Source organism: Lytechinus variegatus, chromosome 10 (assembly GCF_018143015.1).
Source record: "Lytechinus variegatus isolate NC3 chromosome 10, Lvar_3.0, whole genome shotgun sequence".
Classification (NCBI taxonomy): Eukaryota; Metazoa; Echinodermata; class Echinoidea; order Temnopleuroida; family Toxopneustidae; genus Lytechinus; species Lytechinus variegatus.
The window spans coordinates 17643328-17715416 of NC_054749.1; the positions used below are offsets into that span (position 1 = coordinate 17643328).

The window sequence follows — 72089 nt, forward strand, 5'->3', positions numbered from 1 at the left end:
ACGCCTTTATATAAACAAAACAAAAAAATATGTAGGTATTATATAGTTCCATGACCCAGTCCTTCCTTTCCCCATCATGCTTTATTTTTTCCTTGTTCAGCCTTGTTCTTTTCTCTCTCTCCTTTTCTCCTCTCCCTGCCCCCTATAAGGGCGCCCCTACGTCTTAAATGGTTTTAGAATGATTTTACCCGATGCTTCGTAATTTGAAGGTACCTTTTTCATAAATGTTCACATAAAGAATTAGTCTTATGTCAATGACCACCATTACAAAAAATAACATTTTTTCCACCTGATTTACCCGACCTTTCGTTGATAAAGGGGCTGTTTTCACGAAAGGTCGGGTTACGCGATAACGCGGCCCGACGCGAAGGCCCAATGGTTCGAAGTAAGCCTCTGTGCAAGCAAAAGAAGCTCTTGCAGCTGGAATACTGACTGCATTTCCTAATCTCAGAGATAAGCAAGGATACACAGGATATGTAAGCGAAATATTGTGTAGTCTGTTATTTTCATCTTGCCTACATATTAAAGTCATAGGCAAGAATCCACGGGTAATCACCTTCAGTGATACTCCTATTTTTTCCATAGATATAATGTCATTGCATCACTATGCTCATGGATTTCTTACAGCAAACAGTGCCATCCTATAACTCTGCACATGGGGGGGGGGGCAGGAGGACGTAATTACGCAAAGGCCTAATTTGTTCATTCACTTGTTTCAAGTTAGTTCTTGCATGGGATAAAAAGAACAAATATGAGTAGTATCTACCATCTTCGCGGGCCGGAGCCCAGGAAGCTATCGTTCATTTACACTCAGACCGTAACGGGTATTTTATGGTTATATGACTAAAGTAAAGGCTGGAAACACTTGTTCATTGCTACCACCCTGCCTGTGGGGAATCTACAGCTAGAATCTAGACCAATGCAGTATAGTGATTCCACCACATATCGACCACCTCTTTTGAAACCGACCACCTTGCGCACATTAAGGCCTAGGGCGTATTACAAACGCTACGCGCAGGAGAATAGACGAAGTGTCCATAGGAACGGCAAGAATCGATTTTACGAGAGAAAAGGAAGAATAAAAGGTAAAAATTTAGTAGAATTTATCAAATTGTATTGACCAGACCCGAACCCCGCCGAAAAACAGTGGTTCATACCAAGAACTCCGATAGGAGCACTTATAAGCACTTATATGGATGATGGTCTAACTAGGGACAGCCAGACCTGCCAATTAGTAGGATTTTCACAGGAAAATGACACTGAATAGGATTTTCCCCTTAGAAATAGGTTTTTAAACTTGTAAGAATGATGATTTTTAGGTATCATTTTCAAAATTTGAAAGAAAAATAGGATTTTAGGTGTGAAAATAGGATAAAAAGAACTAAAGAATAGGATTTTTTCACAATTAAGGTTGGCAGCTCTAGACAGCATCCAGACATCGGGTCAAAGACTCGAACCTAAAAAAACGATAAGTTCTGTCGCGGTACCACTCCATCTTTCAAAATTCTATAGGGCCTACAAAATGGCAGATTATCAATTGAGAGTGAGACAAGGGCGCTTGCGCAAAGAAAACAGATTTGATCGAAATAAATGAACTTCGCCAAATTCGTGCACGCGAACTTGTCTCACTCTCAATCGATAATCTGCCATTTTGTAGGCCCTAGGGATCTTCTACAAAATTTTGAAAGATGGAGTGATACCGTGACAGAACTTATCGTTTTTTTTTCAGGTTCGAGTCTTTGACCCGATGTCTGGATGCTGTCCATAGTTAGACCATCATCCATATAATTCATGTAGATTCTAAGTGCTTAATTTATGTTTCCACCCTTTACTATATTCATAACCAAAAAATACCTGTTACGGTCTGAGTGTAAATGAACGATAGCCTCCTAGGCTTTGGATTTGCCATTGCTTCATGTACAGAAAAAAGCTGGCAGAATATATTCACACCCCAGATTCACACTTTCAGCACCACTGTACAAAAGCCACAGATATTTCATAAAAATTTTCACTTTAGTCTAGATCCTATTCCTAGATATAATTTATGATATCTAAACTGCAATAGACAATATAGGCCTGACAGTAACAGTTAGATCAGACTAGACTCTAACTGATTTCACTAAAAAAAAGTTCACAACTCGATCTAGATTTAGATCCCTCTAAAAAGGGAGAAAAAATAAAATCACTAGACGGCTATTAACCCAGCGACAAGCTTTGTCGTCAGCACTGACTGTGTTACCGCGGGTGAATTCACCAACCCGTTTATGCGCTATTGTAGCCTATGAGGTCCGTACATGTATATTTGGTCCTCAGTGGTACTAGGAGTGGTTAGGTCATTGATGAAAACAAATCATATTCGAATGTAATTTAGTGTGGGTTTTTTTTAAACAAAAGTGATATTTTAAAGACTTTTTTGAGTGTGTACTATAGATCTATGTTGCACAGACTCACCACAGACAGGGTGGTTGCAGAGAGCAAGTGATCTAGACAGGTGTCCATGTAGCATGTATATGCAGCCTGCATGATGGACAGCAGACATATAGAGTTAGGGTCTATAGACCTAGAGTATGTCTAACTGTTTTGGGGGCATGCAATCATTCATCAACTTTCTGACACTTATCATCTCTATCCTCCCTTCATCTCAACTCCTTTTGTAAAGAGCGCTTAGAGACATGCAACTTTGCTTATGTATTTTGCGCTATACAAAAACGTTTCATTATTATTATTATTATCCTTGGTCCATTCGTGTGAGCCTGCAGTGCACGTACAGTATGTGCTTTTTAAAGTGATGTTGCATCACGTCCATTGATCTGTACAGAGAAAAATCAGGATATCTCATTGGCTAATATAGATCAATAATTGAAGACACCATTTGGTTGAAAGTCATTTTACCACTCCAGACCCCACAGACTTAAAATTGCACATTTTTATTTTAATTTTATCATGATTAAATGTATGTGCAAAATTATAATTCCAACATTTTCCGCTCAATTTAGCCTAATTTCTATGAGACAAATTTGTGCACAAACAAAAATGGAGAATGCGTTCATGGAGTGGTACTGTGGAGTGCTAATACGGCAGCTGCTCAGCTTCGAGAAGCTCAGCCTATCAGATGTCCAGATTTTCTCCTCACAGACAGTGGTCCTACTGGGTAGATCGTATATTGGTTGTCAAATTTATTTTATGCATGATTATGGGCACCTGAATAATTTCTTTTTCTTTTCTTCTGTGCATAGTTCGAAATTCATCTTGGTCAATTCATTTCCATAGCTCCATTCACGCCAGCCTTCTACAGCACTCCTCCCACCTCCCATTCTTCTACATCTCTTTCCTTTCCTATAAACTTCTCCTCCAATACCCCTCCTCCTACTCCTAATTCTAGAATTTCTTCCACACACCTTTCTCAATCTTTGCCTTCTCTCTGTTTTCAACCTGCCCACTCGAGATTCATGCCACTCCTCCCGTTTCTCCTCTTCCCTCACTCAATTCCGTCCAGTATTCTTCTACTCTACCTTCCACTCCTTCTTTGTCTGTATCCCATTCCCCCCCTCCTCCTCGCCCTTCTCATCTATCATTGCCAATACCTTCACATGCTTCTCACCATTCAAATCCACTTCCTACCAATGCTCCTCGTTCTCTTCCTCCATTTCTCCTTTCTATGTTTTACTTTTTTGTTTTCTTATTTGTCATACTTTTCCTTCTCATTCTCTTTTATTATTCTTTATTATGTTTTGTAATTATTATTTTTTCACTGTATAGTATATTTTAATTCCTCTTTATGTGGGTGGGTGGGGGAGGATAATAACAAGACCAGTCTCTATAGACTATTGTTAAGTACATTGACTCTTTGCTCTTATTCCTCATTGATAACTTTAGCTTTAATACTCTGTCATGACCATCTCCATTCTTGATTATTTTTTTTAATCACCTAACCAACAACTATGTACTTAACAAAACTGCGAACTGTTAATTTGCAACCCATGTGTAGACTGTAGAGGGCCAACCAGGTAGAAGGAATGCAACCTTCATCATGCTTATAATCACTTTGCACTTGTAGAAATCAATTGCACTTAGTTGGATGGAGAGGACAATTTGAATGGCCACATAACTTGGGAAGAGGCAAGAGCCCCCCCCCATGAAATTTGGACATAAGGGTAACCAAGTATGACTGAGCATCCTGCATTATTTTCATGTCACATGATCAAGGTCATCTAGGGTCAATGAACTTTGGCCATGTTTGGGGCATCAGCATTGAAATCTTAACCAAGGTTAAGGTTTTGAAATATCTCGATCTGTTTATCATAACTTTACTAGTCATAACTATGTCATAACTTAATATACCTAGTTCATCAAACTTGAGGTATCAAAGGGCATAGAGAGTGAGCAAAACGAAACAGATTCCTCAGATGACAGTCAGACATCAAAAGAACAAGATGTTCCACATAACAGCATTGAGGCATCAAAGGGCATAGAGAGTGAGCAAAACGAAACAGATTCCTCAGATGACAATCAGGTTTTGAGCTCTTCTGTTGATGACTATGTTCCTGATTCGGAGGATGTAAGAGAAGAAAGTGATGATGAAGAGTTTATAATTATCCCTCAAAAATCCCGTAGAAAGTCTGTAGAGCAAGCCTCACTGAATCACAGTAGTAATGCATCAAAGGGAGGGAGTGAGCAAATTGAAAAAAACTAGGGTGTCAGCTGATTGTCAAGTACATCGTCAGCCGTTTTGCGCGTTGACGCAAAGATTGTAAAAAACACCAAGAGTGAATGTAAGCAACATGCCAGTAAAACTGATAAGGGGATGAAAAAAATAACGGTTATGCGTACACACAACATAAATGGCAAACGATTGTGGGACAAAGGTGCCTATTGTCTCTTCTGCAGGAAGTATGTGAAGAAATTACCACGCCATCTTCCTGAATTTCAGGGTCATAAAGATGAGCTGGATGAAGTTCGATGGAAAGCTACAACTGACAAGGTTTTGAAGGACCAACTATTAACAAAGATGAGAAATCTGGGCAATTACCTACACAATCATGCAGTTCTTGAAGAGGGAGAAGGCGAGATCATACCTGTGTACCGGCCAAATTATGATGCTTGCTACATGCAGTATGTGCCTTGCCATCGATGTAAAGGTTACTTTAGTAAAAGAGAGTTATGGATACATAGCTGTAAACTGGTGCCTGATGAAAATGAGCAGCATTAAACATCACAAAAGAAGCGAAAAACAAGTTGCATAAAAAAGGGAAGACTTTTGCAACCAGCTTGTGGTATGTCCACAAAAGCCCGGGAAATTTATGCAGGGTTGCGAGAAGATGAGAACGGTTTTTCTTCTAAAAGGAGATCCCCTAACTAGACAGCTGACAGAGAAGCTAGTATTTAAGCTTGGTCACGATGACGACCAATTTAACTATATCAGAACAAAATTGAGGAAGTGGCAAGATTAGCGTTGGAGTATAGAAAGATACAGCCTGCTGACAAGAATGCAGGTTTAGCTGATATCATTCATCCTGTCAAGTTCACCGACTTAGTACAAGCAACAAGGAACATCTCAGGGTTTGATGAGAAGAGTCATACTTACGCAACCCCAAGCTTAGCACTAAAGCTTGGTCATACCCTGAAAAAGGCAGCAGGTGTTCTATTGGGTCAGGCAATCATTGAAGAAAATGAAGCCATGGAAAAAAGATGCAACAATTTCATCAGACTCTGCGAGATGAAGTGGACAGAGAGTGTATCAAGTTACGCTTTACGCACCCTGAATGAAAATAAGAGGAACAACCCTACTTACCTACCTGTCACAGAGGATGTCGTTAAACTTACGTCACATCTGAAAACTGAACTAGTTATCACAAAACTCAATGAGAAGATATCAGGTGAGGATATGTCTAAAGAGTACAGATACCTGGCTGAGCTGACATTGACATCCATAAAAGTGTTTAACAGGAAACGGAGTGGAGAAGTCAGCAAAATGAAACTAGATGATGTCAACAAGTGTAAGCAAGGTGATGAGGTTACTGATGACTATGGCTTGTCAAAATAAGAAGCACAACTCGGCAAAACCCTGAGTTTTTCAAAAATTCCTTTTATCTGCATAATGATTTCATGCCTTGGCCAAAGTTTGAAGGGAATATACTAAAGCCAGTTGATGGTTAGCTGCCAAAACTTTGTGCACCAAATTTTTGAGCAGTTTTGAATCATTTCAAATGAAACTTTGCCCACATAATTACCTTGAGGTGTTAGACCCTTTTTGTATGTGTCAGACAAAGCATTGTCATGTTGACTACAACTTTTCCAATAGGTGACATTGCCATCTTCTTGACAACAAAACTCAGCAGGAGTCATCAATAGGGAAGGGGATCCAAAGTTTTAAATATTGGGGAAATGGCACCCTATTGCACGATCCCTCAATGACAGAATTTACCTTATTTTCAAGAGGAGCTTTCTTTAGATCCGGAACTGCTTTGATCAAGTTGTATGGTACACTGTACATGTATTAATTAGATAACATTTTTGTTATCTTTGAAGAGTAAATTTTTTTCCCCGCAAGTTATGTAGGGACCCTCTTTGTTCTTTGAGGATAACATGGATGGGTTAGTTACACTTCGTAATTCCGAAGGTTCTTTATTCCGAAGGTTCGTAATTCCGAAACACGTAAATTGCCTATACCTCGATGTTCGTTAATCCGAAAACGAAAAAGGTTCGTTAATCCGAACATTTGTGGCGTAATTCCGACGGTTCGTTATTCCGAAGGTTCGATAATCCGAAAACGAAATAAGGTTCGTTGTTCCGAAGGTTCGTTAATCCGAAAACGAAATAAGGTTCGTTGTTCCGAAGGTTCGTTTATCCGAAAACGAAATAAGGTTCGTTGTTCCGAAGGTTCGTTGATCCGAAAACAAAATAAGGTTCGTTTTTCCGAAGGTTCGTTAATCCGAAAGCGAAATAAGGTTCGTTGATCCGAAAACGAAATAAGGTTCGTTTTTCCGAAGGTTCGTTAATCCGAAAGCGAAATAAGGTTCGTTGATCCGAAAACGAAATAAGGTTCGTTTTTCCGAAGGTTCGTTAATCCGAAAACGAAATAAGGTTCGTTAATCCGAAAACAAAATAAGGTTCGTTAATACGAAAAATGAAAAGCGGGAAAGCAGAGGCAGAGGCAAGGGGAGGGGGGGGGGGGGCGCGGGGGACACTGTTGCCGTTCAATTATTATGAGGATGGGAAGGCAAGGGCGGCCGAACGAATTTTCGTTGGGAGGTAAAGCCAAAAAATGAAACTCATACGTAAAAATGGGCACTTTGGTGATATTTTTACCTTAAGATTATCATCTGCTTGAAGTCATTGTGTGTTTGATAGTGATTAAGTAGAGAAAAACTATGTTGAAGTGACTTCTTATTATGGCAAAATGTATATTTAGGCTTTATTTTTCGGGAGAGAGTATAATGAGCGAGCGGCTTGGTAAAACAAATTCAAAGGTGAAGTTGTAAAAGGTTTTGGGGTCAATTATTCTTAAAATGGCAATATTGCGAGGTGTTGCGAGCATGAATCACAAGCTAAAACTTTAGGGTATTTCAATAAAAAATGAAAATAAGTTTTTAAAAATCCGAGCAGATTTCTGCTGTCATTAAAAAGATGTGCATCTAACTAAAGAATTAACACGAGCGAAAACGCGAGCTTAAACATACTGACCAGAAAAGGAACCTGTTAAAGAAAGCATTTAGTGACCTCTTTAGGTTGCATATTTCACCAATCGAATGAGAGTGCGAAGCGCAAGCTGAAAATTTGCAATATTCCAGCCTGAAAACTTAACTTAACTTGTATACTTTAAAAAGAGTATTTCATTTCGAAAAAACATGAAAAACGGCATATTTATTTTTGAAAAAGGAACTTTCCCATTTTGGAAAATATTAATTTCCCTGTTTTTTTATTTCATTTTTGGGGTGCAAGTGCCCCCTGCCTCCCTCCCGGTGGATCCAGCTTTCGTCAAATAGGGGGGGGGGCAATTTTTTTCAGCCATATTTTCCTCGATCGGCAGCTTAAAGTTGATTTTTGTTTGTTTCTTTGAAAGGGTAGTCCTAACAGTCAATAATTAGCTTTATACTTATAAAGTAAAGTAAATATGTAATAACATGATAAACCCTTTTTAAATAATGCGAGCTATATATTTTTTTAATAATTATGATGGGCAATATGTTTGTGATCTTTAAAACGAGATGCCTATGTAACTGAATTTAGATAATAACTGCGAGCAAGAAGACGCGAACAGAAATATAAAATATATAACCTCAGACCTGATCTAAAGGGGACATTTTAAGAACTTTTTGCAGTTAGCTATGAAGACGATGCGTGTTTCAACCAATGGCGGCGGAACGTATTTTCCTATTTTTTTTGGGGGGGGGGGCAAAGCAAAAAAGGGGCCAATAGGGGCAATTTGGTGCAAACGGATATTTTCACCATGAGATTATCACCTGTGTAAACAGGTTGAGTGTTTTGTAGTAATTAAATTGAGCAAATTGTTTTAAGTGATCACTAAAGTTATATATTTACGTTTCATTTCTGCGAGCGTAGGGAGCAAGCGGTTTGGGGGAAAAAATCAAATCTGAAGATGTAAAATTCGCCTTTTTGGTCAATTACTGTTAAAAGGGCATCCTTGTGAGATGTTGCGAGCGAATCACATGCTCAAACTTTTGGAAATTTCATGTATTCCTAGAATGATAATATTGATATAGATATCATTTACCCAGGGAAGCCACTTCAGTTCTGAAAACTGTTCTCCCAGCCATTATAATTATCATTTTTACAAGAATGCTTAGAATGTCCAGTTTTCAGGTTGGAATATCACAAATTTTAAGCTTGCGGTTCGCGCTCTCATTATTTAGTTCGTGAGATATATATTCTATTCATGAGTCACTAAATGCAGTCCTTAAAAGATTACTTTCTGAAGCCTGTTGCATAAAACTTTTTACCTGAGAAAACTCTGGTAAAAAATGAAAACTAAGGTTAGTCTGATTTCCGCCACTGCATGACTTTAGCACATGGCAAAAACTCCTGTAAAAACAACCTGAGTTTTCTCAGGTAAAAAGTTTTATGCAACGGGCCCCAGGTCAGTATACAAACATATTACAGCTTGCCCTCGCATTAATTCTTTGAGAGATACACATCTTTCTCACGATTACAAAAAATGCTCCGAATGCTCACTTCACGTCTTGTTACATGAAATGTCTACTAGTTTGAGCTTGCAATTCGCGCTTTCAAAATCTCACAAGGATCATTATTAGTATTATTTTTTATTCTATTACCAGCAGAAGCTGTTATTAAAAATGACATCCCCTCCAATACAAATCCTATTATCTAGAGGTTACTCGCACGCGACCAACACACTTGACCCCCTGCATCTTTAAACCATTTGCTTAGGCAGCAATTGCTCAGATAAAATCGAAATTAGCCTATGCTTGATCAGGGCGCCTATATTCTTAATGATATACATGCTTTTGGCCACAACACACACATGTATCATCGATCGTTATTACTATCATTGCATAATATCGTGTAATCTTGTAATGACAACATCATTTTTGTTACCAAAATGAATAATTTTCATTTTCGGAAATACGAACCTTATTTAATTTTCGGATTAACGAACCTTATTTCGTTTTCGGATTAACGAACCTTATTTCGTTTTCGGATTAACGAACCTTCGGAATTACGAACCTTATTTCGTTTTCGGATTAACGAACCTTCGGAATTACGAACCTTATTTCGTTTTCGGATTAACGAACCTTCGGAATTACGAACCTTATTTCGTTTTCGGATTAACGAACCTTCGGAATTACGAACCTTATTTCGTTTTCGGATTGACGAACCTTCGGAATTACGAACCTTCGGAAATACGGTTCTTCGGAATAACCGAACCTTCGGAATTACGAAGCTTCGGAATTACGAATGTATGCGGGATGGGTTAGTGATGGCAGATGGAAGAACACCATAATGGAATTGTTTTCTCTTCTCTTTCCTCTTTCCATTTATTTATGCAGGTTGACCAGCTAGTAGAGATGTGTCTGAAGGACAACTTTACACGCCAACCCACCCTCATTGTACATGGGACAAAGATTGCAGTCCACCAGCTTTTCGTCAAAATAGAAGAAAAGGCCTTCATCCTGCCAACAAGGAGCATCATAACAGCGGTGGATATCTTGTACAAATGCCACTATGTCTTCAATCTGGAGTACGCAGCCCCCTTGAAAGACTTCTTCTTGTTCTTGCAGACCCAGATCTATGGCATGAGCTATGGAGGAACACTACCATCTCGCATCACAGAACTGTCAGTAGCTTTGGGGTCAGAATGAGTCACAGAAATCCATCTGTTGGTTCTTTCAGAGTTAACATAAAACAGCTATCAGCTTTTAGAAAAGTACATGTGTATGCCAAACAAGAAATTTGTACAAACTGATATGAATTTTGAGTAGGCTTCACCCTCCATTTTTTTTAATTGATGCATGTGAATTGACAATACATGATTATGTGACCTTCCATGATTTTAAGCCTGCACACATACAATTTGTATTGGATAGTACAGTTAGTGTCCCCAGTAGCTGTATAGAAAATTCAGTTAAAAACTTGTAAAGCCATAGTATAATTGTGGTTCATCTAATTTACGTGAAGAACATAGCATGGACTATTTCAACCCTATTCGAACTGGGGGGGGGGGGGGAGGGGAGGGGGACTTATGAGCACAAAAAAAAAGCTGTATCAAAAATATGCATACAAAGGAATGGAATTCAGTTTTTACCATAAGAAAAACTATACAATGGCTTTGAGTTTCGTTTGGGGTGAACTCACTTCTATGGACAACTGCAGATGTGACCTCCAGTATTTCCGTTTTATGTAGTTAAATGCTTTAGAATTGTTCACATTCAGAAGTACTGCCAATGGGAGTCCAATATTCAATGTATGGTAGGACTTACAGATAGACTTCTTTTAGTGAGAGATTACATTACATCACTTATTGAAAGAAAACAGTATGTTCCCCATCAAATCGTGCATGCTACCAGCTGCTTTGATGTGACTTTGTAAGTGTTAATTTGGACATGTACTGTAGAGGTTTACAAGTCAATAAGTTAAGTACATGTAGATTCTCTGAAGATTATTCATGTATGTAAGTGATAAACACTGCATTTTTACAAGAAAGTGAGATTAACATTAGTGTTTTATTACGACCACAAGCTGATGGCCAAATATAAAAAAAGTTGAGTATGAAGAATTATGCCATGAATTTTATTTTCTCATGTTTAAATGCTGCCAAAAGAAGAGTCCCATGCACCACCTGAGATCTGACATTAAAGGAGACTTTCTTGATGCACATATTTGCATCATTTGCACAAGTACAAGTTGAATCCTGTTGATGCTCAAGAATAATTGGTTAAGATTTTTTGTTAAGATCTTCCAGGGATGGCTTCCAGGTATCCTTATTGCTTTCACATAATAAATAAAGTTCATTATACAGTGCATTCCAGAAAAAACGAAACCGAGATTTAGCGATCATTTATCATTACTTAATCATAAATAAAATAGACAAATGACCTACCAATTTAAAGCTTAGAATCTCCTCTTTCATCTGATATCACTTAGATTATTTCTCATTCACGCATGAGTGAGCAAATACAATGTGAACAAAGGATATCAAAAACTCATTTGGCGGGGGGTATCTGGGTTTCAAAAAGAAAACCAAATTTTTGAAAAGTTCAATATCTCCTCATTAATTTGATACCTAAATTACAGAAAATGGTCAAAACAAAGTTCTGGTCATTTGAAATAAGGCTTGAATTTCAATAATTTCATAAAATGAAGAGGTTCTCCAGGCTGGCTTTCAAACTCTCTCGACACTCTGTTTTGTTGACGATCAGCCATGGGTAATCCTCTGTTTTAGGGGTCCAAATTATTTTAGGTTGCTAACTTCAGGCAAAAGTCACAAATGCACTTACAATGAGAATAAGTCGTCCGCAAGCTACAAGGCCGTGAACGTACGAGCGCGCTCGATCGCCTATTGTACTGTCCGTGCTTACGTTTGCTTTGATCTATGCCTTACATCGAAAAATTGCTTTAAATCTGGAATCTTGGCCTCGATTACCGCTTTTTCCTGTTTGTGGACATTTGTTTATGCGTTGTGAATATTGTGAGTTATATATGTGACCATCTACCAACTTCATAAAGTGAAATTTAAGTGGAATCTCAGTTTGATAGTTGTCCGCTGCCAACGAAGTAAAAGGTAACGTGAACTTGATCTATATCGGCCGGCACGTTACCCGTGTTTTTTACTTGTTGAACCATATATATACCCGGGGCTCCGAAGTATATACTCATCAGCCCACGGACATTTGTTAATCCCATAACAATGAACGCTTTGAATGGTATGCAGAGATTGAGAAAGTTTTGACAATGGAACTGGTCAAGCTTACCACCTTTGTGTTATTTGTTGTGTGCCTGGATCTTTGTGAACATGGTGAAACAAGTGCAATATGTGACCGTCACTACACGTTATATGTGCATTATAACAGCGCTAATGTCCCTATCAGTTCTGATGAGAACATTTCTCACAGTCACTATGGTCAAAGAATCTCTTATTATTCAAACTCCACTGCAACTTTTCAGTTACGCCTTTCTGGTGATATTCACCCGAATCCTGGCCCGCAAAACTGTAAAGATACCAAGCAAAACATTCACTGTGCCCTTCTAAATGCCCGTAGTATAGTGAACAAGATGCTTGAGTTACAAACATTGGTTGCTACTGATAAAATAGATATTTTCTTTATCACAGAAACATGGTTGAGTGAGTGCATACTTGATGGTGAAATATTTCCTCCTGAATATCAAATTTTCAGGAGAGACAGAAACCGTAATGGAGAAGGAGTTCTCTTTGGTTGCAACAAAACCCTAGTCTCCATGCGTCGAGATGATTTTGAGATACCCCATGGTGACCCGAACTCAAAATTTTGCGAACTATTGTGGACGCAAATCTCTCTTCCCAGTAGCCAAGGCAAAATTTTGTTTGGAACTTTGTACAGACCTCCATCCTCCAATCCAAAAAGTTTCTGCGAGGCACTGACATCTTTACTAAATAGGATTGCTCCTCATATTCACAGATTCAAAGCTATCATCCTAACGGGTGATTTCAATCTACAAATCTCCATTGATACAGATGGGGATTGTTCAGCACTCAATAATCTGTCGGAAGAAGTTTTGAATATTACCTCCTCTTTCGGATTATTTCAGCTTGTGAAATTCCCTACCAGAAGAGGAAATACCTGCAACCAACGTGATTCTATCCTTGACTTAGTATTTTGCAATGATGAAAATATTATTGCAAACATCTGCCCTGGTCCAGGCATTGGAAAGAGTGATCATGATTCAGTTCAGTTTGATATTACCCTCTGTGCCGTAACAAAATCACTCCCTCGCTCGTTTTGGCAATTTCACAAGGCAGACAAACATGATTTTTAAAGGTCAATTCAATCGATTCCCTGGGATTTGTTTATCGATGAAAATGATATAGATACCACTTGGGATAACTTTACTATGCTATTGCATGCGGCTGTCAAAGATGTTGTTCCCTCGGCCCAAGCAAAAGGTCGGCGACGCAAGCCATGGATCACCGCAGATATCGTCCATCTCTCCCGAAAAAAGAAACGTGCATACCGCAAAGCCATTTCTAACAAACACAATAGCACATTGTGGGAGGAGTTTCAAAAACTGAACAAGGATATTATTAGACTTACTAAACTATCCTATAATGACTATTTGCAATCTCTAGCTTTGAACTCGGCTCGTGATCCTAAAAGATTCTAGTCATTTGTAAACGCTCAAAGAAAGAAATCTAATGTGTCATGCTTCTCATACAATAATGTTTCGGTTGAATCTATTTCATTGATTGCACAAGCTTTCAATAATCATTTTGTAGGAAACTTCTCCACGCCAGTTAGAAACTTGGAATGATGATTATGATTCTTGTACGTCCCACTTTGGAATGACTCCTTTGAAAGATTTTGAAATAGACGAGTGTGAGGTTTTTAAAGAAATAGTACAATTGAGAGTCAATAAGCCCCCTGGCCCTGATGGCATTTCCCCCAACTTTCTTAAAATTGGTGATACTGCTATCACTCCAATCCTTACGAAAGTTTTTAATCTAAGCCTGAAGCTTGGATGTGTACCCAGGTCATGGAAGCAAGCTTATGTGACTCCGCTCCACAAGAGTGGTGACCGTAAGAAGATCGAAAACTATCGACCAATTTCACTTTGCTCTGTTCCATGTAAGATACTTGAACGGCTTATTGTTGCCAAGCTTCTAAATCACTCACAAACTTACAAGATTATTCCTGATTCCCAGCATGGTTTCCTCCCAAAGCGCTCATCCTCAACACAAGCTGTTACTCTCCATTCTAATTGGGCAAAGGCTTTGGACCAGTCTAAACCCCAAGAATTGATGCAATTTTTTTGGACTGGTCCAAAGCCTTCGACAAGGTCAACCATTTCAAACTAGTCCAAAAGTTGCATGACTATGGAATTTGTGGAAAATTGCTTTGTTGGATACGTTCTATCCTCTCAGATCGGCAACAGTGTGTATTGTTTGAAGGGATAAAATCGGAGTGGATAGCAGTTCCCTCCGGTGTACCACAAGGCTCCGTTATAGGACCGATCCTATTTAATTACTTTACTGCTGAAATACCAAACACTGTCTCCTCCCCCCTCCCCCAATATGCTGATGACACGGTCTTGTATCGGGAAATCTATACCCCTGATGACTCTAAATTGTTGCAAACAGACCTGAATAATATACTTTTATGGTGCATTAAGAATGACATGGTCCTGAATTCATCCAAATGTAAAGTTATGCATATGACTAGGTCCCGTAAACCAGTGACCACTGTTTACTTCCTTGGAGAAAAGCAGTTAGACAAAGTTGAGTCCTATAAATATCTTGGACTCAAACTCGCACGAGATCTGCGTTGGAAAGACCACATTCAACATGTTGTTAACAGATGTTCAATGCTTTGTGGTTTTATTCGCCGTACAGTGAAATCTAGAAATGCCACAGTTCTCACAAAACTATTCTGCTCATTATGCAGACCTGTAATTGAGTATGGTATTCCAACATGGCTCCCCCATCAGAAAAACCATATCAGAGCCATTGAAGGTGTGCAAAGGCGTTTCACTAGATTTTGTTTCCCGTACGAAGTTGCCAACTCCTTATCTTACACGGAACGCCTATCCCACCTAAACATACCCCCTCTCTATAATAGACTCGTTTACCTGTCAATGTCTTTTGTAATAAAGTGCCTACATAGACATTATGACATGCCTACTTTTCTGTTACCAATCCCAAGCCATAGACGAACTCACACACTCGTCTTCAATCATCAACTCGCACGATCAAATTGTTTAAGATTTACTTGTTTCCATGTTTTTCCCAGATTCTGGGAGCATTTATCAGAGGCAGACAGAGACTTGTGTGTAGGAACCAACGTTTTCCCCTTCCTCAATGTGTTACGGAATTTTCTCTTTGAATTACCTCCCCTCGTAGAAGCATATTAATTTGTTAGTACCCATACCCTAATAACGCTAGAACCATTTTTAATTTGTAGTCTCACGCAGTATAAAAATTGTGATCCCTCCTAAAGTCTTCCTAGCATGTCTTAGATTTGTTATTTGTTACTTTTATACATTTAATAAGTCACACTCTTGTTTGTACTTTGATTAACTATTTGGTTTCCTAATAATTAGCCATACATGTATTTCAATCAACTGAAATTCTATTACACCTTCATATAATTAATTAATTACCATTCCCCTTTTCGTGTAAAACTCTCAACTTAGTTCATGTCACATCAGACCATTGCTTTGAATGTGTGTTTCATTTATGAGTATTTGATTTTCTAATGCTTTGCCATACTTTCCCATTCGTCATATTGTTTTTTTTTTTTTTTCTGTTACACATGAATTTATTTACCTTCCAGCCCCAGCCTGGTCAATCCTCAAAACAGCCAACGCCTGGTCAATCCTCACAACAGCCAGAGCCTGGTCAATCCTCACAACAGCCCCAGTCTGGTCAATCCTCACAACAGCCACAGCATGGCTCGTCCTCACAGCAGCCCCAGCCTGGTCAATCCTCACAGCAGCATCAACCAGGTCAATCCCCACAACACCTAGAGCCTGGTCAATCCTCACAAGAGCCACAGTTTGGTCAATCCTACCAGCAGCCCCAGCCTGGTCAATCCCCAAAGCGGCTCCAGCCTGGTCAATCCTCACAACAGCCCCAGCCTGGTCAATCCTCACAACAGCCACAGCCTGGTCAATCCTCACAACAGCCCCAGCCTGGTCAATCCTCACAACAGCCCCAGCCTGGTCAATCCTCACAACAGCCCCAGCCTGGTCAATCCTCACAACAGCCACAGCCTGGTCAATCCTCACAACAGCCCCAGCCTGGTCAATCCTCAGAACAGCCACAGCATGGCTCGTCCTCACAGCAGCCCCAGCGTGGTCAATCCTCAAAACAGCCAACGCCTGGTCAATCCTCACAACAGCCAGAGCCTGGTCAATCCTCACAACAGCCCCAGCCTGGTCAATCCTCAAACAAGCTCCAGCCTAGTCAATCCCCAAAGCAGCTCCAGCCTGGTCAATCCTCAAACCAGCTCCAGCCTGGTCAATCCTCACAACACCCACAGCCTGACCCATCCTCACAGCAACCCCATCCTGGCCAATCTTGCCAACAGCCACAGCCCGGCACATCATCACCAGCGCTTCAGTTTGACTCATCTTCATATGAGCTCAAGTTTCAGCCCTCTGCACATATACCGGAGTCTGAACTTTCTTCAGATGATTGCTGGTATCCTCACAGAAGCTCCATTGTGGCCCGACCTAAAAGAAAATTCTGCCAGACCCGTCCTCACAGAAATTCATTAGTGAAGCTCAAGCATGATCCATCTTCATCTTCCGATGAACAGGAGCCTGATCTGCCATCAGATGACAACTGGAAACCTTCAAATGAAATTATTTCTGAAACCGATCTCGACAGTATCCAAGGAGAAGATGAGATCATTGACTTCAAGAGAAAACCACATCATCAAAAAGTCAAAAGACAAAAAGTGACTGGCCATGATGCTGCTAAATTTGATAATCCTCCTCCAGCTAGTCATGAACCGTCTCAACAAGGAACCAGGCCACAGATAGAAAATTACAGGAAACCATACAGACATTGTATCTTTTGTGGTAAGATGGCATCAAAATTATCTGACCATATAGTGAAAAAGCATGCAGGAATTCCAAGAGTCAAGAATGCAGTAGAACTGCCCAAAAAGCAGAGAATTCAAGAATTCAAGATGAAGAAGGAGGGGATTCTGCACGTTAACAAACTTGAAGCAAAGAAGTCTCGTCCTGGGTACATGAGAGAACGTTCCTCCAAGAAAAAAGATTCACTGCCAGTCATGTGCAGCACGTGCGATGGTTTTTTTTCGCGGAGTTACATTAAGAGGCATTCTCATAAATGCAGAAAGGAAGTAGAGACTGCTGTGCATGGAGTCTGTATTCCTGTAACATTTCTGCAGCATGATCATCTCAAGAAAAATGAAGGCGATTTTGTCACAGAGGTTTTGACAAAGTTCCGACATGGTAAGAGCAGCCAACTTTGCCAAACTGATCCAGTCCTTGCGAAAATTGGCAGAAGGCTTTGGGACAAGGAGAAGAAAAAGAAGAACAAACGTGCAGAAGTTCGGAAGTCAGTGATGTCCGACATGAGACGTCTCGCAAATCTTTACATCCATATGAAAGACACTGAAGCAACTTTGGGGAAACTGCGCTCAGAGGATGGCAATGTCGGAGATCTATTCAAAAGAAGTAATTTCCGTTATCTGGAAGAAGCCCTAGACAACTACACGAAAGTCGAAGTAAATACGCACTCATCAAGTGACAACAATGCAATCAAACCAGGGCTCAAATTGGGCTTATACTACTTGCTCAAGTCCGCAAGCAAGATTCTAAAAGGCTTGAGCCTAATGGAGGAGGAGGAGGATGGTGATGTAAAAGCAGCAGAGATTGACAACTTTGTCTTGGTCTTGGAACTGAATTACCACACAATTTTCGGTGATGCAACATATGCACTTCATCAGGGTAGACAGACAAGATTGAGACGCCCAGAATCTGCTCCAGAAGAGAGCGATATCCGTAAAGTACGTGACTTTACTGTCTCCCAAATTAAAGAACTCACTAGTGATGAATTGGCCTTTACAGATTTGCATAGGTACACAAGACTGCGTGACCTTGTGGTGTGTAGACTCACACTCTTCAACGCAAGGAGGGGTGGAGAGCCCAGCAGGCACATGCTACAAGACTGGGAGGATGACGACACAGGTGTGGTTGGACAAGGTGCAGATAGGAGGCTTAAACCCATTAGACAAGGCTTTGGCTGGTAGATTAAAAATTACGTACCAGAGTGGACAAGGGGTCAATCACCTTGTCTCGGTCCTTTTCCCTGAGGACACACACGCTGCAATGCACATCTTGGCTGACACAGAAGTAAGGGAACTCCCTGGGATCTCTAAAACCAACCGCTATATGTTCCCAAGTACCGGATGTTCAGAGGATCATGCATCTGGGTGGCATGCGGTAAAGAATGTGTGTGCAGGACTTAACCTGAGGAGTCCTGAAAACATAACAGCCACAAAAAACCGCCACAGAGTTAGTACACACTTTTCATTGATGGATGTCCCAGAGCAGGAACGTGGGCACATTTACAAACACTTGGGACACTCAGAGGAAACTAACAAGAACATATACCAAGCACCGCTAGCAGTGAAGGCACTTACCGTCGTTGGACAACGATTATTGAATGTGGATGATGGTGAATGTGCTTCAAACATTATCTTTGAAAGATTTCAGTCATATGTCATGTCATGTATGGTCAGCTCTCCATTGATACTGTACACAAAATACCAAATTTCATCAGTTTTCTGAAAAGTTTCATATTTTTTTTGACTCTTGGAAAATGTATGTTGTATAAGAAGTCATATTCCTAAACATACGTTGTCTAAAGCTCTAGAAAATATGTAGAAATATGTAGAAAAGTCAGAAAATGGGATATGTACATGACGTCATCCCCGTTGCCGAATTGCAGAGCGAATAGCGATTTAAAATAAGATGTAAATGGGTGTATATCTTTATGCCTAAACCTAATTCTTTTTTTAAATATGATGTTCAAAATTATTGTCCTTTCAATTATGAAAATACTTACTTACCATGATTTTCTTATTTACGAGATAACTGGATATACCCATTTGATTTGCTAGTTCATTACGATTAACTTGCGTGCCGAATATAGAGTACACAATTTTTCCTGCGCGCGCGCTGCATCTCCCTAGTAACGCACTATCCCAAGATCATCGCGCAATTTGGCGTCCATATCCTCTCATGAGCCTGCAAGCAAGACATGTTGTCACACAAGGCGAGGGGTAGGAGGGAGGGTTCAAATGGGTATATCCAGTTATCTCGTAAATAAGAAAATCATGGTAAGTATTTTCATAATTTACTATCAATAACTGGGATATACCCATTTGATTTGCTAGACCAACACGGATTCAACGTGAAGGGAGGCATGTCTAGACAAGAAGTGCGTAAAAATAGGGAGATGAAGACACGAAGGCCGTTGCCTTAAGGACAGAGGAGGCAAATAAAGCCTCATGTGAAGAAGTCCTTAAGAACAAGGAAGTGAAGGAAAGAGGAGCGTCAATAGGCGGTCCTCAAGAAGTCGTAAACGACGATTCCATAGAAAGAGCCCAAGAAGAATGATACTAAGTATCATGGGCCCTCGGCCTAGTGTCAGGAGAACAACATCACCAGCTGACTAGATCATAAGATTCGGATTTTGTTGAAAATTTCAATGCAGAAATAAGAAATCTAGTAATAGTTATATTAAAAGGCGAGCGAAGCGAGCCAAAAATTTCTGTGTTTTTCGTCGGAAAAGAGCTTTTGTTTAATTCTTTTATACAATATGTCATTGTGTTTGATTTTGTGTACCGAAAAAATTCCAAATATTAGGAAAAAAAGGGGTTTTCAACCTTTGAAAACTGGGGGCCATGTATCTAGCCCTTTTAATTGATGACCGTGGGCAAAAAAATATGCAGGTGTAAAACTAGATTAATAAGGCGCTTAAATGTATCAATGAAGCGGGTAGAGGAGGGGTATCATGTATGACCGGAGTGTATATAATCAAATGTACATATGGAAGGGAATTCAAGACAATATAATTATAGTTCGTGTTTGTAAATTTTGTATGTGTGATATTAGAGTAGGAGTGTATAATGATAGTCCAATTTTATGATTATTTCTTGATTTTTACAAATAATATCTTTAAACGATTTGAAAGCAAATATGACCATGTCAATTTGCATACACTGTATATAGAACTGTAATAACAGCCCATGCGCGCTAAGTTTGGTCCCTAAAGTCACAACGTAATTTTGGAGTTATTTTTGGAGTTATTTTCGCATGTTTCAAGTATATGTTCGTTGAGAATTTCCCACGAGCGTTGTGATCATTTCCCAAGAAATCCCAATTAAAAAAAGAACTATAAAGAAACAATTGGGTGTGAGGACATTTATACGCAATTGACAATTTCCAAGGCTTGTTCTGTCTGGTGTAAATTGTCTAATTTCGTCATATTCTGTCTTTCTAGAAATGAATATTTACGCAACGCAATGTTGGATACAGAGCATGCGCGTTGTAAGTTTCGTACTTAGCCCGCCAATGAAAAGAGTTTGTTTTTTTTCATTCGCAATTGTGAGACGTGAGTTGGCCTAATGGTTAGCCCTCTGGTCTCACGTAAAATCGGCCCGGGTTCGAATCCGAGTCGCATCTTTCGGATGGTGAAGTTAAAGGTCGGTCCCAGACGTAGATAATCATTTCTAATTGATACACGTCTGTAAAAACCCTAACACACACACACAGTTTGTGACCATCATGCATATTTGCTCGATATTGCGCAACTGACATTTTCCCAGGATTGTTCTGCCTGGTCTAAATTCTTACAAGAGCCCTAATCAGGTTTTACAATAAAAAATTAGAAAATGCATGAACAATTAAAACTTTAAAAAGTAATCATACATAGTTGATTTAACGTTACAATTATCAGAGACGCGACTCGGATTTGAACCCGGGCTGAGTATTCATCTCACACTATACAATGTGTATGTGTGTTTGTGAGCGTGTATACACATATGTGTGTATGTGTGTCTGCGTTTGGGTGGGTGCGTTTTGGTGTGTTTTCATGTGTCTGTGTGTGTGATTAGAAAAGGATATTGTCATCTAATGATTATATCTATATGTAAAAACTAATATTTTTCAAAGTAATAAATTATAGTTATTTCAGATATCAAAGCCATAGTCACATTGCTATACAGGGTGTCCCCAAAAAAGGCGGAACCGTTGATTTCCGAGTGACACCAAAATGAAAGGCCATTTCTGACATATTCTTAATTCGATGGCCGTTCAAGTCGAACAAAATTAGAAAGGACCATATTAAAAAGAAAGAGGATAGAATCCAGAGTACCAAACCAAATTTAATGATCTTGGTATTATTCTCTTCTGCGGAAAATGCACTTTCTAATGGGATACATCGATACAACACTTTCTGCTCGCAGTGTACAAAAAATACACCGTTCCGCTTTTTTGTTTGAGGACACCCGGTATGTTGAGTTATTTTCTCAGGTTCCAAGTATAGCATCTTGAAAATTTCTCAAGAGTTTTATGATCTCGTCTGGTCTATCTTTCTCAAGAAATCCTGATAAATGTAAAAAAAAGAGAATCAATCATGCTCAATTAATCAGGTCTAAGGACATATCTACGACATTGACAATTTCCCAGGCTTGTTCTTTCCGGTCCAAATTCTTTAATTTCGTCATATTCTGTCTGTCTAGAAATGAATATTTGCGCAATGCAATGTTGGATACGGAGCATGCGCATTGTAAGTTTCGTATTTAGCCCGCCAATGAAAAGAGTTTGTGACCATCATGCATATTTGCTTGATATTGCGCAACTGACATTTTCCCAGGCTTGTTCTGCCTGGTGTAAATTCCTAAAGCGCCGTAATAATCTAGTTTTATACCTGCATATTTTTCATTTATGTATTTATTTTTTGCCCACCGTCCTCAATGAAAAGGGCTAGATAGCGCATGCGCGTTAAATTTCGTCACATTCTTTATGGTCTAGAAAAGAATGTTTGCGCCCGATTCTAAATGAAAAGTTGGACACGGCGCATGCGCGTTTAAGTTTCGTACTAAGCCCGCCAATGAAAAGTCTTTATGGCCATCATTCGTAGTTCCTCGATATTGCGCATGCGCGATAATGTCACATATCAATCCTGTTTGAAACTGGCAACAGCAAAACAAAAAAGAAATAAAAAAAAGAATATTCTCATATATAATCCGAGAATCATCTTGAAAAATGTTCAGTCGGCAAACATTTTGGAGGAAGTTCCGAAACTAAGACCAACATGGCCGGTCGCCCACAAGCACCGACCTTAGTCCCTGCTCAGGATATCATGCCTATTGCAGATGTTGTAGCAGAAGAATTCCTCCTCCTTGGATTACTACCGCAGTTAATCACCGTTGATGGAACGATTGACTTCCTTGCGAGACGGGGCCTACTAGCGAACTCTTGCCTATGCCAACGGTGCTTGATACCTTGCACCAAAGTACGGAGAGGGGGAATCGACAGGTACGTCTGGCGATGTCCAGAGTGCCGTGGAAAAAAGAGCATCCGCCACGGGTCATTTTTCTCTGGAAGCAACCTATCTCTGCAGCAACTGGCAACGTTCGTTTACCTTTGGACCGAGGATTTACCCCTGAACTTTATCAAACGACAAACCATGATCATCCACAACGAAACAGCGACCAATTGGGCCAACATGCTGAGAGAGCTGTGCAGCCAGGATCTCATCGCAAACTTCCGTCAGCTGGGTGGGTTTGACGAAAACGGGGCAGCAACTTTTGTAGAGATCGACGAGTCCAAATTCTTTCATCGCAAGTACCACCGAGGGACGTATAGGGAGGGCCATTGGGTCTTCGGCGCCGTTGAACGCCAAAGCGGACGATGCCTTCTTCAGGTCGTGGAGAACCGCAACCGCAGGACTTTAGAGGCAATTATCTCCTGATGGCTCCTGCCAGGGTCACATAAAATCAGCGATGGGTGGGCAGCTTACCGTCATCTCGATCAACTGGACGGAGGCGTCTTTATGCACGACGTGATCGTTCATGAGAATAACTTTGTTGATCCGGTGCAGCCGTGGCTGCACACCAACACAATAGAGGGCAAGTGGATGCACGCAAACCGAAAGCTCCGACGACAATTCGGCACGAACAGGGCTCTCTTCGCATCGTACTTAGACAAATTCATGTGGAGGACGAACACAGGGAACAATAAATTCGGCGAGATTCTCAGATGTATGCGACAATTTTATCCTGTTTAGACATTTTATCTTTCTAGCGATGTCCTACATCAAAAGAATTTGTTGTTGATATAATAATGTACATGATTTTTAATTATTGCATTATAACAAACAGTTTACTATCCTAAACATAAATTGTGAAATATGCGACGAACACAAATTATGGCACAACAAAATCTTAAATTTGTATCTAAATGTCTCATTTAAATTGTTGTAAGCAAATCGTAGTTTTATGTTCGCTATCATTCTCAGATGTATGCGACAGTTTTATCCTGCTTAGACGTTTTATCTTACTCGTGAGAAGGCGCAAATTAATTTGCTGCGCAAACGTAAATAATTACTTAACTGGACGATTTCGTGCTCTATTTGTAATTATTGTAATTTTGGTTTTCAGACTGTCAGAAATGCCATCTTTTTATGGCTGAAAGTTGAATAACATTAAATAATACAACGTGAATAAAGTAACAAATCAAACCTTTTGCATGTAATTGGCATAATAATTATAGAGTTATGTCTTGGTTCAAATCGTGTATGCAATTGTCATTTTCATGTCGCTTTCAATCACAGAAGAAAAAATCAGTATTTGATAATTAAAATTTAAAATTAGTTTTGATAATGTTATGTCATAAATCATAATTATGCAAATAATCATCTCATACTCGTTGGAAGGCGCATATAAGTATAATTTATACTTCATTTTGTAACTATATCTGTTGTAAAATTACGAATTTATAGTTTCTACAGTGCTTGACAATCTGTATTATGGCTGAAAGTTACATTTATCAAACTATTTGAAGATCAAAACTATAAACTGCTTAGTACAAATATACATGTGTAGAACTTTATACAGAATTACGTCCGAGTTAAAATTGTGTATTCAAATGTAAAGTTTTGTGTTTTATCAAGTTATAATTATATGTTGCAGAAACTGTTCATACCGCGTTATTTACTGTTGTTCATAAATATGAACTGTTATATTGTGTTAAAATAAAAATTTGACAGAAAATTTAACTTTGCGTCATTCATTGCACTTTTGAGGCAACAAATTGCTACAAATGTGAGCGGGCGTGGATGGGTGGTGGATTGCGTGTGTATATGTGTGTGCGTGTTCACCGTCAACCGCGGACAGCTTTACGAAAACACACCTTCAAACCGAGGACACTCACGAAACCGAGGACTGTCCTCGCTTGGAGCTACAGTTTGTTAGCTTAATTTCAAGCTTCTAGCTACGCTGTTGAAATTTCGAGCTTTTCTGAGCAGAGGCCACGTTTGGATGGTCTTGAACTTATTCGTGGGTATTATTTTGCACTCCATGCCGTCTTTTTGTGTGTACTTTACTGTAATGTCGCCATCTATTGGCGGGGATATGCACTACGCTCGTATACCTACTGTATTATGTCGTATACTATCTTTGACTCAATTCAATCAAACGTGAATCTACATGCGCGCCGCTAGCTAGAGCTGAGTTATCGCAGGAAACAATTCTAGAGCTGGGCTTTGAATGCATTATCAGAGACCTGAAATGAGCTGCATTGCCTTTATTTCGGTAAGTTTTGTTTGACATTATTTAATCACCAAAGGCTGTAAATAGGCTAGATCTACATCTCAGCCTTAGGGGCCAATACCGGTATAGAGTCTTGGCTTTATAATTTTAGTTAGACCCTATGTAACCCAGGGAGCTTCGCGAATTTGGCGAAGTTCATCAAATTTCGATCGAATCTGTGAGCTGCTCGGTGAAGGGCCTGTTTTATGTAAAGGACAATGCTGAAAATTACATCAAATAGGATGTAAAATGATAAAGTTATGACAGTTTAAAGTCTTGCTTAATTCCACAAAACACTTAGACCTATATGTCCACATTCTGGTCAGTTTAGAATTGAGGGGGTCCGATGACGTCACTATCTCTTTTGTAGTTTATTGTATGAAATATGGAATATCATATTTCTTTTCTCATAAAACTTTAAACAATTAGGTTTGATACCTCCCTGAACATTTGGAAAATCAATTTTTGCAACATCAATAAAAACCTTCCTTATTGTCAAAAGTGCTAAAATTGATATATTCTATATTTTATATAATAACAAACAAAAGAAATAGTGAGTGTGTGATATCATCGGCTGTCTCGACCATTTGCCTATCACCCATGTTGTGCACGACAGATTTGTGAAAATATATGAAATTTTCTAAACTTTCTCCTTTCACGTACGATTTTGATGAAATAATCAACATGTATGCTTGTTTGAGTTTTCTCTGTTCATACAATTCCACTTTTTGTTGGGGTGTACTTGCTTACAGAGAAAAACCTCTACAGAGAATATATCTAGGTGTTGTGGATCAATCCCACCTCCCCGGACTATGAACCACGAGGTCCAGGGTTCAAATCCCACCGCAGCACTAAGTAATGTCCATTGGCAAAACATGAATCTACGTTTGCAACTCTCCACCCAGGTGTAAATGGGTGTAGGAATGAATTCCTTCAGCGCTTATGACGCCTAGCTTAGCTGGGGTAATATTGTAGCGCCTTGAGCATCATAATGATGGATACCGGTATGTGCGCTATTCAAATATCAAATATTATTATTATTAAAACAATAAGAAAACTCAATCTTTTACATGATTTTCAAAGAAAAATTAGCTGTGTTCAAACTTATAAGCAAATCAAAATTTGGAATTGATTCAGTTGATAATTATGCCATTCCGCCAGGGGCGTTCCACTTGTTTTATACAAATAATTGGCTGAATATTCCAGAATATCAAATTGTCGTAATTATGTTGTGAATTGTATAATGTATATACTTCATTCAAACTGCTCATTTTGAACATTGGCTGAAAAGGGGCTAATTAGTTTTACATGCCTACACTACCTAAAATTGTCAGTGTTTCATCCTGACACATAATGTCTCTGGGGCATTAAGGGACACAAATATCCTGACTGGGTTTTACAGTTGTGCAACAGATTAGAGGAGCCGTTGAAGGCTAGCGGGAAGTTTGGGAACCCTAGTCTAACAACTAATGAAAATTGAACATTCATCAATTAGTTTATAAATTGTGAATGTTCTGTTTCAGAAATGTTTCTGTTACAGATGATGGAACTGAGAGAAGGAGAAAACAGCTTTAGTTATTTCATCTCCAGATGTCATATTGAATAGCCTGCAGTTACTGTCCATTTACAACTTCATGGGTAAGCACAGAAAAGAAGCAAGAAGGGCATATTTGAAAAGAAGAAGATCAGCAATGAGAGAAACAAAATTAGCTGGGAATGATTTGGATGATACCCAAATGAGTCACATGAAAATTGATAGCCCAGCTAATGAAGATAACAGCCATTGCATCCAAACCAAAATGACTGAAAAACACACCCCTTTATTCTGTACGCCGCCAAAGTCAAAGTCATCATCAGCACTGCTACCATCATCGTCAAAGTCATCATCAGCACTGCTACCATCATCAAATATGTCAAATTCATCAGCACTGCTACCATCATCAAATACGTCGAATTCATCAGCACTGCTACCATCGTCGTCAAATACGTTGAAGTCATCAGCGCTGCTACCATCATCGTCAAATACATCTAAGTCATCAGCACTGCTAGCATCGTCGTCAAATACGTCAAAGTCATCAGCACTGCTACCATCATTGTCAAATACATCTACATGTAAGTCATCAGCACTGCTATCATCATCATCAATGTCATCATCTTCAACAGTTGCACTTTTAAGAAGATGTATTCCAAGGAAAGTGCTAAATGACTGTCTTTTCACAAAGTGGAATGAGTACAGACTGTTATATAAACAGTTTACTCTAATCAAAAGACGCCTAAATGTTATAGAGCATGGAGAGGGGGGTGGAAGTTTAAATTGATTGGTACTTGATGTGAAATAAACAACATTGATTGCTTAAGGCAAGTACATGTATAAGGGGCGAAATTTAATTGGTCTGGGATGTTGAATATGTCTATAAATGTAGTAGCCTATTTTACAGCAATACTGCAAAACTAGAGCAAACTGATGCAATACCGGCTATCTTGAGCACTGACCATAGATGAATTAGGCTTTAGCCTATTGCATTTGTAGGCCTACAGTATTCTATTGGGCTGGTGATTATCTACTGTAGTTGGTCTTACAGTAGACCAGGTTAGAATTTGAAAGATGTTCTTGATGCCTTGATATGAAAATCATGTGACAGCGAACATCCTGTTATCATTTTCTTTCTTTGAATTTGGGACACTGTAATAGTGTAGTTACATGTATATAAACGCTTATCTTAAAATGGGATTTTGAATGAGTGCAAAGATGTATGCAAGAAGATAAAAGGTACATGTATTATCATCCCTTTCAAAATACTTGATGTTCATCAGTTACATGTAATCTTCCAATATAGAAAGCGGTGTGTAATTCCATGATTCTTAATCCTTTAGTTTGGTCAGAAAATATGATTTTTAAAAAACAATTATTAGACTTATTAATTGCTAAAATGCTGTCCCCCATAATGTTCTGTTCTTTGCCTATAAGCTCAGATTTTGAAGTTAGAGAAGTGAAGTATGCAATTTCACTCGGGTCAAAAGGACATTTTTTTTTTAAGAATCCAAATTTGAAAAATTAATGATTCCTGATTGAGTATTAAATTGAGAGAGTACAGGCATGTATACATTCCAATCGCGGTAACATACTTACAGGAAATTGACCTTGACTGAAGGAATGTACTCAAATACAGCCAAAAGGGGCATGATTAAAAAATGACCCAGTTCTATTTAGCGTGGTATAATACACTGTTTGGTTTCCTTTTTGTGTACTTGGGTAAATTGAGAGCTGGTCCTCTGCAAAAAAAGCCATTAAACGTCTTGTTATCATAAATATTGTCTTCTATCTTAAGATTTGGGATGCCGTTTGAGTGGAGCTATGAACGCTGATCTTAAAATGGCATCTTGAATGAGTGCGAAGACTGGTGCAAGACATAGTTATCAAAGGTATAATCATCCTTTTCAAAACGCTTGATGATTATCAGATAGTAACCTTCCCTTATGAAAAGCTGTGTGAAATTTCATGCTTCATAATCCTTAATCCCGCACAATTCTCTGTTCCTTGCCCTAAGCTCAGATTTTGAAAATAGCGTATACAATTTCACTCTGGTCAAAGGGACATTAGAAATTAAAAAAAATCAAAATCTGAGAAATTAACAATTCCTGATAGTCTGATAGAGTATTATATTGAGAGAGTACAGGTGTTAATTTCTAACATACATTCCTTTCGCGGTAACAGACTTACATGATATTGACCTTGGCTGAAGGAATATACATGTACTCGATACAGCCAAAAGGGGCATGATTAAAAATATGACCCAGTTCTATTTAGCATGGTATATACACACTGTTTGGTTTCATTTTCGTGTACAAGAATCCAAATCTGAAGATAATTATCAATTCCTGATAGAATATTTAATTGAGAGAGTACAGCTGTTAATTTCTATCATACATTCCTTTCGCGGTGACATACAGGAAATTGACCTGGGCTGAAGGAATGTACTCAATACATCCAAAAGGGACATGATTAAAAAATGACCCAGTTCTATTTAGCATGGTATAATACACTGTTTGGTTTCCTTTTTGTGTACTTGGGTAAATTGAGAGCTGGTCCTCTGCAAAAAAAGCCATTAAATGTCTTGTTATCATAAATATCGTCTTCTATCTTAAGATTTGGGATGCTGTTTGAGTGGAGCTATGAACGCTGATCTTAAAATGGCATCTTGAATGAGTGCGAAGACTGGTGCAAGACATAGTTATCAAAGGTATAATCATCCTTTTCAAAACGCTTGATGATTATCAGATATATGTAACCTTCCCTTATGAAAAGCTGTGTGAAATTTCATGCTTCATAATCCTTAATCCCGCACAATTCTCTGTTCCTTGCCCTAAGCTCAGTTTTTGAAAGTAGCGTATACAATTTCACTCTGGTCAAAGGGACATTAGAAATTAAAAAAAATCAAAATCTGAGAAATTAACAATTCCTGATAGTCTGATAGAGTATTATATTGAGAGAGTACAGGTGTTAATTTCTAACATACATTCCTTTCGCGGTAACAGACTTACAGGATATTGACCTTGGCTGAAGGAATATACTCGATACAGCCAAAAGGGGCATGATTAAGAATATGACCCAGTTCTATTTAGCATGGTATATACACACTGTTTGGTTTCATTTTCGTGTACAAGAATCCAAATCTGAAGATAATTATCAATTCCTGATAGAATATTTAATTGAGAGAGTACAGCTGTTAATTTCTATCATACATTCCTTTTGCGGTGACATACAGGAAATTGACCTGGGCTGAAGGAATGTACTCAATACATCCAAAAGGGACATGATTAAAAAATGACCCAGTTCTATTTAGCGTGGTATAATACACTGTTTGGTTTCCTTTTTGTGTACTTGGGTAAATTGAGAGCTGGTCCTCTGCAAAAAAAGCCATTAAACGTCTTGTTATCATAAATATTGTCTTCTATCTTAAGATTTGGGATGCTGTTTGAGTGGAGCTATTAACGCTGATCTTAAAATGGCATCTTGAATGAGTGTGACGACTGGTGCAAGACATAGTTATCGAAGGTATAATCATCCTTTTCAAAACGCTTGATGATTATCAGATAGTAACCTTCCCTTATGAAAAGCTGTGTGAAATTTCATGCTTCATAATCCTTAATCCCGCACAATTCTCTGTTCCTTGCCCTAAGCTCAGATTTTGAAAGTAGCGTATACAATTTCACTCTGGTCAAAGGGACATTAGAAATTAAAAAAATCAAAATCTGAGAAATTAACAATTCCTGATAGTCTGATAGAGTATTATATTGAGAGAGTACAGGTGTTAATTTCTAACATACATTCCTTTCGCGGTAACAGACTTACATGATATTGACCTTGGCTGAAGGAATATACATGTACTCGATACAGCCAAAAGGGGCATGATTAAAAATATGACCCAGTTCTATTTAGCATGGTATATACACACTGTTTGGTTTCATTTTCGTGTACAAGAATCCAAATCTGAAGATAATTATCAATTCCTGATAGAATATTTAATTGAGAGAGTACAGCTGTTAATTTCTATCATACATTCCTTTCGCGGTGACATACAGGAAATTGACCTGGGCTGAAGGCATGGGGGGGGGGGTACTCGACCCAAAATGTGGTGGGTATGTGCCGCGGACATACGAGCCAAAATTCGGGGCCCTGGAACGGCTCGCACGAAAATGGGAATCCCTGGAGCGAGTATTAGTAGAGAGTCATGAAAATGGGGATCCCCGGAACGAGTATACATGTATAGTAGCGCACATGCGGCACGCTGTGCGAAGCCAGGCTAATAGGCCGTAGTTGCACCCCCGGATTGTATTGTACATGTATTGCAGAGAAACACACATACACACGCACAGCAGGCTTACAGCAGCGAGCATATCCATTCGTTCAATGACTGGCGCGATCAGCCAATCAGCGGCCAAGGATTCCGTGTAGTACAGCGCGGGGATACTGCTCTATGTGTACAGAGGGAGCGCGGAAGTGGAAAAAACCAATGCCCTGGAACGAGTTCGAACATGTTTTCTTTGCACCCTAGCGTGGAGAGGAAAAGGTACATGCCTCGGAGCGGAAAATTGAGTGTGAAAAAGGGGGTCCCCTCCGCGGCACATACCCAATATCCAAAATATACTGAGTACCCCCCCCCCCCCGGGGCTGAAGGAATGTACTCAATACATCCAAAAGGGGCATGATTAAAAAATGACCCAGTTCTATTTAGCGTGGTATTTTTTTATTTCCTTTTCGTGTACATGCGTAAATTTAGAGCTGGTTCTCGGCAAAAAAGCCATAAAATGTCTTTACGCCACCCATGTCTTTACGTTCTAGTGGCTTTTAAGAGCGTAGGCAAACAAAACGGATTTCATGGGATACGATAAGAGAACAAACCTTTATCATATACATTGAATACTCTCATTCGTGACAATTGATTAGTTGCTTAGCTTTGCTGCATTTTTTTTTCCTTTTTAAGTTGAGGTTTCAGGAATGTCTTTAAAAGTTTATTTTTTCCCCAATTTGCGTGGGAAAAGAGCAATTCGGATATTTCTATCACGTTGCCAACTTTAGGATTTTAGTGATTTTTTTCCTTTTCCGTGAACGAAGGGTACTGATGCAACAATAAAAATGGGCATTTGTGTGGTATTTACTCTTTCTTCTAATGTAAGGCTGTCAGTGGGCCAAATCACAAGATGTGGTCACTTTGTACCGAATGAGTTAACTGCTACCATGCCCGCACTAGCTTATTTCGTTTGGCAAGAATCAATGTTCTATTTGCTCATGTGTATTTGGAGGCCCAGTCTTATACTCTTATAGATTTCTCCTATGGACATTATGGTTTTATTCATTTTCAAAATTTCTGAAGCACAAGAAGCACAGTGGTGGGGACGGGTCAGGGGGAGGAGACCCCAGAATAAGTTAGGTGTGTTCATATCTACCACTGATAACAGTAATTATATTGAAAAAAGGGAAGAAAAAATATTGAAAAAAAAATGAAAATAATATTATTCAATTAAATCGTTTCCCAACTCTTTATAAAGTGAGTGGCAAAAATAGTCAATTATGACTTATTGCCAAATAAAAACAAGGAATGGAATGGAAATGGTAAGCATCCCGAGTATTATACAGGGGCGGATCCAGCGTTGTCCAATAGGGTTGACAAGATTTTTTCTCTCATCCATACCCCCCCCCCCCGGATTGGCGGCTGAGACATACGTAAAAGCCGGAATGGGGGGGGGGGGTAGTCTTAAAGACTGTGAATTTGAAGTACTTTTGAAATTTATGTATAACTTTACAAACAGGATGACTTATCTTATAAAATAAAATTATGCGAGCCCGAGCTGAAATTTTTGTAAGGGTTTGATTTGAAAACTGACACCTTACGCTTATGTAATCCTCTTAAGCAGGATATTTGTCTTCCAAATCAAGAATGCGTGTACGAAGCGCGAGCCGAAATTTTGTGATATATTGATTTGAAAAGGGAAAATAATATCAAGCACTTTCGTATAATCCTCTTGAACAGTATGAAATAACTTATGCGAGCGCGAAGCGCGAACTAAAAATTTTGTTTGATTTGAAAATTTGACACCTTACACTCTCTTTGTAATCTTCTTAAGCAGGATATTTGTCTTATAACTGTATACGTAGGCCCCCTATTGATGTAAAACTTTATATATTGATTAGAAAACGGGACATGTATCAAGCACTTTTAGTTATCCTCTTGAACAATATGAAATACAAATGCAAGGACGTAGATGAAGCCGAAATTTCAGTGATGGTTTGATTTTTTTTTAAAACAGACACCAAACACCCTTTTTGCAATCTCCTTAAACAGGAATTACCATGTAATGCGAGCGTTAATTTGAAAACAGTAAATCATTGAATGTCAGCAGCGCGAAGCCAATATTTTTGTGATGATTTCAGTGATTTGAAAACAGACACCTTACGCTTTTTTGGTAATTCTCCCGATTAGGATATAATAAAGAAATATTGCTCGCGCGAAGCGAGAACCAAAAACAGACATTTTAAGCACTTTTTCAAAAATCGCATTAGACAGGATATTTATCTCGGGACACAAAAAATCAACCACGAAGCTCGAGCCAAAATTTTATAGATCGATCAGAAACAGACATTTTTTAACTTTTGGCCTGATGCACATAACTGGCTTTTCTCCTTTTTTTTCTTCTTTTTTCCCCATATCTCTTCTTTCTTCTGTTCCTTTTCTCCTTTTTCTTCTTCTTTTCTACCACTGAGGCCAACGACATGCGCCTAGCAAACGGCCCGCGCGTGCTCCCGGCGTCGCCTATTAAAGACACCCTGTATAGGCCGCCGATCGACCACCACAGGCACCTAAAAATTAAGGCAGGGCATTTCACCGCCGCGCCATGCCATGGCAAAAATAAATCTGATTACATAATTCTTAAATCAAAATTGTACGCCCTTTATTTTGAACATCAAGAATTCATGGACACTTTTTTTGTTTTTTTATTTTAATGGTGATGCTTTCTGGATGATAAAATATTTGATTAAACGACTACATCTACCAGAATACGACTCCATTAGAACAGTAGAAGCTGCAGATTAAAGGTAAGTCTAACTTAAAATTTCTGACACTTCAAGCAGGCGCGGATCCGGGGGGGGGGGGGGGGGGGGAGGATCAGCAGCGATCGGCGATCGGGCTCACCTGGGTTAGGCTAGTTAGGCTAGTTAGCCTGAGCTGAGCCAATGCCATATCTAAATAATAACAGAGTCGACAGAGTTAAACATGTCCTACTGCCTGACCCTGTAATATGGTAGGCCTAGATCTCTAGATCTAATTCTGCATGCGATGCGTTAACACCGGCTTTTAATGCATGTACGGTAGGCTTGGTGTTACACGTTCATGCCTAGATCTAGAGGTCTAACGTTAGATCTATCAAGGTCTAGCCCTAGATCTAGATCTATTTAATTAGGCCTAGATTCTAGATCTAGATGCTATAGATCTACTACTTTTACTAGGCCTAGATATAGATCTAGATCTCTAAAAAAGTTAACACTCACAGTTGAGTTATGCCCAACTTTATGCCTAAGGCTAAGTTAGACTAGGATCTAGACCTAGATCCATTAAAGTTCCCCCAAGTCTGCGCAGTCCCCCTTGGCCTTGTCTGCGCACACCATATTTGCGCGATTCTAGTAAAAAAAGATACGCAAGACCACAAATTTTACACATGCAATATCTACATAGGCCTAGAAAGATATTCATTAAAAAATCCGACTAAAATTAAAAATGGTTGAAAAATAATGAATTTCAGGCATTTCGTGTGATGGCCTTAAAATGCAGCCTTTCTCATCAAAATCCCTGAATTGTGTGTAAAATGAATGAGTGCGCAGACATGGGGCACAATTTTTTTGTTCAATCTGAAAATGACTGGCTGCGTTTTTTTCCAAGAAAATCATCTAGATCTAGATCTAGGCCTATCTATTTCTTTAAAATTTTTATGAGATTTTTGGCACACTTAGGATTATAAGGAACATTATCAACTGAAAATTTGTTTGCAATAAAAAGAAATTCATGTTTAGATCTAGGCCTAATAACATTGGAATTTGGACTAGATCTAGAGTTGTAGACCTCTATTGGTTAATCAACGTTAGACTTGGGCCTGTGAGTGATTGTCGACATGGCTAGACTCTAGAGTCTCTAGATCTAGAAATCTACTCTAAATTTTACTCATAGACCAATGACATTTTTAAAAATTTTATTTGGGGGCTTATTATACTTATATATAGATCTAGACCCCCCTACACTACAGGCCCAGCTAGACTATGTCGTGTTTGCTCGGGAAAAAATACAATAAGGCAAAAACGCAAAGGGGTCTCAGGTGATTTTGCCCCTGAAAGTGAAATGGCCACAATAGCTGCCATTAAAAAAATTATCTAGCATATTTGAATTTTATCAGCTTTTTAAATTCTAAAAAGCAAGTATAATATATTCTTTCATTTCTGCAGTTTTCCTTTCATCATGTTGACTAAAAATGTCTTTACAAGTTTAAACTTCCAATTTACGTGGAAAAGCAAATTGTTTGATGTTCCATAATATTGTATTGCATATATACAGTAGATCTTGGCCTAGATCTATAGATCTAACGTTAGATCTACGAGACCATGGGTGATGAGATGGTAGACGAGACCCACTTCCAGTTCCGTGGTCAAACCTTTCTAATTACAAATACAATGTTGAACAAAAAATAAATATTGAATATGAAGTTAAATTTTTCAGGGGAAGTTATTTTCCATTTTGTTTACATTTTTTTAAAACAATTTTTCACCCTCGATTGTGTGTATGAAGTGACATCCCAGCAAACACAAAATGTTTCTGAAATGTTTGGGGTTTAACATTTTTTAAACATATTGTATGATATTTAATAATTACTTAATGTTCTGAATTTTTGCATTCTAAAATAGTCACAAAGTTTGATTTCTGAGAAAAAGTGGAAATTATCAACATAATTTATGTACTCCATCATAAAGGCCAATGGAAAATACATTCTTGTATACAACTGTATGACACAAAATCTACTTGACTATAAATTGAACTCAGAATATGGATTGTGGTTCCTTGCAAGAATTCGAGTCTTAATTTCATACAATAAACAAAATAGAGTATGATAAAATGAAACTGTTTAATGACCTTTGGGATACGATGCAGCTGACCGATCATGAAAATTAAACCTTGAAAAATGTATCGTGGTATGAGTAAGTTTTGGCCCATTTACCAGGACTAGCAGAATTTTTATGCGTTGAGTCTATTAATAATTTTTTTTTAAGATGGTGATCTGACACCATGTCCAGATGGTCACGGTGATAAAAAAGCATGAAGTTCAAATTGCTTGACATTGGCTTAACTATAAAATGAAAGAAAGAAATGCAATAAGCTTTATTCTGTCTCAATTGTTTTTTTTTTCTTCTTCTTTCTTTCTTGTCTATAGTAATGGATCAGGTTTGGAAAATTGAGAAGACTATCAAGACCAGGATTATAAAGGTAAATTGTATTTTGGAAAGAATGTAAAATTAAGGTGTCTCATAAAGAGCAAATTTGCCCATTTGATATCAACACAAATAAAAACATGTCCTATAGGCCTACATGTACATCAACTTTTGAAATGAATTAGGCTAACTGATTTCAATGAGAACCCAAAAGCAGCTAATTAATCGATTTGTTGGCTCAGTCAGTAGCGCGTCCACCTCATAAGCGATCGGGAGGTTGTGTGTTTGATACCTGGCCATGTCATACAAGACTTTTAAAGATGGGAGTTGCTGCTTCCTTGTTTGGCATTCAACATTTGAATGTAGATCTGGCATTGCTCAGTGGCTGCCTAGCCCAAGATCAATGGGGCAAAGAGAATTTCCATTTCGGACAACATTAAGAATTTTATTTTTTTGGTTTTGCTTTTGTTTTTTTGTTTTTTTTTACTGTAATGGTGATTGGTGAAACATACAATATGAAGTCTATGAACAGAGTACAAGCAAAAAAAACCTACATGCAGGGTGTCCTCTGTTGGATACCAATATTGTTTATGGTTCTTGGATAATTAGACCTTTAGAAAACAATTAAAACACATTATTCCTGTGTCCAAACTAAGTTTTTATTTTACCCACCCACTTGAAGACACATCACTCGATTTAGAACTGTCATTTCATGAAGGGTGTGTTTTTATACTTTACAAGTACATTCTATAGAACTTTACTATTCAAATGAGGACATCAATATTCTGTGTATAAAATATTATGCATTTTGCATAGACGTATACGATTAACAACCAGATAATTCACTTAAATTTTGAACAATTGATTTTTGTTCTTCAGAGTACATGTAATTTTAATGTAAAGGAAATTGGGCAGGAAAACACATACATGTAGTTCAAGTATTATAAAGGTCTACAGTCAAACACTGAGCTCCAAATCCAGTGTGCAGGGGTGACAATTATGACCTCTGTGGAACTCAAAATTATCTTTGACCCCACTTGACCTGGCCCCAAACCCTCGAAAACTTTGGTAAAGATGAAAATGTTGACATGCCTCCTCAAATCGTTGAACATGATTGTACAGAAGATAATCCATTGACATATGCAGGGATGCCAGTTTTCAGGCTATTGCCTGATTTCTGCACATGATATAATTAGCATAATTAGAATAGTGACCTACATGTAATTAACATTATCTGTAATACATGGGATATGTTGCTAATCTTATTCCAAAAAACTCTGTAAACATGGATGAAAGGAATATCCACTGCTATCCTTCATGTATAAACAAGGAATTCATTTATGACACTTGTTTAAATTTTGTTAGTAACTAGTGCTTATGTCTTTATGTAATCAGCATAATGAGCTAATATGCATATTTTCCTATGGGTATCATTTTCATTGTTTATCTAGAAAGTCACAGAAAGGTATGAAAATATGCATTTTCGCATTTAATGGGTCATAATAATTCATGCATGAATTATCATAGTGTTTAACTAGGTGGAAAACAAAGGCTCTACCTTTTCTTTAATACGATATACCATTCAATAGATTTTATGGCATAATGTTTTTGTTTTTTTTTAAATTAATTTCCAGCATAGTAAATACAGTGTTGTTAATGTTCAAAACGTGAGGGGGTTGAATAATTCTGCATGCAACTGTAAGACATTATTTACGGGTTCCATTTTCAATCTCATACATGTACGGTAGGTCAATGCCAGTGCAGTAACATATTTTTATTTTTCATTATTTTGTTATCAAATAGGATTGATGCATCTGAAGAAGATTCTTGTTTGGCTCGTTATGCGAATGATAATCACAGGAAACCAAATGCAGTCATGAAGCAAATGCGATTTGGGGAAAAGTCCCACTTGTGCTTGTTTGCTTTGACTGATATACCAGCAAATAGGGAAATACGATATGATTATGGTAATAATAACCTGCCATGGAGGAAGACCACACAGCAACCTGGTAACCTGCTGAACAATCCTACCAGTAGTTCTTGCACAAATGGAGATGGTACAAGTGCCCCAACACAGCAAGTCAGCAACTCTCTTGGCAATAGTTCCAGCACAACTAGAGAAGTTGCAAGTGCCGCGACACAGCAAGTCAGCAACTCTCTTGGCAATAGTTCCAGCACAACTAGAGAAGTTGCAAGTGCCGCGACACAGCAACCCAGCAAAAATTCCAGCACAATAAGAGATGGTACAAGTGCCCCAACACAACAACTTGGTAAATCACTCTGCAATTCTACTGATACTTCTACCGATACTAGCACAACTGGAGATCATGCATGTGCTCCAACACAGAACAACCTGCTTGATGGCAATAGTTCCAGCATAACCAGAGATGATACAAGTGCCCCAACACAGCAACTTGGCAACCCACTCGGCAATGCTATTAGTATTTCTACCACAACCAGAGACAGTACAAGTGCCCCAACACAGCAAGTCAGCAACTGTCTTGGCAATAGTTCCAGCACAAGAAGGGAAGGAGCAAGTGCAGTAACGCAGCAACTCGCTCAGCAATCCTACTAGTATTTCCAGTACAAACAGAGACAGTACATTTGTCCCAACAGCGCAACAGTTACCTGGTGACCAGCTCAGCAATACTACTAGTAGTTCTACTAGAGACTGTACAGGTGCCCTAACACAGCAACTTGGCAACCCGCTTAGCAATAGTTCCAGCACAACCAAAGACTATGCAAGCGCCACAACACAGCAACTCAACAACCAGCTCAGCAAATTCTACCGGTAGTTCATCACTGTTAAAATCACCTAGGAATACTGAACAGGGAGAAATGTTGGATCCGAGTGATGGCGAAAGCTCCCCGAGTTCAGAATGCTCTGATGAGGATAATGGTCAGGTTTTTATTCCACGTATCACAAGGTCAAGGGTTTTATCCAGCACAACCAAGGGCAATTCAAGTACCTCAGAACAGCAACCCAACAATGTTACCAGTAGTTTATCACACTTGCATTTACCTAGGAATACTGAAGAATTAGACACAGAAACGTCAGATGACCAGACAGATGATGACCAGACAGATGATGAATACTGCCCAAGTTCTGAGTACTCTGATGAGGATGATGGTCAGGTTTTTACTCCACATATCACAAGGACACGGGTTTTATCCAGCAAAACCAAAGGCAATTCAAGTACCTCAGAACAGCAACTCAACAATGCTATCAGTAGTTCATCTCACTTGTATTCACCTTAGGAATACTGAAGAAGTAGACACAGAAATGTCAGGTCACTCAGATGAAGAATACTGCCCGAGTACAGAGTATGAGGTTGATGGTGAGATTTTATCAAGCACAGTGAAAGACAATACAGCCGTCCCAATGCAGCATGTAAACAATCCTGTCACCTCACCAAAGGTTAGCTCAAGTACAGACAACAATACAGCCAAAAAAAAATCGAGCAGAGGCAGAGTTACAGTAATGCAGACAAATAACAATGGCAAGAGGAAAAATGAGATAAAGAATCTTACTGCCCATTTTGTGGAAAAAGTCAGGCAAAGCTATCACGACATTTGCAATACATCAAAGAACATCAGGGTGAGCTGGAAGTAGTACAGTGGAAAGCAACAACTAACAGAGAATTGAAAGATAGAAGATTGTCTAAGATGAGAAATTATGGGAATTATCTACACAATACGAAGGTTCTGCAGAAGGGGAAAGGTACTCTGATAGTTGTCTACAGGCCTGATTATAGAGCTAATCCTGACGATTATACACCATGCCCAGATTGTTATGGATTCTACTCAAAGAAAGAATTATGGAAACACAAGTGTTCAGAAGCTAAAGATGGGAGTGATGCTAAAAAGGGATCTTCCAAGAAAAAGAGGAGGATTTGGGTAAAAGAGAGCAAAATGCTTCTTCCCACATCAGCAAATTAAAAAACAACAAGAATGGTTCTTTCAGGACTTAGAGATGATGAAGATGGTATAGCCAGATTAATTAAAAGTGATAAGTTGATATGTAAGCTGGCTGAGAAACTAACTAACAAGCTTGGGCATGAAAAAGATGAATTCAACCATATCAGAGGAAAGCTTAGGGAAGTTGGAAGAACAGTAATGGCATTTAAAAAGGTAACCGGAGAAGAAAATGCATGTTTAGCTGACAAGATCGATCCCAGTCAGTTTATGAAGGTTGCTGAAGCAACTCGCCTGGCATCTGGGTATAGTGAATCAACTCACCTGTATGAGACACCAAGCCTCGCTCTGAAAATAGGGCATAGTCTCAGAAAAGTAGCTGAGATACTTAAAAGTGAAGCATTGATGAATGGTGATGCAGCATTGAAACAGAAAAGTGGAGACTTCATTTCTTTGTACCAGATGAAGTGGGAAGAACTTGTATCTACGCATGCATTGCGGACACTCCAAGAAAAGAGAAGAAACAAACCAAAGTATCTCCCCATAACTGCAGATGTAAGCAAACTTACAAAGCATTTGAAAGAAAAGGTTTCAGGTGGTAAAGACAAGCTGACGAAGGAGCCTGACAATCAGCAAGCGTGGAGAGATCTTGCTGAGGTGACACTAGCATCACTGATAGTCTTCAACAGAAAGAGAGCTGGTGAAGTTTCAAAGATAAAATCAGCTGATTTACAAAAGTTAAAGAAAGGCAGTCATGGGATGAACTTTGGATTATCAAAGTTAGAACAACACTTATGCAAGATCTTGTGGAGGATAGAAATAGTAGGAAAGAGAGGAAGGACAGTACCGGTTTTGACGACCGATGACATGAAAGACGCAGTTGACCTTCTTAACAAAACCAAGGAAAACACTGGAATATGGGCAGACAATTTATATTTGTTTGCCCTGGCCAACAGTGAAGGTCACTTGAGAGGAGTCGATGTCTTGAGAAAACATGCCACTTTGTGTGGAGCTGATAACCCGGAGCATCTCATTTCAACCCAACTGAGAAAGCATATAGCTACCGTAAGCCAAGTAATGAACCTCAAAGAGAATGAAATGGATATCTTGGCCAACTTCCTTGGCCACGATATAAGAGTACACAGGGAGTATTACAGATTACCAGAAGAGACAATCCAAATTGCGAAAGTCTCAAAGATTCTGCTGAGCATTGAGAATGGCAACCTCCAGAACTTAACAGGGCGGAATCTAGATGACATTGAGCTGCTGGATGATGAAGGTAATTGTAGTTCAAAAATTGTTATTACTGTACTGACTGTACTGTCATGGAATTACTGTTAAGTCTCACCTTTTTAAACATGAAATCTGTTTCAAAATTTGCAAGGGAGAATTAGGGTTAAGGGAATCGTTATACTCATGCACTGATGAAAATTTTAATTGTTTAACATTTTAAAAGAGGAAAACAGTGTGAGAATTCTAATCTATAAGCAAACTGCTATAGTTGAAACGAAATGGACCAGTTAACCAGAGGGGATATGATGATTATTTTCAAACACTGAAATGGTAAAACCTTTAAATTATGGTTTGGAATTACAACTTTAGAAATCATTTTGATTAATATTTTATTTGTGATGAGAAACTTGGAAACATATTTTGACCTTGGTTTTGAACAGGGTTATTTTCCATGTGATTTAATTCTTGCATGTATACTTTTGGAATGCATTGTATGATCTGCTATTAAAGTGGAACATTAGAAATATTCTCAGTTTGTTTTTGTTCTGTCTCACACTGCACTGAAAAGGAGGTAAATTTAGCACTTAACGATCCAATTTTAGCACTTTTTAGGAGCTCGGATAGTGACTGCACTCGACGTGCTGTTATAGCATTTGCACAAGTGCTATACTGCTAGCACCCAAAAGAGAGCTGAAGTTTAGCACTTAAAGTGCACAGCAGTCAGCTCCTTTTGGGTGCTAGCAAAGTAGCCCTGGCGCAAGTGCTGAATGAGCACTTCGAGTGCAGTCACTGTGCGAGCTGCTAAAAAGTGATAAAATTGAATCTTTAAGTGCTAAATTTAGCACTTTTTTTTAGTGTAGCAGCAGACGATATGCACCGACGATAAACTTCATGTGGCTGGGATAGATTGTCACTCATTCTGTTAGATGTAATTTTTATCTCATTAATTCAACAAAATTACGAAACTCGGGAATTATTTATCTATATAAAATATAGTAGCATCTCGTATTATTTTTTTAATTAAGAGAAAACCATTTTTTGAAGGAAAACATTTAGGTAAATTAAAATTAGATGTAAAAGATCATTCCCAACATGCGTAGCCTGTATGCATGGACCTATGGACCTATAGGTCCGTGCTTGTATGTCATTGCATACAAACCATCTCAAACACATGTACTGGTATTCCTTCCTTGCTCGCCTTGCTGATTGAGAGCTGTGCAACACGTGTATAGATCTAATCTCTCAGCCAAGGCGAGGCAAGCAATAGGCCCCTACGGCATGTTTGTGATGGTTTAAATTGAATTCATTTTCATGAATTCAATTTGGCCCGTGCTTTTAGCTGCTGCATGAGTATGTAGCGAATCGGCATGTGATTGTGTTGCAAGTTGAATTGTCCAACTCATCATCGGCTTAATTCCCTTAATTTACCTCCAACAAAGTCATTTTGTTGTTCACTTCATCATCAAAATCATCAATTTGAAAAACCAAATCTAGATAAAATTCTTTTTTTTTTCATTTCGGGATCAAAGTATTCAGTGACAATGTGGAGAAAATGTACCCTTGCAACAGGTTTTGCATGCAAGTAGAGCTTCACGTGGGAGAGCCAATCACGCCTCTTGTACAGACAGTGACGTCATAAAAAATCCCCAATTTCGCGGACGTAATCCTGTGTTTGAAGCATTCAGAGAGAGAACTTTAAACTATCAATTAACCGAGTATCATCGGTCTCAATGATAATTGATGTACACCATCGTGTTCTCCTTACTTTTTCCTTTAATTTGATATATGATTCTCCATTTTTACGATTTTCAATATATTTCTACTTTAAGGTTCCTTTTCTCATTGGGCCAAATATACCATATGATGAACCAGCATGGCAGATACTAATGATGTTATAAGATATTGTGGAACTGGCAGTTTCTCCTGCCCATTCAGAAGAGTCTATTGTTTATCTTGATTGTATTATTTCTGAGCACAGGCTCCTTTTCCAGGCATTGTTTCCCGATGAAAAACTTTTGCCCAAACATCACTTTTTGGAGCATTATCCAGAGAAGAATCGTGAATTTGGACCACTTGCAGCCCTGTGGAACATGCGATTTGAGGGAAAGCATCGATATTTCAAGCAAACTGTACGCTACACTGGATGTTTCAAAACATTTTGTTAACACTGTCAAGAAACCATCAATTGATGATGGCATACTATATGCACTCTTCAAGCAGAGGAAGTGTCAAATTAGAGGTCAATGGAGTTTCAACATTGTCTTTGGATGAAATGAAAGAAGCAGCTGCTAAAGCAGTCAAAGACAGGTATGGGAAGGTAGCCTATGTTCAAATGGCGAAACAGGTTTGCTACCATGGAACAATTTACAATCTTGGAATGATCCTATCATTTGGCTCCTTCAGTGGCCTGCCATGCATTGTGAAAATCATTCACATCATCATACAAGGAAGCAAACCAAGTTTCATAGTGAAGAAGCTAAGTGCATGGTATGATGAGCATCTATGTTCCTTCGAGCTCCACACAGATTAACATTCCATGGCTCTCATAGCTGTTGAACCTCATGAGCTAAATGAATTTTATCGACTGGTGGCATATAGCATTTCTAGGATCAAATTTGATTTCTTGTATATTTTTAAAAAAAATTTTCACCCCTTTTATTTCTATTTTTTTTAATGGAATTTGTTCACCCCATTACAGTTTTAATAGCATCAGTTGGCCTACACTATTGGTTTTTATATCCAATTAAACAATGCTTACTCCTCTGACATAATGACTCTTCAAGTCGGATGTGTAGTCCCTTTTAAGCAGCTTTGTTCAAGCTATATCAATCTCAACACCCTGTGAACACATTTTGGCAAAACCTGTGAATCTACATTGTGTAGAATTTATGCATTGATGAAGAATCTAGTTTACACATCTGTAGACAAAAGAATATGAATATCCTAAATTGTTTAGATGAAATTGGATTTTGGCTTTAACCCTGTCTAGGCCGGGGGGGGGGCTCAGAGGCCCCCCCCTCAACGAATCGCGCGATATTTTCGCTGCGCAAAATTTTTTGACTGCGCCGCTCGCTGACTTTTTACTTTCAAGTCTTGCGCAACTTTTGAGACCAATTTTGCATCACCCGGGTACATGGTTCTGAAATTACGCAACATTATGTAAGTGCATGTCAGACCAAAAATTGCTCAAAAACGTGATTTCATGTACAAAGTCAAAGCAAATTGTGTTTTCAACCAAAATTCATAAATGCATGATTATTTTTAGTTTTGCTGGTCTAAATGTATTTATTTTATGCTTTTTATGATCACAGAAGAGTCCCCAACAAATTTCATTGAAAAAACAATGAAAAACAAAAGGTCAAAAAACAAAGAAATACATAAGAAATTGCAAAAAACAATATAATACATAAGAAAATGATTTGATATCGCAATTTGTTTCATGTACACTTGCTAAGAACACCACAAAGAGTTTCTATACAAAAAATTAGTACATTTGGAGCTTTATTTAGGGAGTTAGAGGAAAAAGAATGATTTCGCATACTAATTACACATAAATTAGCATAATCACTTAATAGCAATTCGCATGAAAAAAAATTACTATACAATCCTGTAGATTATGACCCATTTCGGCGCGATCGACGGCCGAGATCTTAAGGGGGGCCTGGGAGGCCCCCCCCCCGGCCATATGAACTCCCAAAATACCCCAGCCTAGATAGGGTTAATACTGTCTTTGTGTTTGTCATTCTCAATCCAGATAAAGGCAGAATTTATGCGCATAACAACAAAACCTCTCTCAGCAACTTTCTTCAGGAAATTCGACAACATCAGTCGCCGGCTTATCAGTATCTGCAGGTCCAAAGGAGGTGCCCTTGGAAAGAAGTTACAGGAAATCATGCAGCCTCTGGAAGAAACTGGGGTAAAAGTTTATTAAATTTTTTTTTCACCGATGAGGTGAAAGACGTTCAAAGCAGAAAGCAACAAACAGTTTGTTGGACAAATTTATTGAAGACGTTTACCTTTGCAGCTCTTTAGATATATTGGCCCTCCATTTGTCCATACATGTAGTTGTAGATTAACATGATAGATACTCGGTAATAATCACACTTTAATGTATGTGTAACATTGAAATGTGCTTTTCATTACATATTTTATGTGTACATTTAACCTTAATCCAACTGGGCTATTTGACCCCTGTTTTTACTGGGGGGGGGGGTCAATCTGGCCCCCCTTTCAGATGTTGGCCGCCAATCGGGCAATCGCCACATGAAATTTTACCTGTAAGCTACAAGATAGTAACATTAAAGTTTTTAAAATCAATAACTGTCTATTTTTAATTATGCAAATTTATGCATACATTTATGTTTTGTCTGTAACTCCATAAAAAAGGCTGAAAAATTGCAAATTTTTTTTGTCGGTATTCTCCAACACATATTGAACAAATTTCTTGCAAAACAAAAAAAAATCCACAATCAGCACCAATCATTTGTTTTGCTAATTTCTTATGTATTTCATTAATTTTTGATCTTTTGTTTTTTATTGTTTTTTCACCAATTTTTGGGGGGACACTTTCCAATGTTCTTTACATTAGAATAATTTAATTTCAATGATTTAAACTTGAAATAATCAAATTGATATCAATTGAACCCCAGAACATCATTTGCATTGGATTCGCACACAAAATCACATATTTAGCCATTTTCAGGCTGACGTGCATGTACAAATTAAACGGTACATTGTTTTGTGACGGTCTATCAGAACATTGCAAATTCAGTCTTAAAATAAGCGGGAGACTTCAAAGAAAACTTCATGAAATGGCACAGCTAAATCTTTGCCTGTTTCAGAATTACTGCCCAAAAGGTCGGGTGGGGCAAAATTGACCCCACCCCATTTGTATTAGGTTAAATACTTATGTTGAACATAAAACAGTAATATTCATAGAGTAAAATGTTTGTTTATCTTAGTAGGGAAAAGCAAAGTTAATTTGTTTATTTGTCTGAAATGATAGAAATTGAATGTTTAGGAAGAGTTTTAATAATGTTGATAGTAGAGTTGCAAGTTATCCTTGAAATTGGAGAAACGGGGAAAAATTGTTTCCATAAAAGTCATGGAATTTGAAGAAAACTGCTGAGAATCCTGAGTGGTCTAACAAGATCTTCAGAGTATGCCTCTGAATGAAGTATTCCAAAAGTAGTTGTCTTAAGCTTGTTTTTATATGTGTGGACACATAGTTTGGCTGTTCCTTGTTTTATAGTTTTGTTTAACTAATTTTTTTGGTGTTTATAAAGTTTTTAGCTTGAGTTTTGTCGATAAATGATATCAAGCTGGTGCAGACCCTGTACCAGGTTTTTGCTGTGTGATATCCTAGAATTTAGAATTCTCAAAACCATTACATGTAGCAAATTTTTGCACTTTTGTTAGTAATTAAAACAATTATTTAATTTCCATGTGAAGCTAAACCTGATTTTTGTTGGTGTTTCTAATATTTGAAGAATAAAAGTTAATGTAAGCACATGTGCACATAACACTATTTGAATTGTTTATGAATGTTTATTTCTTACATTGAACTTTTCACAAAGAGTTTTATCAAGTACACAAATTAATTGAAAGTACGGAGTACACTGGAATATGGAAATACTTACCTGATTTTCTTATTTACGAGATAACTCATACATCTACTTGATTTGCTAGTTCAGCCCTCTGGACTGCCATACCCGAAAAGAACTCCCAAGAATTTAAAAAGCGCGAGCGCGCCCTCTCCCGTTCAGGCTTACTACCCATGATCACCGCGCAATTAGCGTCCATCTTCCTCACCTTTCGCAAGCCCATACGTTGAAACATGTTGCTGCGCAAGGCGGAGGGTCGGTGGGAGGGTATCAAGTAGATGTATGAGTTATCTCGTAAATAAGAAAATCAGGTAAGTATTTTCATAATTTACTTCAATAACTCCATACATCTACTTGATTTGCTAGACCAGCACGGACTCAAACCGTAGGGAGGCATGTTTTCAATTGTAAGCCTAAGAAAATTTGAAAAAACAAAAACAACGAAATTTAGGGAGAGGGGGAAAAGCCGCAGCTGCTTTAAGCGCCGAAGCAGCAAATCTCGCCTCGCTGGACGGAATGTCCTTCAAGTAGAAAGAAGTGAAGGAGTTAGTTGAGCGCCAAAAGGCGGCCCTCAAAAATGTCCTCGAGAGGAATGCCCTGTATACTCAGGAATACTAAGTATCATGGGCCCTCGGCCTAGTGTCAGGAGAACAACATCACCTGCTGACTAGAGCGTAAGAATCGGAATTTGTTGAAAATTTCAACAAGAATCGTGATCGGAAAACTGAAGCTTTTAAGGCTCAGTAAGTGATCAATCGACCAATCTGAGAAGGCGAGATATCTCAGAATAAAGCCTCCGCGTGGGAGAAAGCGCCCAGAATTCGATATCTGTCTCAAATGCGTGAGGGCAGGAAATCTGCAGAATTCTGATAGAGAGCTGTGGTAAAAAGTTACTAGCGGTCCGAAGGTGACCAGGAACGACGGAGAGTAGGGATTTAGGAAGAAAACCACTCGTAAGGCAGACAAGGGTCGAGAAAGCGACTGAGTGCCATCCTGTTAATAAGGAATGCCGCGGACATGTTGCCTATGTAGAATAGAGCAGTCTGGTCAAAAAAGCTCAACCGGGCGTGTCAGGGAAACAGCGCGGTACACATCACGACAAAAGTGTGTTAGACCGAGTGATCGAGAGAGAACTCAGGATCCCCTTTCTCCCATACTGATTGAAGCACCCATCTGAGGGTGCAGTGCCCGCGGTGGAAGAGGTGGCTTGGCTCAAGCCACCATCGCCGAGAGAGCCCGTGAGGCTAGGCTGCGATGGCTGTCCGCTGGGCGGGGGAATCCCTAGCAGCAGCAAGCGTACGCCAGAGGGAGCTGGTGAAAAAAAATCTGTCACGATATTACGTGTAAACGACCATCAAGAGATGCTCTAAACGGACAGACATCGCCAGATATGATACCTCAACCGTTACATTCCCAACGGAATCGAATGAGGTAGCAACGGCCCTGTCCTATCAAGTTAGGGACGGAAACTGGCTAAGAGTGTCGAAGTCCTCGCTTGAAGAAACAAGCGAAGGAGACTTGAGGAAGTAATCACAAAATTTCCATCAGTCTGCGGTGAGAACCAGTTGTTTATGAAAAAAAAAAAGTCACAAGGCCTGTTTCTCAGGTGATCGTGAGAGCAAGCACCGCCGGCGCCGGTTGCGGCAGCGTGGAACAGTCCGATATCGGTAAGATAAGGAGCTCCAAAAAGCTGCGGGGGGCGGCAAAAATAAGCAGCGGGGGATGAGAATCTAAATTTCTAAAAGAAGAACTCCAGTGAAGTAAATCACTTACATGGAGAGACTCATCCACAGTCGGCCCGAGAGAAGGCGGGTCGTAGTGATCGTGGTTAGGAAGGCATAAGCATACATCCATCCACGGTTACATCATCCTCGGTCGTGCGGTGACCCTGGCCACATGCATTGCATGGAAGGAGGATGAAAGCAGCATGCGGGGCGACTCGAGTGTGCCGTGAAAAAATTTCTAAGAAAGAAGCCGATTCGACAAACGGGCACGGTAAAGCCATCCACCGTAGACCACTCCGCACAAGGAGGGAACGGCGGAGACGCCCGCAAGATTGGCCCACATAGAGGGCAGTCTATAAGATAGACAGTTAGAGCTCGACCGATGGTCTGGCGGTGTATAGTTTGGTGTGAACTCGCCGACCCGGTACGGTGGGTGTGCCCAGAAAGTAGGCATAGAATGCCGACAGAGAATCCTGGGGCTTTAAACAAGTTTGAACGCACGTACATAGCCAACAATCTCATGAGATGTACGGTGGTTACTTTCCTCCGAGATGATGTTTACCCAACCGGGAAAGACTCGGGGAACAGCTGTGAATGTCAACAGGAGGGATATCTAGCATATGAAAGCTGATTCCTTCCACGTATTCGGTGCGGGTGCTGCCGGCGGTGTCCGGGGGGACGACCGGTGATGGCAGCTCGGGCAGGGTTCGTACGAGCCGCCCGAATACGAGACAAATAGGTTAACATAATCATAATGTACCGGGTGGTGAAGGCATAGCGATTATTAAGCACAGGAGAACTTTTAATCGCCGTGACATTCAGATCCGAAATACATACTCATAAGCTCGGAGAGCTATGAGATAGTGAGACATACCGCTGAGCGGTGATGGTGCTCATATCAGAGTCGCCCTCTCTTCAGCGGCGATCGCTGGAGAACGGGTGTCTGTACTAGCCCTGACTCTGGCGTTGCAAGGGTAGGAGCTAAGTAAGGCAGGGCACCCTTACTTTCGAATAGAAAGTGAGGTTCAGGCCAGAAAAAACGACGGTCCCGTCGCCTGGGCGAACGGTCCGCGGACGTGGTAGGTTGCCCTCTCAAAGCAGCCAAACATTCTCACGAGAGAAGTGCGGCATGCGGTATGTAAGAGATTCATACCTCCAATCTACGGGCCCGCTTAGGGGGAAGAATGGAGAGAGTTACCGCTGAAGGAGTCGTCGCCGTATGTGAGCTTGACGTAGAGGGCGAATTCGGGAGTACCTGCATAATAATCGCCCCCCCCTGCCTCTGCCTTCTCGCTAGCCTCGAGAGGCTTGAAAATTTCGAGACGGCGGCGCCGGAGCCTGGCGCTTCCGGGCAGCAGCAGAGCGGGGGTGGGTTTACACCCTCGGAGCTGGCGGCTTCCTCGTCGTAGGAGCCGCCTCGTCTAGAGCGACCCCGTCACTCTCCGAGACCCCCAATTCGGCCGATTGAGCTCGGAGCGCCTGAAGAGGCGGGGCGAGAAAATATGGACTCCCTTGCTTCATCAATACCCCCGCTCGGAGGGTAGATGTGAGGTAGATACTTGTCAAGCAGCGCCTGAGCGCTTACTGAAAAGTCGACCGCGGGATAGGGGTTGTCCTCGCACTGTCCGCCTTCGAGAGACTCCTCGTAAAGGGAGTCTCGCTCTATGGACTGAACCGGGGGGTTGTCCAGTAGGCGCCGGGGTGGCCCCGCGTGTCGGCTGGGACACGTGCACTGGCTGGCGATTTAACAGAATCGCTCGAGGATTTCCCGGGTGTCTGGTGGTTATTGCCCACTTGTCTCGCTTGATGCTCAGGGGCATCAGCGGGGTGAGTAGACGTCGAGGGTGGGGTGAACCCGCACTACTCGAAAGCAGAATGTAGCAGCATGAATAGCTGTGACATCTGACCACCGACACAAGGGTCTGAAGGAGGGACGCCCATGGCAACAGGGCTGGCCGACCTCACCTTCGACCTCTTCTTCTTCGCGGCCTCCGCCGGCGTGGCCGGGGCAGAAGAAGGCACAAGAGGCACGGGTGATTTCTTACGATTTGCCGCCCCTGGCAGGGCGGCCGTCAACAACGAAACTTCACCCGAATCTGACGGGGTCAGATTGTGGTCACAGTCTGATGTGTGACGCCTCTCGCGGTAGCAGAATGTAGCAGCATGAATAGCTGTAACATCTGACCACCGACACAAGGGTCTGAAGGAGGAACGCCCATGGCAGCAGGGCTGGCCAACCTCTCCTTCGACCTCTTCTTCTTCTTCTCTTTCTGCGGGCTCCGCCGGCGTGGCCGGGGCAGAAGGCATGAGAGGCACGGGTGATTTCTTACGATTTGCCGCCCCTGGCAGGGCGGCCGCCGACAACGAAACTTCACCCGAATCTGACGGGGTCAGATTGTGGTCACAGCCTGATGTGTGACGCCTCTCGCGGTAGCAGAATATAGCAGCATAACATGTATGACTGTAACATCTGGCCACCGATAAGAGGGTCTGAAGGAGGAACGCCCATGGCAACAGGGCTGGCCGACCTCTCCTTCGACCTCTTCTTCTTATTTTGCGGGCTCCGCCGGCGTGGCCGGAGCAGAAGAAGGCACAAGAAGCACGGGTGATCTCTTACGATTTGCCGCCCCTGGCAGGGCGGCCGCCAACAACGAAACTTCACCCGAATCTGACGGGGTCAGATTGTGGTCACGATCAGATTGTGGTTACAGTCTGTGTGACGCCTCTCGCGGTCAGGGGCTGGGCGATCTCTCCCGATGCTGTCAACGGAGGACGACTTATACGGCAGAGATCCTGACCTGTGCCGGGGGGAGAGAACCGCACTCTCCCTCCGGACTTCTGGTGACCCGGTAGCCGGTGGGTCGCATAGCCCTATGGGTGCTGCGGCGGCAGGACCTAGTTTAGGCTTGGAAGCCTTGGCTACCACTTTTTCCTTTGTCCGAGACCGTGGCACCACAGTCTCGGCCTTCCTTCTCTTAGCATCCGACCGCAAATTCGGAATGCTGATCGACGCACCCTCATACTCACCGCCGCCGGGCGCTCACCGCGGCGTCCCTCCTACTCGCCTGGAGGCGGCCGACTTCTGTAACTTGCAATCGGGACGGTCCCCGTGGAGGGCACCAGGTCCTCTGGGGCTGTGTTAGTCCCATTCAAAGGTACCTCTCTCTACCCTGAAAAAGGAAAAACAAGAATTTTTCTTTTTTTTTTTTTTACAAAGATCTCGCTTAGATTAAAAGTGGAGACCGGAGTGGTCTTTCCCTCCTCCTAAAAGGAGTTTGTTTGAGCAAACAGAACAAAACAAGAGGGGAGGGGTAGTAGGTGAGCGGCCAGAAGCCAAAAAGTGCCTTATTTCTTGACTTTAATCCCCCCGGCTGGATCAAAGCAAGATCATACATCAAATTAAAGGAAATTTCCTGAATTTTTCGGAATTGGGCATTAAAAATGCTGTAATGTGTAGCATCACTATGGAAACCAGCCTTGAACAAGCCACGCCCATTTTAGATACTTATTGAATATTTATCACGAATATTGATTTTTTACTTATTAATTTAGATTATCAGATATTTTTTCTTTTTTTCAAAGGATAGATCTACTATATATTGTAAGAAGAATTACTGAAAAACAACTTAGCATGAATTTTATGAACATTTTCTCAGAAATTGTTGCCTAGCAACATAACTTTCCTTAGCAACCATTTACCTCCTTAAGTTAACCACTTATTTTTCCATTTCTAACCTAACTTTTAACTTTTTAACTAGGTTGAATTAAACCAAATAAGTTACACCAATGAAATTATATAAATTATTATTTAAAAATAATAAAAAGAACTGAAAACCCCCATTTAAGCTATTGAGAACGTCAAATTAATTTGCTATGCTCTCCCGGACACACCCCTTCACATCGTACAAATCGCCATTTTATTGTTCATTTTGACTACATTGATACACATACATGTACGTACAAGTCACATACTTTATACTATTTTGTGGTGAAAAAGTTGATTGAGTGAATAATTCCTGATCAATTATCTTGTCTTCAATAGAACATCAACAATATGACCATTTCACATTATCCATGGATACCAATTGTTGCCTAGCAACGATTATTTTCCATAGCAACGACTATATTAACACTCTTTTCCCTGGACAAATCTGTGGAAAATAGTCCATTATGAGCAATAATACTGACACAATTATCATTATAGATGTCTACAAACTCGTTTTCAGTAATCATTCAACAAACTGACTATTTTATAGCTTCCATGGAGTCAAATGTGTTGCCCAGAAACAATATTCCCTAGCAACGGTTATGTTACCACTCTTCATCTCGGCTAAATATGTTGACGAAGTTGTGCCTTAGAGTAAAAATATTGAGAGGATTAACATATCATAGCTTGTTATCGATAGGCAAACAATACTCCGGAGTTTACCATTATGTACTGACACAATTTCAATTCCTAGCAACACTATTTACCTTAGCAACGATATGTTTCCCCCCTAACCAATTTGGGGAAAAATAATCCACTTTTAAGTTTGTACAGTACCATTTGTACAATAATATACCTACATGCACACTGGCAATGATAAATTGAAGGAAACCGCTTCATTTCTCTTAGTTCTAAAAAAAAATCATCTATCCTTGTATGTATATTGCTTGTCTACCTTTTCTAAACATGAGCATGGTATTTAAACTTTATCATTTAAAAAAGAGCAGCTTTAAAGAGAAATTTAAATGTTTTTTGCAGATAAAAGTAGAATAATATGGTTTGGATGATTCATAAACTGAAACGGAAATAGCTGCTGGGTACATAGCATTTTTTTTTCTTTTTTAGTTTGCTACAGTAGGTATAGCATTGATGATATGATAAAATGGACAACACTACTATTTAGGCACAGTCCCTGATTAAAACTTTGATCATAAAGTGGGCCTTGACCAAAGGCTTGTACAGATATTCTTTTTCAATTTCAGGGACCTCCTATACTAGTACTCAATTAGGTCATTGGCAAAAGCTTTTGGCTGCATATTTACATGTAGATCACTTTTTTCGAGTGAATATGGAATGGTTAACAAATGGATCTCTCTTGTCAAATAATACCTAATCACCCATGCATGTCCATCTTCCAAGGTTGTGTCTGTGTTGAGGTTGTAGCCCAAAGATGCCAAAGCTGTGAGTTCGACAAGTTTCTGTTGAAACTTTAATACTATTAATAGGTGTCAGAAGTTTAATCACAGGGAATTTATTATGTCACTTTCAATCTGATAACTGTCAAGAAATCAGAAGGATGAAAGTATGAAAGCTTGGGATCTTTTTACCCGATTGCTAAGAAAGCATGAATGCTTGTAAGCAAACAACCAGAGGACCGACGGCTCAATGTCCTCTCCAAGACCTGGTAATGAGGATATAATGAGGATGCGCCTTAAAAAAGAGCACTAATGCACCAAGTGGGAATCAAATCCAGGTCACCGGAATCCGAAACCCCCGCTCTATCGACTGAGCTATCATTCCTGATCAGGCCAAGAAAAGGACAAGAAAATCATTAAGGATAGAAAGGCATACTAAAGTGGGAGATGTTTTCTATACATAAGTGTCATTATGTAATATGTCATCAGGTTTGCACACATCTGCTGAATTTTCTGCTACAGCTATAGTGACTCCGATGGTTAAAAACTGATGCCTTAAATACTCAGTTAAAAAAAAGATGTCTGAAAGAAAAGACAAGGATTCCTCTCAAGATGCATACATAATGTAAAGGACTTTGACATGGGTAAAGCTTCAGAAAACAAGTACACATGCCTCTATTGTCATGATTGTTGGGCTTAAACTAACGCTACTGTTTGTTCCATGGAGATTTAGATCAATGTAAATCTTCAAACACATCCATGGTATAAGAAATATTTATGAGAAAATATCTGAAACTGATGTAATAGGGATGATACCCCTACAGTATAGGTAAAACATGCTGGTACTAATAATACAAATGCATCTGCATTTGTAATGATGATTTGTTCAAATAATAAGGCTGGAACATTTAAATTACAGCCATAATTTTGTATCACTACTTGAATGGAGTAGAAAAACATTGAATTGAACAATAATCTCTAAAGTAATATCACTCTTCAGTGTGCCAAAACGGACTCAGTGATGATCTGGCAAGTTTAACTCCTTTCTGTGCTATAAATCATCTCTGTTCCGATCCAGAAAGACTCAAACTTAGTGTATTCCACCTTAAGAACAGATCAAAAACTGAGGGTCAGGTGGTATATAACAAGCCAACCTACCTTGGCGTCATTGTAGACCGTTCTTTTTTTCATACAAAGAACATGCTGCCAAATCAAATGCAAAATTTGGAGCAAAGGAATATCATTCTGAAGAAGCAGGGATACATATGGGGAAATGATAGATGCCAAATCTCTCTGTACCACAGCTCTGACTTTATGCTTCTGCACTGCTGAGTACACAGCCCTTGGTGCTAAATATTGACCCCAAATCTTGATTGGAGCTTGCAGAGCCATCACTGACTGCCTGTGACTAAAAGAAGTGAGTAATCTTTACCTACGATGTATTATTGCCCCCATCGTACGTCAGAAGAGAAGTCATCAGCACAGATAAAAGAAAAAAACAATCAAGAACATAGTATTCCACTCGTCAATCATGACCCTGCAACGAGACTCAAATCTGGACACAGTTTTCTCTGCTCAATAGAATCCCTTAATGACTCTACTCGCATAAAAGCGTCACTCACGGATCTAACAATCTCCAGTCTGTGATGCACAATCTAACCAAGTGAAGAATGGCCTACCTGATCTTGTTTGAACCGCCTATGGGGCTACAATAGGAATGAAGAAACTTCCTGCAACTGTAAGGATGATCATAGGATACAACACTTTTTTGGCATACCCCTCCTACCAGAGCTTTGAACTGCCACTGCCTTTGCCACTGCACTCGATTCTTTTCACAGGAAAGCTACATGTAGATCTTGTACCATTATCAGGACATGACATCTTTAATGAGATAAGAAGAAGTGTGTCATTAATTATCTGACTGGTAGAAGACACCTATTTATGGTAATCTGACATTTGGGGAAAAAATGATTATTTGGTCATGGGTTGTTGGATGGGAGAGGGGACAGGGACTTAATTGGTTCCTGATGGGGTTGTCGGTTAGGCCATGGACCTAGGTCCATGGTGAGGCTAAAATTTTGCTGAAAACGGTGCCTATATTTGTATCTACATACCCCCCTTAAAAGGCCACCTTTTGGAGAGACAAACTCCTGCACACATAAGCTCCCATTTGGTCATAGTATACTGAATGATTTTAAAGGGCAATATTTGCTCTGTGCCCATCTTCTCGGGTAACTACACAAGTCCTTTGTAGTAGAGGGTTCAAGCAAGATCTGGCTTTTGGGTTGAGTGATTCCAGATCTTTGGCAGCGCACGGCTCTGGTAAGAGGGGGGTGGGGGCAGACCAAAAGGTGATGCACTGTCTGATCCTCTCAGTCGTAGATAGTGTCTGCATCCCTGCTGTAGCCCCGAACTGCATATTAAGGACATTGCACCTTTTTATTCCCGACCATAGGTGATTACATGAAAGACATAGCCAGGATGGCCAATCGTCTTTTGAACCTGGGGCGTGATTCGCTAGGTCACATGGAAATAAAGCTTTTGCGTCACAGACTGGAGGTGGTTTGCCCATATAGGGCGATCCTTTAACTGTGTGCATAGCTATCAAGGGATTCAGTCAAGTGAAGGAAATTGTCTTGCTTCTAGTCTCTTTGTGTCAGGTTCATAGTTAAAGAGTGGAAGAAGGACATCTTTTTTGCTCTTTTTTCCACCCGTGCTGATACCCCTATATCTGGGGGACAGTGCCACACAATAGGTAAAGATCATCTACTCTTTATGGTAGCAGACAGACGGATTACTTGGTCGTCTGTGTAGATGTTAAAGAGGAGTTGGGCAAGGACACCTCTTTGTGGGAGACCATTTTTCTGCCTCCACCATTTGCTGCTGGAACCACTGAGATTCACAACTGCTTTCAGCATTTTTTAAGTTAGCCTTGTCAACCTGACTTCCTTTGTCATAACAATGACTTTCCTCGTAAGTAGGCCTACCCCATGATTAACTGTTTCATAAGCTGCAGTTAGTTTTCAGACCTTCCTCAAACCATCTGATGTACGAGTCAGATTCAGTACTTGATAAGTAAAGGACTTTCCTGGCCTGAATCTTGCCTACTGGAATGAAGAACTCAGTCACAAAGGGAACAATGCGGTTAAGCAGGAGCTTTTCAAAGGGCTTGTATGTGTGACAGAGTAGAGAGATTTTTCTGTAACTCTGATTGGGTCTTTGCCTAGCTCGACTTTGGCAACTACCCTAAATTTCCTCTTGCCATTGTTTTTTTTTTCTTCATGCAAACAGTAGTTTAACATGTCAGCAGCCATTGGTCCAAGAAGGGTGATCTGCTCACAGAGGACATCATCTAATCCAGGTGCCTTGTTGCTCTTAATTATTTCCTTTGATAGCCTAGCACAAGCAGACAAGACGTTCAGGCTGAATTGTGTTGTGTATTCAAATGACTCTTAATTGGGAGACTGTCACTGCACTTTTATTTAGGGAGGTTGGCCCTTCGTGGGCAATAAATAGGGTTACCTTGACTGTACACAAGATAGTGGGCCAGTTGGTCGGTGGTCACTAGTGGTATAGTTTGAATCGTTTTTCAAGGATCCGAATCGTTTCCCCGGCTTTTCTGCTGTTGTGAGTCATGTCCATTGATTTATTAAATCACTGTCACTTTCTTTTTTATTATCCATAATGGCAGTTGTCAATTTCCCCCACATTCAAGTGAATCGGCACCAAAGGGGTCATTCTCAAAGCTCCTGAAATATTTACTGTACAGCAGCTGCATCATTCGTCAAGCCCGGAGAATAGTTTGAACAGCATCCTCATGGAATATTCTTATGTGAGGATTTCTTCAACAGCTTTCCAAATGTGTCGTAATGAGTAGGGAGTGCTGGAAGATCCTCTGGATAGTTACTTTATCCATATCTAACTGCTCCCAGATTGCTTTCTTCAGGGTGAAACATCTGTGAAAGGGAACTGTGCGTAGAGTGATGGCTTCATTCACCTTCATCCCAATAGGTTGACATTGAGTGTGCGGGAGAGGGTCAAGCACAACCTTGTCACATTTTGTTGGGTGATGCAATCTGATTTGCATCTGACAAGTTCTCCACAAGTTCTCCATCTCGTTGGTTTCTCCATACCCCCAGATAATGCTGTGACTGTTGAAATCCCAAATAATTACATTTTCTCGATCGGAGGTGGCTTTTTGAGGAGGTTTATAGAAAGAACGTAAATAGGAATACTCATAAGTTCAATGGTTAGGACTTTGCCATTTATCTTGATGAGACAATAACAGGGCCTACTCTTAATTAATTCTACTTAAACAGATATTTGACCCGCTAATTAACTGCTGGAATCAGTAATGTAATGCCCACTAATGTACAGAGACTAATCGGTTCTAGTGAGCAACAGGCACAGATTAGAGTAATTTTTGTTCTCTAGTTGGTATATACGACATACTGAGGCTCTCTTGATCTGTGTTTAAATCATGTCAGTTGATCATTGAAAAGGTTTTTTCATCAAGTTTTGCAGATAAACTAGCAATCCTGTTTGAAGGTCTGCAAGTATACTACTGTGTTAACTGCCGTTTTGCCCATCCATTGGTATAATAACAACAACAAAAAAGAAACAAAAAACCTTCCAACAACACAGGAAATTGCCAGAATTCCAGATAAAAACTTTGATAGTTCTTAGTGATTTACATATTTCAGTAGGAACCTCATAAAGTAATTAGTTTTTGAGTTCACAATGTACAGAGTTGCCAGAATTGTAGAAAGAAACTTTGTGATTTACATATTTTAGTAGGAGCCTCATAAAGTACTTAGCTTTAGAGTTCACAAGCACTACAGTATAGGAATTATATTTTCCATAAGATAAATAATTAGGTTTTCCCATGGCAGGCACTCTAAGACTTATTGGCTGGTCTTGGATACACTTTAATACTTATTGGTTGGTCTTGGATATATATTACTTTTCCTAAAATGCATAATAAAATGTTCCAAATAACAAACTAAATGATATTGTTAATAATACCCATTTCCTCTACCATGGCCGTACGCAGCGACAAGATACATTTTTAAACTGAAAATTTTCACAAAATTCACCAAAAGTGTGCATTATATCCTTCCATTTACTATGAATAAGCGTCCATTGCCAAACTCGGTTGCTTTATTAGAGACTTTTAGTCGGCTGTATACACCCATGCCCTCTCTCGATATGCCGACTGCCTGGCCAGATGGCTGAAATTAATTGTCATCACCACAATAAATGATAAGAATAGTATAAGATGCATTTTGAGGACCAAAAAAAGGGAATTTGGGGAGGTTGCAGACTTGAAATATCGCCAAAAGGTGATGGTTGCTAGGGAAAATGCTGTTGCTAGGCAACGTAATGGTTTCCATAGGTAACAAAAAATGAATACTGAATTATTTAGATTAGAACAGATAACTTGATACAGGGTATCTAACTGAAAATTTTATCAAAATTCACCAAAGTGTGCATGATATCCTTCCATTTACTATGAAAAAGCATCCCTTGCCAAACTCAATCGCTTTGCTTCCTCGTTTTGTTTCTTGGAGACTTTCTTGCGACCCCAAGGAAAAGTTTTCTGTATACAGCCATGCCCTCTCTCAATATGCTGACTGCCTGGCCAGATGGCTGAAATTAATTGTCATCACCACAATAAATGCTTAGAATAGTATAAGATGCATTTTGAGGACCAAAAACAGGAATTTTGGGGAGGTTACAGGCTTGAAATATCGCCAAAAAGTGATGGTTGCTAGGGAAAATACTGTTGCTAGGCAACATAAAATGGTTTCCATAGGTAACAGAAAAATCTGTGAATACTCAAATATTTAGATTAGAACAGATAACATGACATAGTACGGTATCTATTTGATTTATAACACTATTACAATATCCATTAAATGATGCATATAGTCGTAAATACACACAAACATGTATATTGAGTGAAATCCGTCACATGCAGGGGTTAATCAAACACGGCAATAAGGTAACTTTTCATGATCATATATGCATTATACATCCTAGTCTTCCTCTTTGATCACTTTTTCATCAAAATTTACCTTTTCCATTAGTTTTTACAAATTAAAAACTTTAAAAAATTATAAAATTAATCAATCTGGTAAAAAAATTAAAGAATATTGAAAAATGAATATGGTTGCTAGGGAAAATAATGTTGCTAGGCAACGATTTTGAAATCAAATATGTATGAAATATATATTTGGTTGCTAGGCATTATCATATCATTCAATCTGTAGTGATTTTATCCTTGAAAATTCTATATTTATATATAAATTAGTATAATTAACAGATCTAAATATTAAGTTGCTGCTTTGCATTCATCACAAAAATGGGCGTGGCCTATTCAAGGCTGGTTTCCATGGTGAAGCTACACTCTGCAACACTTTTAACTCTCAGTTCTGAAAAATTCAGAAAATTTCCTTCAAAATTATGCATGTTTTTGCTTTGATCCAGTCGGGGGATTAAGTCCCAAATTTTGGCCTCTCGCCGCTCGCCTATAGGGAGGAAGAAGAACCTAAGAATAGTTTAGGTATCTGCCTGTAAGAAAATAAAAAGGAGGTCGGAGACTTTGAAAAAAGAAACTCCTACAAGGTTCCCCTACTATATTCTCTTTTTTGTGCCCGAAGGAAAAATTCGAAACAAAAATTCAAAAATGAATGCAAGTTCAGAAGAGAACGAAGTTTCCACCTGCGAAGAAACACAAAAACAAGCATTTCAGAGCAGGAAGGAAAGGGATTGAGAGACAAATAATTCCAGATAAGAGAAATTTTACGATAATTTCCAAGAGGAAAAAAGTAACCTCCTGTGGAAAGGTAAAGAAATTCAGAACAGGAGGAAGGAGGAACGTCTCTAGTAACGATTCCAAGAGGAAGAACGACACAGTAAATCCTCAAAGGGAAATCGTAGAGCCCGCCTGTCGAAGTAAAAAAATATAAGACTAGGAGGGAAGAGGGAATTGAACGAAGAAAACAATTCCGGGAAAGGTCAAAAAAATTTCTAACAGGAAGGAGACCCCACCTGTAAAGAACAAAAAAATTTTTTTTTTTTTTTTTTGGGGGGGATTGAATAACCAATCAATCAAGGTATAATTGCGTAAGCCGAATTAAACCATCCCCGAAGCGTCTGTGAATAAAATATTAATCAAGAATTTTATTCAGAACAGAAAGGAAAAGGAATTGAGCTTTAAGATCCGCCTGTGAATAAAATATCAATCAAGAAAATTATTCAGAACAGAAGGAAAAGGAATTGAGCTTTAAGATCCGCCTGTGAATAAAATATCAATCAAGAAATTTATTCAGAACAGAAGGAAAAAGGAATTGAGCTTTAAGATCCGCCTGTGAATAAAATATCAATCAAGAAATTTATTCAGAACAGAAAGGAAAGAGAATTGAAGAATTAATCAATCAATAATCAATCGAAAATCTTAATAAATCAATCCCAGAAAACAAGGAAGGAACAGAGTTGAAGATCCCAACCTGCAAAAAGAAATAACAATAACACCCTTGACAACAAAGTGTAGAGGCTGTCTAGAATTTAATTCAAAAACGGCACCAAAAGCCACCACGCTTTGAACGTGAAGAACAATAACCATGACAGGTGGTGAAGGCTTGCTGCCACGTAGGCAGGCCAAGCCCGGTGCCTCGCGAACGCGCTAGCGATGCGGCGCGACGAGAACTCAAACGTTAGAAAAACAATTTAAGTGTCACCAAAAACACGTCTAAAAAGTCACGCCAGGTGTAAATTCTGAACACAATCTTACACACAAATGGAAAGATTGAAATTAAAAGGGAGAATGCACCACAGATAAGCGAAAATAATATACCAAAGCTCAAAAAAGATTTGAGCTCTTAGGAGACTTATCTGAGCACGTCTTGACAGGTGGCTTGCCGAAAGCAAAAGAGGAAGATGGACGCTAATTGCGCGGTGATCATGGGTAGTAAGCCTGAACGGGAGAGGGCGCGCTCGCGCTTTTTAAATTCTTGGGAGTTCTTTTCGGGTATGGCAGTCCAGAGGGCTGAACTAGCAAATCAAGTAGATGTATGGAGTTATTGAAGTAAATTATTTACTCTTTAAACATTCTGGATAACTTCTACATACTTCTTGTTAATTTCCACGCAATGCAAGTAATTGTACTAGTCACTGCCACTCGATACCTAGTAACAGCTACACAAATGATCTGAGAAATTTCTACTTGATCTTTTGTGACAATCTCAGTAACTTTTGCTAAATTACTAGTAATAACCACATGAACAATCTTAGTTACTAATACTTGTTTATTGGTTATACCTACATGGAAAATTAAGTAACAGTTACACAAATGATCTGAGGATTTTTACTTGATTTCATTAAAAATCTCAATAACTTCTACTGAATTACTAGTAATAACCGCATAAACAGTCTTCGTTACTTCTACTTAACTCAACAATTTAAGCTCATATTACTTTATAACAAGTAGCATCTACGCAAACAATCTTAGTCACTTAGACTTAATTTACTGGTTGTAGCTCCTTTATTGTTTACTTGTAATAACAAATTAATTGAATACTTGATACTTACTTGATTAAATAGAGTAAAGAAACTGACTCAATTGTATCAAGTAATAATAACTAATAAATAATAATAAATAATAATAATAACTAATAATGTCATTTCCAGTAGAAGGTACTTAAAATAGCATTAAGTTATGAATACTTAAACAAATTAAGGCAGTTTCTTAACATAATTGAATTAAGTAAATGGGGCAAATTTTTGTTTACAGTGTACACGAAACGTTAACCATTTACCTTCTGAGACCCTTTTCTTTTCCTGGTGCTAACCATTGCTAGTCTACAGACACATTTACTTCATAATTGTTTCGATTCTGGATTTGACACATCAGTGCAATATATTTTCATTCCTTTTGAAACAAACAATTTAAAGAACAGTTTCTGGGAAAAGGACAGGAAAGTCTTTCTACAATTATATCATACAGTTACAGAATTATTCCGCCTTGCTCATGTCATTTTTTCAGGTATATTGCCCAGATGGGATGATGACTTTTTATATGAACATAGTGTAATACATGTATATAACCATAATCTAGAGCAGTTTTCTCAGAAATAACCAGATTGTCTTTTCTACAAGTTTAATTCTGTTTTCAGGAAAAAAATTATCTCATCGAGATAACTTTGTCTACTTCAAAATTTATTTTTATTTGAATTAGAGTAGATTAAATGGTGATTTCATATATTCTCTGACAGATGTGGACTTAATTGTGGTATAAAGCTGTTCCTAAATTTCTGGTGTTTCAGATTGAAAAAGAATTTAAGGCAGTCTTTTCCAAAGATGCTAGTGGAAATCTACTTTCACGGTGGTCAGCAATATTGCCAAAACTCATGAAGTATTGCAAAGAAGTTATAATTGAGTGGGAAAGCAAACTGGACATCAAGGATCAGATTTTTTTTTAGTTCAAATTAGTTTCAAATTCAGCATTGTGAAGTGAATGAATTACAGACACTTCCAGGAATCAGGGAAGCACTTGCTCAACGCTTTCTGAATTTAAGAAGGGAGCATGTACATTAACTCCAGGATTGTTAAAAAGTATCCATTGTATCAGGAACTTTTCTGTTATTGAACTGTTGATTGATTTTTATGTTACTTCCCCCCTTAATCAAGAAATTGTGCCATTAGACAGCGGTATGGCAGAAAGGAATCCCGTAAAGCCAATTAAGGAAGCACCCCAGGAAAACAAAACTTTCCTTGCGCAGAACCCTGTATTGTATCCGAACGCAAAAGTACCAACCAGCGATAAGGATGAAATGTTGGCATTGAGGGTAGATAAGGTGACAAATACAATAGACGCGATGACTGCACAATCTAGGAAAGGGATGAGTGCAGCCAGTCTCCATCTCCGTCTCGGCTCTTGCCATGGACCGACCGCCTCTGCCTGCAGATCGAGGTCACTATGCCCACAGGCCTTACAATTGGACTGCTTTTTGAGCGCGAGTATCCTTGCCACCCAAGTCGGTGACCTACAGTGGTAGGGGGAGTTGGCATACGTTCATCAAGAAATTTGATCTTTATGCCGAGAGTGGTTGGGATGAGGATCAAAAACGCAATCAATTTTGTTGAAGGTAGCACAAGCGAGTATTTCGATATAATTAGCCGCTGAAAACACATTAGCTTCAAGGATATGGTTAATAGGAGGCTGGAGAGGAAATTCGCTCTTAGGGAGCTTCCATAAAATGCGCAGCTGCAATTTCATTTTGAAAAGCAAGCTGCAAATAAAAAAAGAAATGGGTTGGGCCAATCGCGCCCTAGCCTTTGCAATAAGCGCATACTTCAGTAACAGTACACTGATATCAAGTAAGGACTTACAACATTTCTACGGAAAAGAACTGGAGATGCCCTGGCAGAATCGAAACGACAACTTCCCGAAGTTAATTTGAGCTGGCTTTCCACGCCTACTACTGGTCTACCGAAGAAGAGGAAGGAGCACCCCGACACAGCTGTTCCCAAGCGTCGAGGCCAGCCCGGATGACCGTCGGTTCGAGAGAGGTTTCCTGAAGTTATTCCTGAAGCAACTCGCTTCATCAACGACAATGGCTTCAGGGCGCATCGCCGTCGTCAAGAAACTGTATGAACGTGTGGGTCTACTCTACGAAACATCAAACAACATTTGAAAGATAACATTTCTGGAGTTCAAGATTCTCATCCTAATCTCAGTAAGTAGATCAATTATTACTAGGCCTATATTTAGAAATCTATAACTAAATCTTATCTACTTCAGACTAAACCGGTATGTCTAGATCTAACATGATGGTTGTGTTAATGTTGTTATTTAGCTACACTTTGGCGTACAGTATGGGCACTAGTATTCAACCTGGCATAATTCAAGGATTAGGACAAATTTCCCAAAATATCTAGAAATAAGGAATTTATATATTAACTTCATAACTTTGTTATTTCCAGGGTTATCTGCTGTCAGTATTTTCTTTATCAATCTGTCGGCTCTATGCGTGGAGGGTCGAATTATGCGGCGATGACCTTTTACACTGAATTGCACTAGATCTAGTATTCAACCTAGTGATGATAGATAGCGAATCTCAAAATTGTTAAGATTGCTCAACTAGATCTATGTAAGTCTCTGGCTTTGACTAATTCCCTGTTTGGTCTCATCTCAAATGGTCTAGTCCACAGTCGGATGGGACAAGGGCTGATTGAGAGACAGGGCCATCTTTCATCGCTAGGTTGAATACAAGTGGTCAATTCCAGCGTAACGGACATGACGTTCAGACAATTTTTTGTAATTCAAAGGTTTATACAGTAGAATTAGCAGTCATTTGATAATTGTTACTAAGCTTATCAGACACATTTAAGTATCAGTTACATACACATAAAATTTCAAATCATTTCGTTGAACAGTTGCGGAGAAATTGCACTCTTTGTGAGCGTAACGGACATGACACGAAATGGACGAAGCATTTTTACCTCCTATTGCTTATCAAAATTCCTGTGAATTCTTAGATTGCATGAACCTGACGTTGGTGTTAATTTAACCTTAAGATCATGCTCTATCCATAAAATGGTGTTTAACAACAGTTTTGCAGTGCATTCTGTATTCCTATCTCAAAATGTAGCGTAACGGACATGACACACGAAGCGTAACGGACATGACAGTTTTGTCCACTTTTTGTAAGCGAATATAAGTATTTTATTACAAGATGTGGTACAAGTCTAATTGTTTACATGTTAAGGCTAGAGGTTAGAGACACATATCAAAACTGGTAATCTGTAATATCTCCTATTATTTTGCAGTTTGAGAGGGGGGTCTTTTTGTACAATATTTATAAAACGCAAAAATATTTAGAAAATTTATTTCACACCGGTTAACAACAGTTAATGAGTATTTTCCAGTTACTACCATCCACCACACCTAATTAAAGGAGAAAAAGTTGATAAAAAATATTATTTTTATTCATGCCTCTATATTTGATAATATATACTAGCGTAACGGACATGACACCCTTATGAAGTGAACTTCATCAGCACTTCTTAGTTTGAAAATGAAAGAAATATGAATAATGAATGTAATTATGTAACAGCAAAGTACCTTTACTAACACTAAAGAAAAATATGTAGATATTATTAGCAGGTATCATTAATTTAATAGCTATAGCCTAAGTGATAATTTTATATCTAATACAATGTTTATCATACCACTACGGCACACTGAGAAGACCAAATCTCATTTTTTGTGAGAAGAAAACAAAATGTACCAGACCTGTATAAATCCAAGATGAACATATTATGGAATGTATTGTATGATAAAGAACATGTACTAGTATTAATGTCAGCTTTAAGATTACAAAAAATGGTATTAAAAAGTATTTTAATAAAAATTTAATAGCAGTACCTGGAAACCGGTCTTTCATTATCGATTAGGGATATGAGTTGAAAGGCAATCGAAATGTTTGTACATGTATTAGCTTCTGAGATTTTTTTTTCATTCAAAATAACTATCATCCTGAGTATAATCATCCTTTCATCAAATCTTGGATGTTCTAAATCTTACGATCTTGCTTGCTGACAAATGTGGCTGTATCTAATTTCGTTGTATTATCCGTGCTGCTTGTGTACAATTGAAGATACATCATTCAAATTGTGATTATGGCTGACCAAAATACTATGATGACATAATTTATTGATCGCGCCACATTCTTTCCACGGCCCCTTTGCTTTGTGATACTGCAAAGAAGTGCCACTGTAGATTCATGGATTCATAGAGCTACATCATGTAACACAGATATCCGAATACGAACTTGCTTTTAAATGTGAGCCCGTGCCATCACTGAAGAAGTACATGTACATGTAGAGGTTGGTGAAAGTCAGATACTTTGAAGTACCGTAATATCATCAATGATAATGAATTCACAAGTTGGAGTTTTATCATGCTCCAAACTGTCAGTGCAAAAACCTAAGATAATCAAATGTTTCTTCAAACACAAATGATGCAGATTGTGATCTGAGTATGTTGCCAGATCTAGCTGCATCTTATCCTAATATTATGTGGCATACCATTAATTCTCAGAAAAATCTACCAGAACAAGAGCTGAACTTTCATCATTCACCAACTTCTAAAAATAGCTTGAATGACATGCAGATTCTAGGAAATATTACATTCAGCTATCCTAAAACAATTGAGACTGACCTCAGTCTGTGACACTGAGCCTAATATTTTGTTTTTGTGAATGCTGCCTTTTGCCATATATAAGGTGTCATGTCCGTTACGCGAATTGTCATGTCCGTTACGCCATTTTTATGAAAATGAGAAGTGGTAAGGGAAAATGATTGGTACACATGGTAGGGGGTTTAATTCTAACATAGAATCTGAATCTGCAATACCTTTAGACAAATTTCCTGTAAGCTGTGAAAACTTTAAGTGAAAAACGTAACGGACATGACACTGATAATGGTAAAGATATCACACAAATCTGAAGGCAGATTTCTCTAACATTGATGAATGGCATGAAATTTAACGATTATTTTCTGTTGATTTAAACATTAATAAACTATTCAAAAGTTAAAAGAGACCTCTGGGACCTTGTTTGCTTTTAGTAGAGATAGGAAAGATGAATTGTTTAAAAATAGCCACATTTTTTACATTTTGCAATTTACTATTCTATTTTTTTGATGATGGAAAAAAATAACAAATTTTATTAATATTGTGATTTTTCTATTGGAAATTGAGACTTTATAAATTACTTTATAAGAAAATTTGACTGCTTAAGTGAAATCTGAAACTTCATTTTTTCTCTAAAGTGAACATTTTCCATGGAATTGCCCAAGTGCAGACGGGTTGAATACTAATGCAAAAAACTTTGAATACAAGTGCAGACGGGTTGAATACTAATGCAAAACACTATCGCCGTATAATTCGATCGCCCGCGCACAAAGTTGACGGGTTGAGGAAAAAAATAAAACAAAAAGAATAACCAGCATTTGTTCTTGGAAATAAGACAGGTCTGAAATTATGGTAAATTCCATATTTCTATTTGAGGAAACTCTCCAAACAGGCTGAATACAGTGCCCTTTCGGTATGTAACTTACTGAGCCTGCAGGAGGATGGCGCGCCTGGACACATATCTGATTTCATGTCGTTCAAACATGAACACAAATGTACAGACTTACAAAACTTAAAAGTAGAGGAGATTTGTATTACCAGCAACCTGAAAATTGTGATTGATGATATTGTTTTCAATATGGTATTAACTCTTCATGCGTTCACCTGTAAACCCCCTGTGTGTTGCATTATTTTAGGGTCTCATTCACATTCGTGCCACGAGTCACAGACTCCTAACATTAAAACCTGGCCATGGTATTGTTTGTGAGGAGGGTTTTATTGATTTTATCCTCTCCTTTTTCAATGAACTTCCTGGCTGTGATCGGGATGTATTGATTTTTTGGGAAAACTCAACGATTCTGTAATTTGTAAACTGCGATAATCCGTCGAACGCTAAACTAATGTCGCACTCGCTCCGGGACGTGCAATTGTTCGAAAAACAATGGGACAGGGGACATATATGGGAAATGTGTGGTTGTGCAAAAATGCGAACAAAACACGCCTACGGATGTGCAATAATGCGAACGTAACGCATGAAGAGTTAAATCTATTTTGGATAAGCATTCTCTCTGGTAATCTATTTTAAGTTGTTGTTTCATAATATTGTGCTTACCTTCCCATTTCCACCTTTCTATCATACAGAAAAAGCAACCCACGAACCAGAAGGACCAGCCAGCCAGCCAACACACCCTGCCAACCATTCAACCCCCACCTCAGCCATATTTCCATCTTTATCAAAATGGTGTGAGCGATGACTGTTTTTTTGTGAATATTTGTTTTTATTCAGCTAGAAAGTGAACTCCAACTGAAAGTTTTCCTGGCAAGAGAAGAGTAAATCATTGAAATCGCAGTAAAGTTAGGCCTTGAGTCATCCTTCAAAAATACCAGCGATGATCTTTGGATTTAAGTAATAATCTTTGATTCAAAATCACTACATATTATAATACAAATTTATGCAATTTTATTAACACTTGCAATAGAATTCCTCATTATACACTCACATTGTTTCTTCATTATAATGTGATATTAGATAATTTTCATGCTCAATACTATGTATACAATCTCATTTTTTTCTTCTTGTTTTCTTTTTTTATTTTAGATTTTCTAATGCTTATCATGTCAAATATATTTTATTTTGATTTCTAGGTGCGAGGGTTCATGGACATGATAGTGGAGAGATGGCAGGAGAACTTCTACCCTGGTCGAGAAGTCAGCGTAGATGAGACCATCATCGCTTTCAAGGGAAGGACGAGTATGACACGGTTCAACCCAAACAAACCGCACAAGTGGGGGATGATTGCATGGAGCCTATGTGATTCCAGGACCAGATACGTCCAGCAATGGAACATCGCCACTGGGCAGTAGGGCCAAGAGGATGAACGCGGAGCAATGCACCAGATTGTGATGGATGTGGCTTCAAACTACTTGAACTGCGGACACCACATCTATATGGACAATCTCTTCTCGTCACCAAGCCTCTACGAAGAACTAGTTGCCAACCAGACTGGTGCCTGTGGTACCCTGAGAGCGAACCGGAGAGGGGTCCCTGATGCTATCAAGGTCCACAAGCCGAAAAAGGGTGATGAGCCACTCGTCCTGAAGGAGGGGGAGCTTGCCTTCATCTCATGGGCTGACAAGCGGCCGGTGAAACTCATCACTTTAATCCACAATGGGTCAACTTTCGTGAAGGAGGTCCGTGCAAGGAATGGACCAGACCATCGAAGAAGGTATTTATATGAAATTCAGTACTTTTTTTTACCATTGATCAGATTCGCATAAGATATTTTACATAATATTCTATAGCAAGGGAAGTGATGAGGCTTTGAAAGAATAATATGTAAAATGAAGTGGGATATTTTGGCAGTAAAGCGATTTATGTAATAATTTGTATACAGGTGACTTCCGTTAGGCATTGTAGTCGGTATGATGAGTAGCCTTAAACTTTACAGATGTCTTAATGAATGCAAGACAAATTTTGTTTGATATTCCATTATAAATCAATCCTATTTCATACAAATATCTTTTGGTCTAAGCACAAGAACAAAAGCCTCTAAATACCTATTTATTTAGTTTTATTCTTTTTTTTTCATTCCAGGTACACCAAGCCCAAGGCCATAAAACATTACTCCAAGAACATGGGAGGAGTGGATCTCGCCGACTAACTCCTATGGCATTCCCTTAACATCCATTGCTCATGCTAGTGGTGGAAAAAAAATTTCTTCACACTCCTCGAGGTCTCATTCTGTAATGCGGTAATCATCCTGAGGGCCCTCAACGCAGGCAGGCCAGTTCATCTCAAGAGAAGGATTGAAGTTAACAAGGTGTGCCTATCTATCATCACTGGCCTTCTTCGAGGCTACGAAAGACCCCATGCCATCCTAATTCGCCCGAGGATGGTGGATGGCCAGCCCCTGCTACGCCTAGTCCAGAAGCACTTTCCCGCTACAAACCCAAAGAGGAAGCCTAACAACAAGCCAGTGTTCCGGGATTGCAAAGTATGTTCTGACATTATGATTATTTGTTGATCAAGTATAGAACATCCTGCGTGACATCACGGTTACAAAATGCTTTCCCACAGCCTTGCTTCTTAAAACCGCGTCAAAGAACACAAACGGAAATGTTTTATTTTCCTGACGTTTCCACAGAATCTTTTGTGGACGAAAGTGTGATTCTTCATGAAACCTTTATACCATCGTCCTCTACGAATGAATCATCAGAGTATGATAGCATGTCAGAGCCTAACAGTGGAGAGTCTGATGCCTCAGTACGGGATATATTTGCTGCAGCTCGAGCACTGAAGAATGTTGTCAACGAAGTTCCATCTGACAACTTACCATGGCCACCCACTGCAGAACATCTCACCCAAGAGGCAGCTGTAAATGTTGTACCAATCCCGTTGTATAACTTTATATCTTGGATTGTCGGTGCTCCAGATGAACCCAAAACATCTAGGCACTTCGAAGTACAAGACCCCATTCTGAAGCAGCGAATTCTTAACACCTCGCAAGATATAATCTTTGCTTCATCAGAAGGTAAGCAGCAAAATCAAATTTTCAATAAAAGTGAACAAAGATCCATTTTGAAAAAGATTTATTGTTAATTGCCATCTCAGAAAAAAAGTTGCAAAATTTTTTTGAGAGGGAATTATAACTTACAAACTAACGTAATTATCCCTATTTCAGAAATAGCCATTGCTGAGGCAAGAACGTTGCAGTGTTTAACAGGATCCACATGAAGGAGGCTGAGCATACCCAAAGTATCGATGCTGGCAATACCAATAGTGAACAGGACAAGCCTCCCAGTAAAGTGCCCAGGCTTTGTGCTAAATATCAGACTGAGAAAGAGGTCAAAGAACAACATAAGGAGAGTCTCCATACTCCCAATGTAAACAGGTCAAATATCATTTGACATTTGAGCACAAGGGATATTTATTTTTTAAAGCCATGCCCTTGAATAATGTCTTGTTATTTGGCATCAGACATACTACCATCTCCATAGTCCTAGGGCTGGAAGGAGCACTAGCCTTGGCAGCGGCGAAAGTGAGGCTCTTTGCTGGGCTGCTGGTCGTTGATGTGGAGGGGATCTGCATAAGAGGTGATCGTCAAACACCAATCCCTTGCTTATTGAGATCGGGACTGGATACAACTGTTGCAGTCTTTCGCTAACTGTCAAGCTTTCTTCTTTACTGAGACAGTGCCCTCTATCAATTGTATGTCATCAGCTTTTCTCTTTACTTCTTACCGAGTTGAGGGGATTGGAGGCGCATAGGAGTCCGACCAACTAATTTAATAGGTGTTCTCACAAAACCATCATCCCCAGGAGCACAAATTCTGCTTCAATCAAAGACCATCTAAAGTTTTCTCTTCATATACAAATTTGGCTTCCACGCTCTGCATGGGAAAAAATATTAAAATTACCTTTCCCACACCTTTTTTATGTTCCCCTCCCTGGCTATGGGACTCATGTGTACACAGTATTGCCAGAAATAACAAAACAAAGTATACATTGGTGTAAAGTATGAAAAATATTTTTTGCCTAATTGCATGGACATACATGTACGAGTCCCCATATACTATTTCTTCTGCTTTTCAGCAAGCAATTTTCTCAAATATCTGTTTTATAGGGGAGGCATAAAATTAGTGCTGTGCTATAGTGTACAATTTATGCAAAGGTATGTAACTATGTACATGACTACATGTACAGGTAGATCTACATGTACGATGAAACTTTATTCTACATCTGCACATCCATCTCCTGTCTTGTTTTGCACAATTTGAAATGATTTTGAATAGCATTCAAGTTTATTAAGCATACAAAAGTGATTAATATGAGCGAAATTACTAAATTTTTAAAGAATAAATT

At 39.2% G+C, this 72089-nt stretch overlaps 4 protein-coding genes across 4 annotated transcripts in view; all 4 read left to right on the forward strand.

Annotated features, from left to right (window-relative positions):
• Nucleotides 1–15980: 15980 nt before the first annotated feature.
• Nucleotides 15981–18543, forward strand: LOC121422640 (AF4/FMR2 family member 1-like). Its single transcript, XM_041617800.1, has one exon. The coding sequence runs from the start codon at nt 15981–15983 to the stop codon at nt 18450–18452; it is 2472 nt and encodes an 823-aa protein (XP_041473734.1). The 3' UTR covers nt 18453–18543.
• Nucleotides 18544–34529: 15986 nt separating this feature from the next.
• Nucleotides 34530–38579, forward strand: LOC121423086 (cell wall protein IFF6-like). The gene has a single exon (XM_041618370.1). The coding sequence runs from the start codon at nt 37871–37873 to the stop codon at nt 38567–38569; it is 699 nt and encodes a 232-aa protein (XP_041474304.1). The 5' UTR covers nt 34530–37870; the 3' UTR covers nt 38570–38579.
• A 1243-nt stretch (nt 38580–39822) lies between these two features.
• Nucleotides 39823–42029, forward strand: LOC121423085. Its single transcript, XM_041618369.1, has one exon. It carries the CDS (start codon nt 39946–39948, stop codon nt 41248–41250), a length of 1305 nt encoding a protein of 434 aa, XP_041474303.1. The 5' UTR covers nt 39823–39945; the 3' UTR covers nt 41251–42029.
• A 26231-nt stretch (nt 42030–68260) lies between these two features.
• The window catches only part of LOC121422317 (piggyBac transposable element-derived protein 4-like), a 4374-nt gene continuing 545 nt past the window's right edge, over nt 68261–72089 (forward strand). Inside the window, exons 1-2 of the mRNA XM_041617276.1 lie at nt 68261–69454; nt 69823–72089. The exon at nt 69823–72089 is cut by the window's right edge and continues 545 nt beyond it. Coding sequence (XP_041473210.1) covers nt 69117–69454; nt 69823–69889 — 405 coding nt within the window. The 5' untranslated portion in view covers nt 68261–69116 and the 3' untranslated portion in view covers nt 69890–72089. The remainder of the gene's footprint in view (nt 69455–69822) is intronic.

Excerpts from the sequence above, each read along its gene's own strand:
- LOC121423085 (XM_041618369.1), top strand. The coding sequence starts at position 39,946 with ATGGTTCTTTCAGGACTTAGAGATGATGAAGATGGTATAGCCAGATTA.
- LOC121422640 (XM_041617800.1), top strand. The coding sequence starts at position 15,981 with ATGAATTTATTTACCTTCCAGCCCCAGCCTGGTCAATCCTCAAAACAG.
- LOC121423086 (XM_041618370.1), top strand. The coding sequence starts at position 37,871 with ATGAAGCAAATGCGATTTGGGGAAAAGTCCCACTTGTGCTTGTTTGCT.